Source organism: Carica papaya, chromosome 4, assembly GCF_054855325.1.
Source record: "Carica papaya isolate Zhongbai chromosome 4, ASM5485532v1, whole genome shotgun sequence".
Taxonomy (NCBI): Eukaryota; Viridiplantae; Streptophyta; class Magnoliopsida; order Brassicales; family Caricaceae; genus Carica; species Carica papaya.
In genome coordinates this window covers 20709818-20781906 of record NC_142312.1, presented here as the reverse complement: position 1 = coordinate 20781906, position 72089 = coordinate 20709818, and the positions used below count along the sequence as shown (strand labels likewise).

Sequence of the window (72089 nt, the reverse complement as noted above, 5' to 3'; positions counted from 1 at the left end):
ATACATACACACACATTCATACTTAAACATGTATATATAATCAAGCACAGCACACCATACATAATTATTCATGTATTTGTTCTTATCAATTCTGCTCTTATCAATTTATATTTCATTCATCGTATATTTTTATATATATACACACACACATGCATAACAACGTGTATATATATATATACTATATAAACATACATAAATACAAATTAGACATACTAATTATATTTATTTTACATTATATATACATTTAAACATTCACACATAATATACTCTATATATATATTTACATAAATATACAATTAATATTTCCATAAGGAATACACAATTCTTACCTACGGTGTGATTGGAAAACCTTTAAGAATCCTTTCTAATTCGGTCTACAATTCTCTCGAAAATTCGAATATTGTTTGGATAATTTTTCTCGTTTATAACATAAAATATAAATTAATTTATGAATAATTTCAGAAACTATACAAGCAAAAGAAGGAATATATTTTACCTTCAAAGAGTGGTTCCGTTCGCTAGTGTCACCATAGGCCATCACATGTGTGTCACCAAAAATGCCACATGCTGATGATGGAATCAGCGCGCGTTGACACGTGTGGCGCACCAGCATCAGATTTGGTCGCCATACTTCCATTTTTTCTTCTTTTTTTTCTTTTCTTTATTTTTTTATTTTTTTTATTTTTTTTTATTTTTTTATTTTTTTCTTTTCTTTCTCTTCTCTTTTTTCTTTTCTTTTTCGTTTATCCTTTTTTTTTCTTCTTCCTACTTTCCTGCAGCTTCTTTTTTTTTTCTTTCTTCTTTCTTTGTCCTTTCTTCTTTTTCTTCTTCTTTTTCTTCTTTTCTCTCTCTTTCTCTCTCTACCTGACCATGACTCTTCTCTTTCTTCTTCTCCTTCTACTTCTAGTCACGCGTCACCATGTTGCACAACCCATGCGACCCTCCTCTTCTTTCTTTCTCTTTCGATTGTGGCATCGTGCAACACCACGCGATCCTTCTCTCACGGTCGTCGACGACGCTCGACCATCTCTCTTCTCTCACAATCATCTCTCTCTGTCCTTGCTCTGTCCTCTCTTTCTTTTTCTTTCATCTTTTTTTCTTTTATTCTTAATTATATATATACTTATATATATACATGCATATATATATTTGCCACCTGGTTTCCTTATGCTCCTAGAGGCGTGCATGCCTCTAGGCCTTTTTCCTGTTTTATTTTCTTTTTTTATTTATAATTAGTTATATATATATTATTATTTTCTTTTCTTTTCTTTTCTTTTGTAACCAGCTGGTAAATCAGTTGGGTATTACATAGGTATCAAGAATCATATTTAAGATACAAGTATTTAAGTAATAAAATATAAAACTTTCTAACTTGTCAATTTGTGAGGTTTCTCCAACTTTCTTATGGAGTGGAGAATTGGTGTCTACTTATCAAGGTGTGGTGTTTTCATCAATCTATTTCTTGAATTAATTTTAGTTTATCAAAATTTTTTTAATGACGTTATAATCAATTTATTTATCCTTATTACTTTAGTCCCAATCACAAGTTGGTTGTGGGTTAAGTAGAGGTTTATCAAGAGATCAAATTTTTGGTGTTAGTTTTGAATGTGTAAGTTTTTGACCAAATTATTGATCTTGGATTTTGTATCAAAGAGTTAAAAAACTCAAGCAAGCTTTTCAATTAATTTTCTGAGAGTGGATTAATGAAGTAAAACAGTTTGGGCCAAAGAAAGAAAGAACATCCAACCTATTCAGCTAAGGAACGTCTCAACCATGCACCCTCCTACAATTTAGGGACAAATAGTTGAGAGATTTACATAGAGAAGTGTTTCATCTGTGAGGGAAATTCTCTCCCAAGAGAGATTTTCTCCCTTTTCCTCTTCTCATCCAAATTGGCTTTATAAGTCCTAAACCAAGTAAGATTTATGGCTAAATCTTTCAAGGAATCCGATCTCATCTTTTCAAGAGTCTTAATCAATTTTTCCTCTTCCTAAAATCATATAAAATATGTGTTGTAATCATAATTAACATGTGAATTCTTGTTTTAATTCTCAAGGTTTATAGGTTATAAAAAAAGTCTTATTTCTTTGGTCATAATCATTCAGTTTTTCATTAATAAAAATTTATGCCTTTTAAGCTTATAGCTTCAAATTTTTTAACGCTCTCTAAAAGGTTTCTTCAACTATCTTATTAAGTGGAGAAATAGTTCAACTTATCAAGGTAAATATTATGACATTTTATCAATTCTATTTCTTTCCCAATTACCTTAGTTTGCAATCACATATTGATTGTGTATTAAGTAGAGATAGTTTATTTAGAGATCAAGTTTTGCATACTAAATTGTATATGTGAGTCTTTCTTATAACGAGGTAGTCTCGACCATTTTGTTTTAATCCCTTTATTTGATAACATATAAAACATGTATAACAGATGACATAATATATCTAATTATTAGGTTAATGTTAAGATTGTAAACAATAAGCATACTATCAATAACTTTTTAGATTTTCATTTTTTTCTTGTATAAATTTGCTTAATTATTTGCTTTATTAATGCCCATTCCACCAATTATACATAACATATGAGATTAAATGAAAACAATTTCTAGACTTGTTATTGAGGTTTTGCTCACATAATTTTGAATGATTCCTTTTAAAACCTCGAACCTAAGCTCCATTTGTTCAACAAATATTTGGATCCAAATCACTAACTTTCAAACTATTATTAATGTGTCATCAGAGCCTTTTGATAAAATGTACAAGCTTCGAGTAACAAAGTGTAAATGAAGAGATTAAAAGTAATATTTTTATTACAATATGCCTATATTTATAGGCATGAGTGCATAAAAAGTAAATCAAAAAAATAAATATAAATAATTAAATATAATGAATTTGAAATGTAGACAATAATTATACAATCACAAAATTAATACATTATTAGTTCATTGACCCCACCTCCCTACAAGTGGATGACAACATCAAAAAAGCCATAACTTTTCTTGAAATTTGAGAATCAATGGTTTTTAAAGGGGCTTTGTAAAAATGTTATCAATTTGGTCATTGGAAGATATAACACGAACCAAAAGTTGTTCGTGTACTATTTGTTTTCGCACTCAATATTATTTAATTTTAATGTATTTCGTGCATGCATGAAACACAAGATTAGATGTGAGATAAATAGAAAAAACATTGTCGTACGAAAGTATTGAAAGTAACACAATGGAGATTCCAAGTTCATTGAATAGTTATTTTAACCATAGAAATGCAACTATGGCCTTGATAATTACCTTGTACTTACCTTTAGTTGAAGAACAAGAAATTTTCAATTGATTCTTTACTTGTAAATAGACAAATTATATCCTAAATATATGGCAAGGTCATTGGTGGATAGGATTATCAAGGCAACCACCCCCAATTAACATCATATAAGCACTATGAAGAATTTGGTGAGGGAACAATCAAAGACCAGGATTTGGAGTCTTGTTTACATATAAAACAAGCTTTTTTATCACTGTTCACTAATCAGTAAATGAACTATCCATAAAATGCCACATCTTATAAATAATGAAGACAAGATCAAGTCTAGTTAGGGTTTTATATTTTAGAGTACCAATAATCTATTGAGATTGTTTAGATTTATGGAAGTTAGAGCCACTAATTTTGACAAGGGTCAAAATAACTCATTTGTGTTTTAACCATGGTGTTATAAAGAAACTTGCACTGAGAGGGAATTAGATCACCTTCTTCATAAAGAACTTCTATACTATTATAGTGATGAAGCTTTCTAAACATTTGACATTAAATTCTACTTGTAGAGTTGTGATAGATTGTTAATTGATAGTTGTACAATTGCTATGATCATATTATCAACATAAATAAAAAAAAAAATCATGTACTAGATTCCTAGTTGGGGATAAACAGAGAACAATCAGCTTTGCTAGAACAAAAGGCAATGTTTTATCAAAAAGTGCATAGGCGACTAAAGCATGACTATGAGGATTTCTTGGGATCATATAAGGATCTATGCAACTTGAAAGCATGATAAGAAATTCTCAATCCATAAACTTAAGGATTGTCCCATGTATACTTCCTAGGAATATTGCCATGGAGAAAGCCATCAAATCATATAATATTCTAATTTTTGTCTTAGTTACTTATTATTATTTTTTTGTTTGATTATTATTATTATTACTATTATTATCATGAGAGAAAAATCAAACATAGAAAAAGTGAAAAAAAAGGAAAAAAAAAATCAAAATAAACTTTTATTATAATAGATTTTACATACATATTTGTGTTAAGTACAAAAGAAATTATTTCCATTGATCTCTTTACTCAAAGATTATCGTACGTGATAATTTACAAAAGTTTCAACCCAACATTATCCACCCAAAGAAAATTGTTTACCCTAAAAACCATTTATACACGTCTAATCCATTCATAATTAATTCTACCTTTAAATCTTCAAATGTATTTGATGTCTCTTTATAGAATAAAAATCATTAAGTATTGAATTAAATCAAAATTTTATGCGATCTTTCTTTTTTCAAATGATGAGAAAGTTTGTAAAAAATTTATCCTCGATCCTTTTACAAAGTTCACTCTTAATAAAACTAAGAGTTAAAAGTAGATGCTCAATGTAGCTTTGGGAGACTAAAAGAGTTGATATAAGGCGAATCAATATATCAACCAAAGGATAAACTGTTGACTTTTTAAAGCTTACTAATGATTATAGAATTTTGAAACCATTGACATTTGTTTTAATTTTTGATGTTGCAAAATGTCAAACGAAATTCTCCAATTAGTATTTTCAAGTATAAGCTTTCTTATTTTCTAAGCACTTATTTGTAATTGCAACTAACATAACTTTAAAAATGCTGAAGGCAACCATTTGCTCTAAAAATGAGTTTATAATAACTAACTTGTACATTTCCTTTGTGAATATGAAATTTAGTTATTGCAATTAAATATATATATATATATATATAATAGTAAATCAACTTAATAATATGTTTAATTGTGATACTCTCTTATTGATCTTTTATAATGCAATGGCATGTGATATCAGGTTTGTAAACTTCAATTCTTTGATAGAATAGTTTTAAATAAAAGGTTCTATCTATTTCCTCTCATCTTTTGAAGTAATGCTTTTTTATTTAATACCAAATACATAATACTTAAGAATATTGATTTTGATGGATTTGACAAGACATATTCATTTGCCTTGTGATGTATATTAATCAATATTTATTAAATGTCTTTGAATTAAATAGAGAATCAAGACATGAAGAATGAAAAATTTCAAAGTATCAAGTACGATCAAGATGAAATGTAATGAGTAGAAGAGACTCAATAAAGTCAGTACGTTTTGTATGAATTTTCGAGACAAGGCAAAGGAATAGTTTGCACATCATTTAAGAGCACATTAATTTTATTTATTATGCTCATTAATTAACTATCATCTTTTATAGAATCTCCATATCAACTAAGGAATTGTTATCTTTGAAAATTAATAACTAAGTTTTTTATTACATTAATATTGAATATATTAACGAAATAGTTTAATGCATGTATATATGAAATAAAATTTGTTAGGATTAAACAAATAGAAACTCAGTTAACTTTACTCCCCTCTTGAGTTGCCAAGTCTTCGAGCAAACACGTAATATTTACTGTATATGGATATTTGCATTGTAAAGCTTGAAAAAGATCATTTGCAATATTCATTAAAATTTTTATTTTTTTTTTATAAGATGTAAAACTAACATAAATCTAAGTATTTTTTTTTTTTATGTTATTCATGACTTGTTTTATAAATGTCATCACAGAACTAAAACATGAATCTAAATCTTCCTCTTGGGCATAAGTTGCAGCTTTAGCAATTAAAACATATTAATCAAACTTTGGATTGAGTTCAAGTTACCGGATGTAATATGAGCTGCATGTGACTTGATTTAATACTCTTCATATTTCAATTTTAGCGTAGGAAATTAATCTTTTTTGAACTACTTGTGACTAATCATAAGAGGTGACGGTATTAAGATTAATAAGCATTTGTTAATATGCTTTGTTTTTTATTTGTCAACAAATCTTAAAATAATAGTCATATGGAAAACTTTGGATCACCTATCTAATGAAGAATCACATCTTGTGTCTTCTGGAAGCAGATTTGTAAAATATTATTTTGAATTTGAGGTGACTTTTTTACTCTCTGTTAATTTCAATGAACTGCATCTAGTTTTTTAATGTCAACTTTCATCATCGCCTCGAAAAGAACAAGCTTGGACTTTTTAAGTATTTAAAATAAACCGTGGAAACCTCATGTACAATTTACCTTCATGTCTGTACGCATGTTCTTTATCAAAGTCAAACAACATAACGAATGGCATGATGCCATGCAACATGAATTTATATGTTGGCATGATCCCATGCAATATGAATTTAAAGCTTTGATGACAGCAGTACGTAGACATTATTTCCTAGGGCCAAGATATGGTAATGTTATTACGAATAAATGGCACCCTTGTTAGATTTAAATGTCAACTCATCATTAAGGGATTTAATAAAAAAGAGTGCTTCAGATTTAATGAAAATTTTAGTCTTACTATCAAATTTATGGCTAAGTATAGCGATTTTTACTACTATTTCTTAAGATTGAAAAATTTCACAACAATATCTAAATCTTCTATACATGTTAGTTTGATTTAAGACATCTTCATGAGACAACGACGAGGTATTGTTGACAAAAACTTTCCAAATCATGTGTTCAAAACAAAGGGCTTATTTATTGCCCAAAACAAGTACTAGAGTGCACTAAGTGACTTGCGCAATATAATTCCTTATCGAGTGAGAATTATAATGAGTATTCTTGTTTTTGTATTTGTTAATGATATTTTTATTGCTGCCTCAAGTATCAAGGTAATCTAAGAGTTGAATCAATTGAGTTTTTCAAAATTCAAATAAGTTAATAAAAAAAAAATAGAGTAAGTATACATGAGCAAATTATTAAAATAAGCAAAAATTTATTAAATACGACATATAAATTTAAGATACTAGAGAAGAAATATTGCAAACTTGATTTGTAAAGATTTTACCACAAATCCTATGTCTACATTTTCAAGTTATTCATTTAAAATTTCTACTGTCAATCAACAAATTTTTATGAGTTGCGTACTTAACCGTAGAATGCATTTTTCTCTCTTAAAGATGCACCTAAGAGCTTTATGCCACCTCTTTTATAAGACCTAATATATAAAAGCCCAAGCTCCTATTAAGGATTTCGATCATTTAGCCCTATTGTGATAATATAATAATATTGAAATTATCATAGCGCAGGTGAAATAAAAATTTAAAAGTCATATTCCTTGTACGTTTACTAAAAATGCCTAAATAGGGCTAAAAAAATATTAGAACTTAAAATGAGAAAGCTGATACAAAGTAATTATTAACCTCAATTTGAATTTAGCAAAGCGGGAAGAAATAGCGTCCTAGTTAGTCTTTCACTGTTCGGAATCCGGATCTTGGTTGTCTTAATCTGAAATGATTAATAAGAAATGGGTGAGCTACACTACCTCAGTAAGAATATCAATACTTTACCACTGATATGAAAATTATAGGATTGTAAAAAGCATAAAACGACCTATGGAGAATGTTTTTAATGAAATCCGAATGCTAATGCATTTCTTTCCATTTCGCTGAAAACATTAATATTTTTTTCCCTAACTAGTAGTCTTTCAAACACATACACTAAGATAAAAATAGAATGATGATTTAATCAAAATAAGCATAGATTCCAATAGACATGTAACGTTGGATTTTTTACTATTTTGTCCGAAATCAGGTTACTTACCATACCCATTCCTATCCTACCATTTTTATTTTCCCTACCAGTATTGTTAGGGGCACATAAGGATCTCCGCTACACATGGATACATAACACTTCCCTTGTAGATCATTGGCAGTCCTTATACCCCCTCTGATAATGGTTGCCACAAACTAAGGACCGTTTCAATATCTCATCCGGCATGAGCGAAATTAATTAACTCTCAATCTCGTCTGAGATGGGACTTCCTAGCCCCGTATAGCTGAGGATAATATCCACAGTAGAGTTCACCCTATGTACCAAGTTCGTATGCTCTTTCTCATGATACTTAATAAGTCCTTTTATTCAAAAATATTGGTTTATGCATGCTTTTTCTTTTTATTTATTATCTAGCCACCAATAACACGTAAGACTTGTACCTCAAACAATACTAAAACACGAATTCATGTTTCAAAATCTGTAAAGAGATGAAATCGTAAATAAAAGTGGGATAAAATATCATAATAGAATATGACTTCAAACGGTACAATATGATGAATCATATATGAGACGAATAAATCAAGGTAAAATTAAGTAAAGTAGAATGTGATAATAAAGCAGAATGGAATAAAATACAACGATTCAATATGCGTGATTAATACATTGATGCTAGTAAAATTAGAAAACACACATCAAAACAGCATGGAATTATGTAAAGAGGGGTGAAAAAGAGTAGAAGAACTCACCAGGGTCGGGTTGAGGTTATGGCACGGCAGCGCCATCGAGCTCTATTGTTTGGTTCCCTTTCTCCAACATTCCTCTCTTTCGATCAAATCAAATATGGCTGGTTTATGATGGGAATCAGCTTAAATCATGGAGAAGAGAGTGTTTTATGAATAAAATAAAGGAAATTTCGACCTTACCAACATTGGTTTAGCTTCTGGTACGGCGGCACAGCCGAGCTCCATCGCCTGCTCTCTCTCGAGTTATGGCTTTCATTGGCTTATTCTGTATTAGGGTTAGTCTTAGTGACCTAAGACGAAAAAATAGGAAGAATGAAAAAAAAAATTGTGCTTACCGGCTTGTTTTTGGTCTTCGGAACTGTGGCTCAGTCATCCCTCTGGCTATTGAGCTCCCTTCAGTGGCCCCTTCTTCTTCTTTTTTGGTTAACTGTGTTGGCTAGGGTTTGGGTGCCGACTGAAGAGAGATTTAAATACCTCTCTTCATCTGATCTTGGTCGTCCAATCGGGTTGACGTGGAGGAAGGAAGACCATCCGATCGAGCCTATTTAGGGTATAAATCTAGTATGTTCGCCCACTTGGGAGTGTCCTTGAGCCGTTCGATCTTCCTGACACACGAATTGTTAGCATGGGCCTCCCGTATGGAGCCTGTGTTGACACAACCGCCACACGACGTGTAGCGATTCACCGTGTAGCTGACTGGGCATCCATGTGGCCCCTTTTCTTTAAATTAGATAGTGACACCTGGTCAGTCAAATTTAATTCAAATAGACCCCTTTGTTTTTTACAAAATAGCCTTACCAAAAATCTTATTTTTTCAAGAAAGTCCCTAGAAGGTTTTTTATTAATTATTTAGCTTTTTTTTTATTTCAATCTATTTTTCTTATTAGTTACCATTATTATTATTATCATTCTTATTATTCTTGACATATATAATAAGAAAAATTAATACTCATTATTTCGCAATTAATTATTCCCAAACCGAGGATGTTATAACTCTCCTCCCCTCAAAAGAAAATTTGGCCCCTCAAATTGTTGTCCCTAGCCAAACAAATGAGGATGTTTAGCCTTGAAATCTGATTCCAACTCCCAAGTAGTCTCGTCATGCGAGTGATTCTGCCATAAAACCTTGATAAAAGGGATCTCTTTGTTATGGAGCACCCTACTCTTTTGATCCAAAATGTTGATGGGTATCTCTTTATATGATAGGTCTTCCTGAAGTGGAAGTGGCTTGTAGAATAAAACATGTAAAGGGTTAGGATTAAACTTACGTAGCATTGACACATGAAAGACATTATGAACTCTAGATAGTTATGGTGGCAGTGCTAGTTCATACGTGGACATTCCAATTCGGTCTAGAATTTCAAATAGTCCGATGAACCAAGGGTTCAATTTCTCCCTTTTTTCAAACCTAATGATGCCTTTAAGGGGAGTGACCTTAAGGAAGACTCAATCATCTTTCTCAAATTCTAAATCTCTTCTTCAGGTGTCTGTATAGCTCTTTTGTCTGTTTTGAACTGTTTGGATGTTCTTCCTGATCTTGGCAATTTTTACTGTGTTCTCATCTATAAGGTCAACTTTCTGTCACCTACTTTTTTGCAACAAATTGGTGACCTACAAGGTTGACCATACAATGGTTCATATGGAGCCATAGGGAGAATTGTCTGGTAACTCTTATTGTAAACAAACTCTATCAAGGGTAAATGATCATCCTAGTGTCCTTCAAAATCCATGATACAAGCCCTGGGCATGTCTTCTAATATTCGAATAGTCCACTCTGATTGTCCATATGTTTGAAGGTGGAATGTTGTACTGCATGATAATTTAATCCTCATCACCTGCTGAAAACTAGTCTAAAACCTCGAGGTAAACCTAGGGTCCCTGTTTGATACTATTGTCATAAGAACCCCATGCAACCTGACTATCTCTCGAATGTAAATCCTAGCTATCTTATCTAAGGAGTCTGTTACTCTAATGGCTAGGAAATGGGAGGACTTAGTGAGTTGATTGACTATCACCCAAATTGCATCATGACCTGAACGAGCTTTGGGTAATCCTGTTACAAAATCCATGGTAATATGTTTCCATTTCCATTTTAGAATCAATAATAGTTGGAGTAGACCGTCTAGGCATTGATGTTCAACCTTAACCTGTTGCCATGTGAGACACCTTGAGACAAAATCAGCAATATCCCTTTTAATCTCATTCCACAAAAATCGGGACTGCATACTTTAGTACATCTTGGTACTTCTAAGGTGCATGATGAACTTCAAACTGTGAGCCTCTGCCATGATACCTCTTTTCAAATCACCATCGTTTATAACATATAGCTTGTTTTGAAACCTGAGCAACCCATCAGCAGAAACTCAAAATCCTAAATTCAAACCTCCTTCTGTATCCTTTCTAAGAGCTGCTAAAGTAGGATCGGCCAGCAGGATCTCTTTAATCATCTAGATTACCTCATATTGGACTTATAAGTGGGCTAGACATGTGACCTGTTCTAAATCTTGGAGTTGTATTCGCTGTGTGGCCTTTATCATTCTACACTCAAAGACCATAATACGAGCTAACATACCTACATTTTTTCTACTGAGAACATTGGCTATCACGTTACCCTTGCTTGGGTGGTACAAGATCTTACAATCATAATTCTTAAGAAGTTCTATCCAATGTTTTTTAGCATGTTGAGATCCTTCTGTGTGAATATGTGTTTCAGACTCTTATGATTTGTATAGATTTCAAATGTCTTCCCATACAAGTAATAGCGTAAGGCCTTTAAGGTATGGGAAATTCTTTTCGTGGGTTTTCAGTTGTTTGGACCCATAAACTATGACCCTCCCATGCTGCATCAAAACACAACCCAAACCTTGGTAGAATGCGTCACTGTATACCGTATATCTGTCTGTTCCATTTGATAAAGGCAACACCGGTGCAGTAGTCAGTCGCTTTTTGAGTTCTATAAAATTTCTTTCACATTCCTCATTCTACTCAAACTTGACATCTTTCTTCGTAAGTCATAACAGGGGAGCTACTATGCTTGAGAATTCTTCCACAAACCTACGGTAATAACCTGTCATACCCAAGAAACTTCTAACTTCCTTGACCATAGTCAATTACTTACAGCCCGTCATTGCCTCAATCTTATCGGGATTCACTAACACCCCTTCTTTCAATATTATATATCCTAGGAAAGAAGTTTGCTCAAGCTAAAATCCACATTTACTTAACTTTGCGTATAGTTTCTTTTCTCTGAGAATCTGTAAGATTTAGGTCAGATGCTAAGCGTGTTTTTTCTTGTTCTTAGAGTAAACCAGGATATCATCAATGAAAGCTTGGCAAACTGATCCAAGAATGGTCTGAAGATCCTATTCATCAAATCTATAAAAATTGCGGGTGCGTTAGTTAATCCAAATGGCATGGAAAAAAACTCAAAATTTTCGTACTGAGTTCTGAAGGTTGTTTTAGGGATGTCATCTATATTGATCTTCTTCACCTGATAATATCAGGAACGCAGGTCAATTTTAGAGAAAATCTGGGCAACCTATAACTGATAAAAAAAGTCATTAATTCTGGGAACGAGATACTTGTTCTTAATTGTGACCTTATTTAATTCTCTGTAGTCTATGCACAACCTCAAAGTCCCATCACTCTCTCTTGCGAACATACTTCTGGCACGTTAAGGAGATACACTATGTCGGATGAAACCATTGTCCTACAGCTATTTGATGTGTTTTCTCAGTTCTTCTATTGTGACACGGCTCATTCAATATGGGGAAACCAAGATGGGTTGGGTGCTAGGTTAAAGATCAATGGTGAATTCTACTTCTTGATCTAATAGTAGTCCTGGTAGTTCATTAAGGAATATATCAAAAAAGTTTCAGACGACAAGAATATCTTGAATACAATCTTTCTTGGATTTGCTTATCGGTGAAAAATGAATAATTAAATCAATGGTATACAATTAAACTCAATACATTACCACCATACGCCAATAATATCTAAGATTTTATTAATTAGTAAAAGATTTTTCATTAGGGATGTTGAATACAAGTCTCTTGTGGTAATAGTCAATGGTAGCACGATAAGTCGCTAACCAGTTTATCCCTAGGATTATATCAAAATCTTTCGTATCTAGTGCTATTAGACTTACGCTCAATTCCCTACCTACCATTTCTATGATACAAGATTTGTACGTAACATTTTTCAGTAATATTTCATTTCCAGCTATAGACACCAATAATATAAAATCAAGGCACTCAGGCCGTACATTTAGGTATTAAGTAAAAGCATGTGAAATAAGAAAATGCAAAGCACCAATGTCAATTGAAACATGTGCAAGATATTTACATATAGTATACGTAGCCTGAATTACATCTGGATTGACTTTGGCATCCTGCTCAGTGAACGTGTTGACTCTACCTAGGATCGCGGGCCTGTACTGATTATGATTCCTCGAGCACTTTCTTGCGTAGTGTTAGGCACTCTTGCATATGCGACAGGTGTTGTTGAGACAATAACAAATTCATTCCTTACGATCTTTGCCACAGTACTGACAAATTTTACCATATCCTTCTATCAAGGCCTGAGGAGGAGCCTGAAGTGCAGGCCTTGGCCTCTTGTTCTGCTGGTTCGGTGTAGTGTGCGCTGGTCTATGATGCAGAATTAGGGGACTTGAGTTGCCCATTGTTGAGGAAAAAATATGAATGTTCTTCGATCAACGATGCCTTGGCCAAGACTGTCGAATATGTATCAAGCTCAAACACATACAACTATTACATGATCTCAGGATAAAGACCCCGTCCAAACCTCTTTGTCTTCTTGCCTTCATCTGTCATACTATCATGGGAGTATCAACCTAACTCAAGGAATTTTCGAGCATACTCTATTACTGACAAATCTCCTTAGACTAGTTATGCAAATTCCATTTATTTCAGATGTCGGAGATGTTCTGAAAGGTACTCAGCATTGAAGGTGAGCAAAAACTGTTCTTAGGTGACCGGAGTGGGCAGAGTAGCTTACTTGAGTTGCCACCAATGTCCTGCCTCACCTATGAGCATATACGTGGCAATGACAACCTTCTGTTCAAGAATAAGTGTCATGAAGGCCTTCTCTGTCTCTATCAACCAATACTCAACTTCTTCAAAAGTGGATGCTCATAAAAAAGTAGTTGGGTTAAGTTTCTTATACCTCTCAATGTAGTTCGGGTCTATCGTATGTAGAGCTGCCTCTTGCTGGAGGTGAACTGGATTATCCTAGTGAGGAAATGAGTGGCCTTGTGGCAACACTAGATTGTACGGTGGACGTACTAGATTGTACTATGAAGGTGTCGGATGGTATTATGGAGGAACTATGTTTTACCGTGGGGGTACTGGATCCTCTTGATGTGAAGGTGGCTCATACTGTGGTAAGGGTAGAGGGGGATCAGACAACTCCATTCTCTCCTCCCTAGCCATCTGGGCAGAAATCAATCTATCAAGCATTTCGAATAGTCAATCAACGTCCCCCCATGGTGATCTCTCTCGGGCTACTTTGTTTTAGCAAGGGCTTTCCTCTCCTCATGTTTCCTTACCTACATTACATGACAAATAGTTTGAAATTCGAATTGCATTAAATTTATTCCAACCCTATGTGCAAGGAATAGTTTCGAGGAACACAGCTCTGATACCAACTGTAAAAGCCCTAACCTCTATTAAGGATTTCGAGCATTTAGCCCTATTATGATAATATAGTAGTACTAGAATTAAAATAGTGCACGTGAAAAAAAAAATTAAAAGTTACATTCTTTACACATTTACTTAGAATGTCCAAATAGGGGCTAAAGGAAAGTTAGAACTTAAAACGAGAAAGCAGCTACAAAGTAATTATTAAGTTCATTCTGAATTTAGCAAAGCAGGAAGAAATAACATCCTCGTTAGTCTTTGACTACTCAGGATCTGGGTCTTGATCGTCTTCATCTAAAATGATTAATAAGAAAGGGGTGAGCTACACTAGTTTAGTAAAAATATCAATACTTTACTAAAATGAAAATTAAAGGATTGTAAAAAAATATAAAACGATCGATTGAGCATGCTTTTAATGAAATCCAAATGCTAATGCATTCTTTGTCTATTTTACTGAAAACATTAATATTTTCTTCCCTAATTAGTAGTCTTTCAAACATCATACACTAAGATAAAATTAGAATGATGATTTAATCACAATAAGCATATATTCCAATAGACATGTTGATGTGAGCACGGATCATCTTGGGCCACATGGAAAAGACATCATTATACCAAGTGGGCCCATAACAAGGAGCCAGACCTAAGGATTACAACAAGCTTTCCAACTCTTCATCCAAGTTTGGATTAATGAGGTAAATGGGTTTGCATCCACTAAAGAATCCCAAGGAAATAAGTTACCCAACCAATTAATTCAAGGGCATAATAGTCTTATCAATTGTCTTTAAGCACATGATGGAAATGGGTAAGAAAAGGAAGCAATTGGCCAAGAAAAGGGGGAAGACCATATCTATCATAATTAAAATTTTAAACTTTAACTTTAATTAATTTTCTATGTAATTGCACCTAGTTAGGAATTTAGACTTTATTTTTAATTAATTTTCTATGTAATTGTAATTTTAATTAGGAGATTTTTATTACTATTTTATTCACATGGCATACCCTATAAATAAGCCATCAAGTCTTCATTGTAAGCATCTAAGATTAAAAACTAATAATATTGTGAGTCTTATCCAATAGATGTGTCTTCATCCTTCTTGTTGAGTGAGGAGTGGATCTACTTATCAAGGTAATTCTTTGTGGCGTTTTTTCATTCTTATTTTAGTTCTCCATTTCTCAGTGATCTTAGTTCCTATCATTCTTGATAGAGGACTAAGTATGGACGATTTTCGTAGGATCAAATTCCTTTGGTGCCTTGAATGAAATTGTGTGAGTTCCTGATCACGTTGGTTGATCTTGGGTTCCATATCATTTGGTAACAGAGCTTTGGCTCCATGTTGTAATTCCACCATGTTGGCGATGTCTCTGTTAAGACCTCTGAGGAATCTTGCCACGGTTGGTTTGAGATATTCTTCTATAATAACTCTGATCATAGCCATCTCCATCTCTTTAAGGTAGTCCCCAATGGACATAGACCCCTGTGTTAAACACTGTGGAATTACAACATGGAGATTGGTATGAGAGCTTTGGCTTCATGTTATAATTCCACCAAACGAAATTATAACATGGAGCCAAAGCTCTCATACCAATCTCCAAGTGGAATTTCAACATGGAGGTGGAGGACATGGTCCACATGGCCATGAAGATTGAGAGACAACTAAAGAGAAAAGGTAAGGGAACATGCCACTCCTACCTTTAACTCAGATGGCCAAAAAAAGAGGAAATGAAGGGAGTTGAGGCAAAGAAGGAGAAGGCAACCACACCCGACTATAAAGGTAAAACACCTATCTCATCTAAAAAATATAGTACTATCAAATGCTTAAGGTGTTTAGGATCCGGGTACATTGTTTCCCAATGCCCGAATTAGAGGGTTATGTTGTTAAGAGACAATGACGAGATTGATAACAACTCCGAAAGCAATAGCATGTCATCACTAGAGGATGAGGATAAAGAGAATGAGTATGCGGCTCAAGGAGAGTCCCTGGTTATAAGGAAAGCCCTCAACATCCAAATAAAAGAGGAGTATGATCAGATAGAGAACATATTCTATACACAGTGTCCTGTGGGTGAAAAAGTATGCAACTTGATCATCGATGGAGTTAGTTGCACCAACTTAGCCAGCACAACACTCTTTGAAAAGTTGGGATTAGCTTGTACCAAGCACCCTAACCCATACCTGTTACAGTGGCTGAATGAGTATGGAGATATCCAAGCAAACAAGAAGATAATGATAACTTTCACCATAGGAAGGTATCATGATCAAGTTCTTTGTGATGTCGTACCTATGCATGTTAGTCGCATCTTATTAGGGCGACCATGACAATATGACTGACAAGTTACTGATTACGGTTTTAAGAACCGCTATGCCTTTAGCTTCAACAGACGAAATCACACTCTCATCCCGTTGACACCAAAGAAGGTATATGAAGACCAGTTTAAAACTAAAAAAATCAATGAAAGAAATAACAATGCAAAAAGAAAAAGAAACAAAAGAGGCCCAAAAAAAAGAGAAGGCCCAATGAGTGAACAAAAAGAGGCCTAAAAAAAATAGAAGGCCCACTAAGTGATAAAGAGACAAAAAAAAGCCCACTAAGAGAGCAAAAGACCTAAAAGAAAAGAGAAGGCTTAGTGATGGAAGAGAAACAAGATAAAAAAGAGTGTATACTTCTGAGGGAGAGAGAGTTGAGGAGAGCGTATTGTAAGAAACAAAGTCTAGTTGTACTTCAGAATAAGGAGGCTTATTTGAGTTTAATTAACCTTAACCCCTCCTTGCCTATTGTTCTATTATCTGTTTTGCAGGAATTTGAGGATGTATTTCCAGAAGAGATACCAGATGGATTGCCACCGATACGAGGGATCAAAGGAGCTTTAGAGACATATAGAGGAGTTGTTGGAAAAGGGACATATTCGTGAAAGTTTGAGTCCTTGTGCAGTGTTAATCCTGTTGTACCCAAAAAGGATGGGTCTTGGAGGATGTGTGTGGATTGTCGGGCCGTGAATAAAATCACAGTTAAGTATAGACACCCCATTCCCCGACTCGATGATATACTCGACAAGTTAAGCAGTGCAAACATCTTCACCAAGATTGACTTGAAGAGTGGCTACCATCAGATCCATATAAATCTGAAAGATGAATGCAAAACTACCTTCAAAACGAAATACGGTTTGTATGAGTGGTTCGTTATGCCTTTTGGGTTGACTAATGCTCTTAGTACCTTCATGCATTTAATGAATCATATTTTACAGCCATATCTTGGTAAATTTGTAGTTGTTTACTTTGATGACATTTTAATATATAATAAATCATTAGAAGATCATGCTGAGCATATTAAAAGTGTCCTAGAGATATTGCAAACATAAAATATGTATATTAACCTCAAAAAGTGAACCTCTTGTAGTGAAAACCTAATCTTTTTGGGCTTTGTTGTTAGCACACAGGGTATCGAAGTAGATGACAAGAAAGTAAAAGCCATTAGAGATTGGCCTACGCCTACAATTGAAAGCAAAGTGAGGAGTTTCCATGGCCTAGCTAGTTTTTACCAACGATTTGTAAGGGATTTCAGTTCTATAGCTGCACCTTTAAATGAACTTGTTAAGAAGAACACAAAATTTATATGGACTGACAAACAGGAAAATGCTTTTACTTTACTTAAAGAAAAATTGTGTACTGCGCTTATTCTAGCATTACCAAATTTTGACAAAACATTTGAGCTTAAATGTGATGTTTCAAGTATAGATGCAGGAGCAGTACTACTACAGGAAGGGCGCCCCATTGCCTATTTTAGTGAAAAGCTCAACGACACACCTCTTAATTACTCCACCGAAAACAAAAAACTATATGCACTAGTAAGAGCACTGGAGGTATGACAGCATTATCTCCTACCCAGAGAGTTCGTGATCCACACAGATAATGAATCATTAAAACATCTAAAGGAACATGGTAAACTCAACCGCCGACATGGTAATTGGCTAAAATTTATTGAAACATTTCCTTATATCATCAAGTACAAAAAAGGTAAGGACAATCTGGTAGCGAATGTATTGTCATGTAGGTATGTATTACTTGCAACTCTTAGTTCTAAATTGCTTGGCTTCGAGTATATTAAGGAATTATATCCCAATGATAATGACTTTGTTAATGTTTATGCAGCATGTGAAAAATGTACTTTCTAGAAGTTCTATAGGCATGATGAGTTTTTGTTTAAAGATGAAAAATTGTGTGTAACTATATACTCTCAACAGGAACTGTTAGTACGTGAGTCACATAGTGGGGGACTCATGGAATATTTTGGGGTAGTTAAGACTCTAAGTATCTTGTAGGAACACTTCTACTAGCCTAACATGTGTAGGGATGTAGAGCGAGTGTGTGAGAAGTGTATTGCATGTAGGCAGGCTAAGTCTAGGTCCTTACCGCACGGACTGTACACTCCGTTACCCATTTCATCAGTACCATGGATGGATGTGTCTATGGATTTTGTGTTAGGATTACCAAGGACTAAGCAAAGAAATGATAGTATATTCATTGTAGTGGACAAGTTCATTAAAATGGCACACTTTATAGCGTGTCATAGAACAGATGATACAACGAATATAGCCAATCTATTTTTCAGTGATGTCATGCAGCTACATGGTGTCCCTAAGACCATAATTAGTGATAGGGATGTCAAGCTACTAAGTCACTTTTGGAGAGTCTTGTGGCACAATTGGGGACTAAACTATTATTTTTTACTGCCTATCATCCAAAACTGATGGACAGACATAAATAGTTAATAAGACTCTAGCAGACCTATTAAGGGCGGTAGTTGGAAAAAATTTTAAAACATGATAAGAGTGTTTACCTTTAGTGGAGTTTGCTTATAACAGGACTATTCACTCTTTTATCGGTTTATCTCCTTTTGAGATTGTATATGGGTTTAACCCACTAACCCCACTTGATTTAACTCTTTTACCTTTGCAGAAACTTGTTAATCTGGATGGACAACAAAAAGCAGAGTTAGTCAAAACTATACACAAAAAGTCACGATAACACTTGGAGAAAAAGAACAAATCATATGCCGCAGAGTCAATAAAAGGAGAAAATAAGTCACATTTCAACCTGAAGATTGGGTATGGGTCCATATGAGGAAGGAAAGATTTCCTACAAAAAGGAAGTCAAAACTGGACCCTAGAGGAGTTGCCCCGTTCCAAATCTTGAAGCATCAATGATAATGCCTACAAGATAGACCTTCAAGGTATGTATGGCGTTTCCACCACCTTTAATGTTGCTAACCTTTCCTTTTTCGATGCAGGTCCAGATTTGAGGATGAATGATCTTGAAGATGAGGGAGATGATGTGAGCATGGATCATCTTGGGCCACATGGAAGAGACATCATCATGCCAAGTGGGCCCATAACAGGGGGCCAGACCCAAGGATTACAACAAGCTTTCTAATTCTTCATCCAAGCTTGAATTAATGAGGAAAATGGGTTTGGATCCACTAAAGAAGCCCAAGGAAATAAGTTACCCAACCAATTAATCCAAGGGCATAATGGTCTTATCAATTGTCTTCAAACACATGATGGAAATGGGTAAGAAAATAAAGTAATTGGCCACGAAAAAGGGAAAGACCATATCTATAATAATTAGGAATTTAGACTTTAATTTTAATTAATTTCCTATGTAATTGCACCTAATTAGGAATTTAGACTTTATTTTATGTAATTGCAATTTTAATTAGGAGATTTTTATTATTATTTTATTCACATGACTTACCCTATAAATAGGTCATTAAGTCTTCAGTGTAAGCAACTAAGATTAAAACTAATAATATTATGAGTCTTATTCAAGTGAGGTGTCTTCATCCTTTTTATTGAGCAATGAGTGGATTTACTGATCAATGTAATTCCTTGAGGCATTTTTCTATTCTTCTTTTAATTCTCCATTTCTCAGTGATCTTAGTTCATATCATTCTTGATAGAGGGTTAAATAGGGAGAGTTTTCATATGATCAAATTCCTTTGGTACCTTGAATGAAATTATGTGAATTCCTAATCACGTTGGTTGATCTTGGATTCTGCATCACATGTAATGTTAGGTTCTTTACTATTTTGTCCCAAATTGAGTTACTTACCATACCCATTCCTATCCTACCATTTTTATTTTCCCTACCGGTATTGTTGGGGGCCCATAGGGGTCCCCGCTACGCGTGGATACATAACACTTTCCTTATAGATCATTGGTCGTCCGCATACCTCGTCCACTAATGGGCACCACAAACTAAAGACTATCTCAATATCTCGTCCGATATGAGCGAAATTAACTAACTCCCAACCCTGTCCAGTATGGGACTTCCTAGCCTCGTACAGCTGAGGATAATATCCACGGTAAGGTTCACCCTATGTATCAAGTCTATACACTCTTTTCCATGATACCTAGTAAGTCCTTTTATTCAACAACATCAGTTTACCAATGCCTTTTCTTTTTATTTATTATTTAGTCACCAATAACACGTAAGACTCGTACCTCAAACAACACTAGAACACGAATTCATGTTTCGAAATCAGTAAATGGATAAAATCGTAAATAAAAGTGTGATAAAATAGTATAATAGAATATGAACTTCAAAAGTTGCAATGTGATGAATCATAGATGAAAGGAATAAATCAAGGTGAAATTAAGTAAAGTAGAATATGATAATGAAGCAGAATGGAATAAAATACAATGATTCATGATGCGTAATTAATACATTGATTTTAGATAGGTATATTAAAAGAAGAATGAAAACGGATTAGATCAACTGAAAGGAAATAAACTAAGATAAAACAAAATAAAGTGAATTAAAATAGAATGAAATAAAAATAAATAAATAAAATAAAATAATAATGGAAATAAAAATAACAAATAGATAACACAAATAAACTAGTGGCGAACATAAACAAATGGGTTACTGGCTCCATCGACAACTGTATTTTATCATCAAGAAAGTACAAAACTTTTTAGAATCGTCGTTTATTATCATTTAAACTTTGATTTAACTGTAACAGGAAAAAGGCTAAGGGATTCTTACACTGGGTCGGAGACCAGAACACCACCTCTTCCAACTACGATTCGCAGTGACTCTCAGCTCTCGAATTTCTTGGGTTTTCTAGTAAAATTAGGAAACACACATCAAAACGGCATGGAATTACGTAAAGAACGGTGAAAAATAGTAGAAGAACTCACTGAAGTCGAGTTGGGGTTCTAGCATGGCAATGCCACCGAGCTCCATAGTCTGGTTCTCCTTATCTGACACTCCTCTCTCTCAGCCAAGCCGAATCTAGCAGGTTCATGATGGGCATCAACTTAAATCATGGAGAAGAGAGTGTTTTACAGATAAAGGAAAGAAATTTTAGCCTTACCGGCGTCATTTCAGCTTTTGGTGCTGCAGCACAGCCGAGTTCTACCGTCTGCTCTTTCTCAGGTTATGGCTTTCCTTGGCTTATTCTTCATTAGGTCTAGTCTAAGTGACCTAGGATGAAAAAATAAGAAGAACGGGAAAAAAAAATTGCACTTACCAGCTTGTTTTCAGTTTCTGGCACAGTGGTGCTGTCGTCCCTTCGGCAGCTTAACTCCCTCTGGCGGCCCCTTCTTCTTATTCTCTGATCAGCTTGTGTCAGCTAGGGTTTAGATGCTGACTGAAGAGAGGTTTAAATACCTCTCTTCATCTGATCTCGCTCGTCCGATCAGGTTGATGTGGAGGAAGGAGAACCATTCAATCGAGCCTATTTAGGGTATAAATCTGGATCATTCACTCAAGCGGAAGTGGCCCTAAGCCATCCGATCTTCCTGGCACACCAATTTTCAGCTTGCGCTTCCCGCGTGGATCCCGTTTTCTTGAAATTAAAGAGTAACCCTGGTCACTCAAATTTAATTCAAATAGGCCCCTTTTCTTTTTACATAATGATCCTACCAGAAATCTTGTTTTTTCAAAAAGGTCCCTAGAAGGTCTTTTATTAATTCTTTAGCTTTATTTTATTTCAATCTACTTTTCTTTTTAGTTACCATTATTATATTTATTATCATTCTTATTATTCTTGACATATGTAATAAGAAAAATTAATTATTCTCAAGCGTGGAATGTTACACAATAATTTTCAAAAAATGAATCAAAAGAAATTTATGTCTTAGGGTATATGTTGCAAGTATAACACTGCCATAATTAGAACAAAGTTTTCCTCTATATTTTTATACTTATCCAATTAGCTTTAAAATTTATTTTTGTCATTGTTTTTAGCATAAGATGTGAACAATAAATATGTTACATCTAAGAACTAACATTAAACAAATTAATTAGCAAACATGAATATCTTACCACTTTTATCACATACAAGGATAGTTAGGGTAGGTTTTATTGATCTTTACACTCACTCTAATTTACCATTTCATAGGTAGAGCAAGTAAAAATTTGTATATTCCCTCTCCACAGGTGAGTGTTACTACTCATCACCCGTCCAATTCGAAAAATTTCTTCATAACATTAACTTAATTAAAACTTTTTATTAACTTTTAATTAAATTTATAAAAAATATATTTTTTTCAAAAAATAAAATTAGATCGAGTAGCTAATTAATAAAAATAAAATTAATTTTTTATTTGAATAAATATAATTAACTAAATATTAGAAGTATTTTTAATATAATAAAAATTAAAGAAAATTAACAAATTATTCTATTATAAAATTTAATCATTCATTTTTTATTACAATTTTGTATTTAATATTTTTTATTTGGTTTAGACACCTAGTTACTTTTCTTTTTAAAGAAAAGAGTTAAAATAATTAACTCGTATTTAGATGCTTTAAAATAAATTAAAATAATAATTTTAATTAATTAATTAAATTAATAGTAATATTAAACATATTTTTATCGTTGTTAATTTATTATTCAAATTAATTTTTAAGTTATTTTTTTGTTATCTAAATATGACATAATCATTTTAAAATTACATGTTTGAACCAAATAGAAATTGTTAAGAATCAAATTATAACCCAAAAAAAATTAAAAATTTGTAACGTCCCGCCTTCGCTTCCAAGGAGAGAACACTGCCATACACATAAGACCTAATTGTTTGTATAATATTATGCTAAAATTTATAAGTCAACGTCACATCTTTTGTACGGAGTTACCATTTATGAGGCTAAAAAAATTTTAAATTACATCACTATAATACATCTAAATCCACTTTATAACAAAACTTATAGAATCGCTAAAAGTTCCTTCAGACTCTCTTTTTGATCCTGAACTTGCTTTTGATCTGAACCAATCTGTGCTGGAAGGGGAGTATGAATTGGGATGAGTTTCACAAACTCAGTAAGAATAGGGCAGTATCCAGACAGAGATATACAAACAAGCAGTCATATATATTTTTATAAAACAAATGCAGATTTTATATTTATATGAATCTAATTTTAAAAACAATCATACTCATCATCCTTATCGCAAAGTATAACAAAAAAAACAATCAAGAACTTCATCCTTTTCATTACCCATTCCAACACATTTATATATAGATAATATACATATCATTCTTATTCATAAATATCATCATATCATATTGGATTCATATTCAAATAATTTCGTTTCATTCATAAATACCATCAATCACACCAGATACATATCCAGATCATTTCCAATTCCATTACTGGTATAACTGGAGGCCTATAGGGATCCCCACTACACACGGATATACAAAATATTTTTTTTACTATTCATCAGTCGTTCTCATGCCCTGTTTGGTAATAGACGTCATAATTATAGACTGTCTTAATACTCTGTCCGGTATGAACGTAATTAAACGAAGAAAAAAAAACATGTTCGGTATGAGACTTTCTAGCCCTGTATGACTAATGACACATCCACGGTAGAATTTACCATATGTACCAAGTCCGTACACTCTCTCCTATGATACCTAGTAAGTTTTTTTTTTTTCCTTTTCAAGGGTTATCTCTATTTTATACACTAACTTTAAAAACTCAACCATTCTTGAGATTTTATTTTTTAAAAAGAAACTTCACATCAAACTTCGCATATACACACACATAGTATATTAAGCAGACAACCTCATGCATACATATATGTTCAATGTACACAGTTCATATCATATTAAGCATACACTTAACATATGATGTAAACAATAAGCAACCACAACTTATACCTACACATATTATATACATATATTTATATTAACACAACTATATCCAACAATAAACTTATACTAATTATGCATATACACACTTTCTTGCAATATATATTTATTACTTATACATAAACTACTGTAGTTGTAATTAATGATAATTCCATAGCACATAGTCACAAATAAAACTACAAACATATGATTTCTTGGAATACCTATGTACATTAAACACACACAGCTTATATCCATACAAAGTACGTAGATATATATTTATATTTTAAATCTACATAAATGCAGCTTGTACACTTGTTTAGATATATAATTCAACATATATATCTGTTTACATTTTCACACGACTTCATACACATTTAGATATATATACAAACACATAAAATTTATTTAATATATATCAGTAGCTTATTTATATGTTTATATATGTTTTTAATTTTACCTAATAAAATAATATAACACACAAACCCCCAAATATCTATATATACATAGCACAGGAACAGACACAATCCTTCTTGTATCTATATACCAGTAAATTTATATATATATATACACACACATGTACATAAAGGGCATTAATATATATTTAACGTATTCACAAAACGCCAAGTTGCTTACATATATATGTATATAAATATACCACACAAATGCACACAACAACAGATTATATACATATAATTTTTCACACTTGTATTAGCCTGCACATATTCATAGAATCACACTCATTCCATTCAACATGCATATGCTGGTTTATGAAATTATTTATTAAAATAACACCTGAAAATCAATTTTTAGATTTCAACAAACTATTTTAGGAAGAATTATGGGATCTCCAAATGAAAACTAACTCGACTCTTACCAAAAATTTGATTTAAAAAGATACTGGAATCCCCATGCACCGTCGCACGCAGCACCTTCTGGTTTCCTTCTCCGTCATCGCATCACGTGCTAATACTGAATTCATATTCCTGGGTGCATGTATGTCTTCCCGTCGTAGCGTCGCACAACAGGAGCAAATCTCCCTTTGCCGTTGACACGTGATTCCTTCTTCCCAACTGTTGCGGGATGATCGCACGTGAGTCTCCTCCTTCGGCCGCCGCTTCTCCGCGTCACGCGGATCAACTGCTTGCCGTGCCTTTTCTCTTTCCTCTTCTTCTTCTTCTTCTTCTTCTTCTTCTTCCTCTTCTTTTCTTTTTTGCCCCTCTCTTCTCCCACTTAGGGTTTCTTTTTTTATTTTATTTTATTTTAATTCATTTCATTTTATTTTAGTTCCTTTTATTTTATTTCTTTTTTTTCATTCATTTTTTTCCTGGTTGTTACAATCTTCTTCCTTAAATTAAATTTGGTCCCCAAATTTGCTAGACCTTCTCAAACAGTTTAGGATGCTTAACCCTTATCGTTTCCCCAAGCTCCCATGTTGCCTCCTCTTGAGAGTGATGTTGTCATAGGATTTTAACCAGTGGTAGTCATCCCTACTAAATCTAGACCAATTACATTCCTTTCTCCAACTTCTTCCCAAAAGTAAAGGTATATTCACTAATAACTTCTCTTTCAATCTCAGATATTTATAAAAAAAAACCTAAAGGGGTTTGATGGTACTTCACTGTAGACCTCTTAAAACTTATCATATTTTCAAGAGAGACTACTAGTTTGTATTATGTTGAATCTCAAAATTCATTAGAGTCGAATATATCCAAGCAATAACTAATACAACTGTTATCACTATCCAACCATGTCTGAGAGCATTATATCTCTATTTAATTATCATCTTGAAGAATCTTTAGCAATATACATCACATTCTTAATTCACACAAGATTAAACTCTTAATTACCTAAGTAATCTCAATACTATGTTATGTTCACATCATTCCCAATGTTCACATGCCCAAATAAGAACTATTTGTTTTCTAACTTTTAGAAATTGATATGTGAATATTTTGAAAATATTCTTCATATTCTCTAATTGATATACTGTTTAATTATCTCCAAAACCATATACACATTATTCCAATGGCTTATAATTATAAACAATAATTTTTTTTTTGTTCCCATACCCCTATATAAAAATTCACCAATTGCAAAGTTTCCTAACTCCCGAATATTTCTTCAGAAATTTAAAAGCAATGTTTTAGTACTTGAACCTCTCCTCTTTTACTCAAGTGACTTGGCATCTACCTAATTTACACTTAGCTGAGTCATTGCTATTCTAAATCCATCAAAACTTGGATGATTCCTAAGTTATTCTAGTGTTTGATCAGATTTTTCTTAAAGTCCTCTACACTATATATAGTGAATTATGAGATCCATAATTGTTACTAAAAGTTATTGGGAGTTCTTTGGTAAAAAGTTCCTTATTTAGTTTTGTCATGAGTGGTTATGTTTGGTTCTAGTTCTTGGAGATACATTTTGAGTTCCTAAAATTTTCGAGTGCCCCCTCTTTAGTATGATTTTAAGGTACGAGTCACGTGTTCATCATATCCTTAATCTCTCTTTATTGGTTCAAAGAAAAAAATCTTCAAAGTGTGGTGGTTATAGTTTATCACGCTTCCGTTGCACTACTCTGATAATATATGCTTGAAAAGTTTGTCTTATTAAAATGGTTTGTTATGAGAATGAGTCCTAAAATTATTTTCTTTCATCTATGGGAATTTAATTAGGAGCAACGATGATTTAAAAAAAAATGATTCTATAGATTTTGATGTTATTCATGTCATTTCTTTTTACTATTTTTCGTATGCCTAGACTTTTGTGCACACTTGTATACTAAACACACATACTTAAGCATCATTCATACATATGCATACTCATAGTGATGCACAAATTGTGCATTTATATTAAACATATACAGTTTATTTAAACTTATATCGCACATACATATACATACCGACATGCAAGCATATACACATGGACACACAACATGCATATATATATATATATTATTCATTCATTTGATTACACATACGCAAATGCAATCACACATAGCTCATACCCAACCATTCACACATAATCATATATGCACATATATAACCACATCCATACAGATTTAATTCTACAAACATATACATGCAATTATATATACACAAATCCTTAACTATATACATGTGTACATACAAACATACATACTTTCCTACGGTATATAGCTCCACTAATCATCCATATGAATTTTATATATTTTAAGTGAACAAAAAAAAAAACAACTAAGTGCAAAAAACACATGTAAGGAAATATGAGGATATTATTTTTTTTTAACTATAAAAAAATCAAACTTCGAGAAGATAGGTTCAGTCTCTGTATGAACACTATTCAAATTCTTATTATTGTCTCTATTTTCTTTCATTTAAAAATGATTCCTTTAATTATTCACTATTTTTACAAGATGCTTTAATTTCACTTAGTTAAACTTTTTTTATCAATCTATTTCATTTTTCAGTTTTATTCATTATTTCACCCATGTTCTTCATCTTTCCTAACTTGTTTTACTTATTCCTGTGATTGTTTCTTTAATTATATAACAACCAGAACTCTTTAATTCATTACTATTCATAAGTCTCTAATTATTATTCAACAAGAAAATTTTATTTAGTTTCACATACGTATTCCCTTGCCCAAATTTCCCTTGACTTTTATTTTGATTATAATTCTACAAATTAATTAATCTACTTCCCTTTTTCAATAACTTTAAGGCCCCATTTCCACTCAATAGATTTTATATACATATATATATATATATACATTTACACAAATACACAACACATAGTTATACATACACACATTTATCCACACGCACACACATTTATTTACATACAGATTTGCATCTACCTATATACATATATTCATATGCATACGTATTTGTACACCGATTCATATATATTTATGTATGCATCCAGACAAATTGTATAACATACATATAGTTTTATATATACATAACACAGGTTTACATATATCAACAGCTATTTACAATATCAATAGTTATTTATAAGATCACATAACATACAGATTCACATATATATATATATACTAGTCAATTATTAACCTCTCATATGTTTTTTTTGCCTCATCTCTCCCTTTCATCCATCACTGCATACATATATAAAAATATGTACACATACATTCACAAAATAATTTAAGCATAATGCACACGAAAAATTAGAGCAGAAAGGAAAAATAAAGGGGAACTTAATCATTCCCGTCAAATTTTTGCCTGTATAAAAGTCTCTTAATGTTAAAACTTAGGTTATAGCTCATTAATGGATTTAAGAGAGATGAATCATACAATAAACAATACTCTACTTTCATATTTTGCTCTCCTGCTTTTATTAGATCAATTTCTCGGTGGAAGTTGTTTCGTTCACTCTCTCCAATTAGCTTCGGAGTGAAGCTAAAAATTTTTTATTCCTAGGTTTAATAAAGCATCTCTTAAGGTTCATATTACCTTTTTTTTGTCTTAATCCTCACAAGAATCCTAACCCTCATGATATCACGGATAGCTCCGAGGAACGCGACTCTATTACCAACTGTAACATCACACATTCTCTTTTAAGGGAAGAACGCTACCATACACATAGAACCTAATAGTTTATGTAATATTATGTTAAATTTTATAAGTCAATGTTACATCTCTTGTACGGAATTACCATTCACGAGACTCATAAAAATCTTTAAATCACATCAATATAATACATCTAGATCCACTTTACAACAAAACTTATAGAATCGTTAAAAGTTCCTTCAAAGTCTTCTTTTGATCATGAACTTACTCCTGATCTAAACTAATCTGTGTTGGAATGGGGGTGTGAATTGTGGTGAGCTTCACAAACTCAGTAAAAATAGGGCGGTATCCAGACAGAGATATGCAAACAAACAGTCATACATATTTTTATAAAATAAATGTAGATTTTGTATTTATAGAAATCCAATTTGAAAAACAATCATACTCATCATCCTTATCGCAAAGTATAAAAAAAAAATAATAATTAAGAACCTCATCTTTTTCATTACCTATTCGAACATATTTATATCTAGATACCGTACATATCATCCTCATTCATAAATATCATCATATCGTATTAGAATCATATTCAGATAATTTCGTTTTATTTACAAATACCATCAAATACACCAGATACGTATCCAGATCATTTTCATTTCTATTACTGGTATCACTGGGGGTCCATAGAGATTTTCGTTACACACGGATATACAAAACATTTCTTTTACCATTTTTCGATCGTCCCCATACCTCGTCCAGTAATGGATGCCATAGTTATAAACCGTCTCAATACCCTATATGGTATTAACATAATTAAACCAACTCCTAACCTCGTTCGATATAGGACTTTCCAGCCACGTACGATTGAAGATACATCCATGGTAGGGTTCACCCTATGTACCAAGTCTATATCCTCTCTCCCATGATACCTGATAAGTTCTTTTTTCCTCTTTAAGAGTTATCTCTATTTCATATACCAACTTAAAAAACTCAACCATTCTTAAAATTTTATTTTTTAAAAAGAAACTTCATATCCAACTTCGCATATAGACACACACAGTATATTAAGTAGACAACCTCAGGCATTATATATATGTCCAACATACACAGTTCATATCATATTAAGCATACGCCCAACATATGATGTAAACAATAAGCAACCACAACCCATACCTACACATATTACATACATATATTTATATTAGCACAATTATATCCAATAATAAACTTATACTAATCATGAATATGCATACTTTTTTGTAATATATATTTATTACTTATACATAAACTAATGTAGTTGTAATTTATCATAATTCTATAGTACCTGTAATTATATCAAACGCAAACCTAAAGCACATAGTCACATGTATAACTACAAGCATACTATTTCTTGGAATATCTATGTACATTAAACACACAACAGCTTATATTCAAAGTACGTAGATATATATTCATATTTTAAATCTGCATAAATGCAACTTGTACACTTGCATAAATACATATCTTAATTTATGGTGCACACACACAGAGTATAAGCATATTTACCCTCATATAATTCGACATATATATCTATTTACATTTTCGCACAACTTCGAAATCCCTCGTAATCAGCCGAAAAGAAAGCATTTATTTTAATTGGCGTATTTTCCATGTGATCAACCTATATATATATATATGTACATATACACCACCACCACGTGCACGTCAATCTATTTATCCCTAAATACACCTTTCTTTCTTCAAAATCAGTTATCTTATTTAATTATATATAACCAAACTTGGAAAGTAATTATGATTACAGAATTATTAAATGTAACTAGATATATACGTTGTAATTATTATATTAAAACGTTGGCGCGTGCATATATCTATATGGTAAATAACTCGGTTTCAATTACATATGTATAATTGTTCATATACATGCTTATGTGAATATGTGTACCCATTACCTACCTAATCCAGTCCATAAATGTAACGACCCCGAAAATATTTAAAGAAAATAAATGATAATTAAAGTGCGAAAGTGAAATAAATATTCAAAGTTTATATTCCTTACACAATAACTAAAGTATCAATTAGTGTTCCGGAATTCACCCTTTTGGAAGAAATGCAAAGAAATAAGGAAATGAACAAAAAATAAAGAAAATTAGCATTCTACTCGCAACCCTCTTGCGGATCGGACTCTGGATCCTACTCCTCTTGATCTGAAATGATTAAATAAAGGATGAGATACGCTAACCCAGTAAGAATATCACACTACATCACCCATACAGAAATGAAGATTAGTAGAAAAAAAATCAAAACAACTACTGAAGCACTAAATTAAACAAATTTATTTATCAATAATAAAACCATTTACCGTTTACTTACCGTAGTGAGATTTATAGAAAACAGCCTTTAGAAAATAATAACATTATATATATCGTGATTCTGTATATAATTGGCAATATAGCACATATTATACTTTCACATTCAAATCATCAAACAACAATCTTTCCTTTTTATCGGACTACTGGTATTCATGAGGGTTCATAGGGATGTCCCTGCTATGCGTGAATATTTTCTTTTAACATTCTCAATTACGGGTCGTCCCCATACTCCGTCGGGTATGAGCACCAAGTTACCAAACCTCAATATCCCGTCCGATATGAGGGTGAAGTGGGTCGTCCTCACACCCCGTTCAGTATGAGCGCCAAGTTACCAAGTTTTCATATCCCGTCCGGTATGAGACACGTTCACGGTACGGTTCTTTATGTACCCGGTCCGTCCATCATCTCCCAAGATGTCCAATAAAGCTGTCGTTTCATCCAGTCACTTAATCACACAAGTTTTTGGTTTACCTTTAACCTCCATTTTTTTAATTCAACCATAAATACGTAAAACAACAATACATGCATTCAAATCTATAAAATAAATCAATAAGGCACTATCATGCATTTAAAATGTAAAAACAATCAACAGAAATTAACAGAAAATAGTTTTCGATTCTGGCTCCATTAGCAATCCATAATTAATCATGAATATTTTCTAAATTGTACAAAATACCATATTTATCGTTAATTAGACTTCAATTTTATAACATAAAAAAAGATGAGGGATTCTTACTCAATTTGGTGCTCGAAAAGTTAAGTTGTTCACTGAGGCTACAAGCAATTCCTGGGTTCCTTGAATTTTTTTTCGAGAATCAAAACGCGCTATAAATACCTACAAATGTCTCAAATAAACCCAAAATCAATCTCAAGGGCCATTTTACCAATTTTGGAATTCCGACACGGCGGCTCTGTCGTGCTCCGAGCGATGGCAGTCCGCTTCAGATCGGCTGTTTTCGTCTACTTTCGGCTGAATTCGGCCGATTCTGCATCAATCCTTATGAAAAAACACGTTATAGGGCTCACAGGCAGTAGGGCTCTCCGGTGCGGCGGCTCCTCCAGCTCACGTTGCAGTTGGGTGTTTTGCTCTGATCAACCTGTAAAGAAAGAAACGGTGATCACAACAATAGAAAAATTACGCAGAACGAGAATCAGGAAGGGTGTCATCGGAGACGTTTTGTGGAATTCCCCGCAGCGACGCCGTTAGACTTTGCCCACATTTTTCTGCCAATTTGCTGGTTCTTTTGCTCCAATTTGGCCATAAGTGTGTTTAAAATTGAATTTCAAGCAAAATGAAAAAATTTAACCTTTTTTGGCAGTCAGAAAGGGCTCCGGTGCAGCGGTGGGTGGCGGCGGTCTCCTTCCCAGTGCTCAGGTCTTCTTCTCCGGCGATGGGGTCGGCAGCTAGGGTTAGGGTTTGGTGTGGATGGAGGTTATTTACATCTGTCCGCTTTTATCTAAGTCGTCCATCGCATTTGATCTAGACCGCCCGATCGCGATTAAGTAGAGAATGAATCTAGGTCGTTCATCGCAGTCCAATCTGGGTCATCCATCGCGATCTAATCTGGACCGTCCGATCGCATTCAAATTTAACTGTCCGATCGTGTTTGGGGAGGGAACGCATCTGGACCATCCATGCGCGCGGGAACAAATCTAGGTCGTTCAATTGCGGCACACAGATCGCCCGCGTAGCCTCCCATATGGCACCGTGTCAGCGTCTGCTGTCACGCAGCGTGTCCTGATTCATCGGGTCTGCTAACCAGGTATTTGACGTGGCAAAACTTCTCTAAATTGTATTTTAACTTCCAGTTTCCGATTTTTCTTTCAAAAATACTCTCAAGACCCAAATTTTCACCATTTTTCCCTGAAATTGTTTTCAATTTCATCCTTTATCAAAATTATTTCATTTTTACTCCAAAATAAAATTTAAAAAAAATTAAAAAATTGCATTTAAATAAATTTAATTTACATTAAAAATTAAATTTAAACTTGGGCATTACAATAAATCTATTTTTCCTTTATCATATATATATATATATATGCTCTTTTTTTTAATGTCATTTGCATGTTTCTAGTAAATCAATAAAAATGGATTTAGATAACTTGAAAAAAATATTATGATGTCTAGTGGGCCTATTACAAAAGAAATGGCTGAAAGACTCATTTCAACTCTTTATTCAAGAATGGATAAGTGAGAAAGAAAGGTTTGAATCAAGCATGGAAGCCCACAAGAGCAGGAAAGGACATACATATACCTCACAGGTTGAGGAAGGATTCATAGGGATTTGACCTCCACCTTGTGCATTAAAAAGCATTAAAGTCCAAATATTTTATGGCCAATGAATACAACAACTACTAAAACTGCTACGAGCATGCAATTGGTGAGTGAATACCTACAATCTTAGCATTCCCAGAAATTTGCATGTTTTATTTTATTTTACTCTTTCTTATTATTTTTATTTGCTTCTAATCCCAACTCTCTTATAACTTGTAAACATTTTAAATGGTTAATTTGTACCCACCAAATAAATGTTAGCCTTGCACACTAGACAATGATATGTGAAAATGCATATAAATATATCTACTAGTTAATCTATAGCATAAGGTAAGTATCTTACATTTTCAATATCTTGTACTATTTTTTCTTTAAAATTCTAACACAGATAACTAGATATTTTACCTTATTATCCTTTTAATATAATTGGTGAAAACTCTTTAAACTATAAAAGAAACTCTAAACATTTATTTTTGTGAAGCTTATCATTTTGCATCACTCACATTTAATAGATAGAAGATGCTTCAATGAGGAAGAAGACGAAGGCTTGCAACTGAGATATACTAAGAGGAAACTCAAACAGAGGTTGAAGGAAGAAGATTCTAGAGAAGCGATGTGATATAACAAAGGGAGAGATAGAAAGGGTTTGGTACGAGATTCTCATAAGGAAGACAAAGAGGGAATATGTGTGGCAAACAAGGGAAAAGGAAAAAGGGAAAAAGGAAAAGGGAAAAGGGAAAGGGAAAAGGCGAGAAAGAAACTATAATTTCTAGTATCAAGATGGAAGGATTTTATGAGAAAAATGAAGTTCTTTCAAAGAAAAATTGAGAGAAATAAGAGAATTTTGTGGGTAAAAAAAAAACAAAAAAAGATAAAACCATTTTAGATTATCTTGAATTTTAAAATTGTAAAAAGATTTAAAATAAAAAGATGTGATTTTTAAATTAGGTGCAAGGAAAAGTAAGAAAAGTGAAGAAAAAGAGGAGAGCAATTTAAAGAGCATTAGAATCCAATTCTTAGGTAAACTGAATTCCTTTAGTTTAAGAGTTATTATGTGTTTGAAGTAGAATATATGCGATTAATATCAATAAAGATTCTGCTATTTTCGTTTAAGACAAAATGCAATCTATACTTACAATCGGTAGACAGAAATAGGATAACACAATTAAAGATAAGATAAAATGAAGTAGTTTATTCTTTTTATAAAAGAGAAAATTATCATAGCTAATTCAAACAAAAGGTTTTGACTGTTACAGGCATGAATTATTATTCTATGCTTCTCTGTTGGGTTTAGCATGCATGATGGAGAGATGTTTTGGTGGTGGTGATGTTTATAGTTTACTTCATCCGTGCAAGTAGAAATTGTAATGCTAATTGCTCCATGCACACACATAAATGGACCAAAGTTTCAAAACATTGAGAGGAACATCTCTTGTTATTTGGTTGGCCAAGTATAATTCTAAACATTTGAATGTAGTCAACGATTGGGAATTGGACTTGCATAGGGCTTCATAAACCTTTAAGTTGAGGCGAAAGAGTTGTGTTTTGATCGTACACAGACTGAAAGGGTGTCATCTGCTTGAAAGTTTTTTAAAAATATATTATATTTTTTATTTCTTAAAAAATATGAACATATTGATGATATTGAGATTGACATGTCGAGAGTTTGTAAAAAAATTACTTAAAATCTAAGAAACTAAAACTAAATACAACATTAAATAAAAAGACTAAAAAAGAAAGTCTATGCATTTTTTTTTTTAATTCAAATAGTTTAGTACAAGATTTTTACTAGTGATACATTGTGCTACTCAACATAAAATACTTGTATTAAATCTATAAAATCATCAACCACACACACAATGCCAAACTGTACTTTACCCCATATATATATATATATAATACTAAACTAATTAATACACTTCCAAGTAAATAAGAAACAAAATCATATTTAATTTAAAAAATATGTCATTTCTAAATTAAATATTCACACTAAATAAATATTCATATTTTAAATTACAAGCTTATTATATTTTATCCTTTCACTATACTAATTGATTTACTTTTCCTTCCACTGAACCAAATTTAAGAGGAATTAAACGGAACGAACATAAGTTTCTTCATCCCCAAGAGATCAACCTCTCCCCAGCCTTTAAAAAGAGGAGAAGATGTATGACTAAAATTAATAAGACTACTTGGGGAAGTAATTTACAGAATCTCCAAATAAATATTTACAAAGAAATATTTCCTAAAGCTGACACATCAACATTTCTATCACAACTTCTCTTTAAATAAAAAGTGTGTATATATATTAATATTGGGATCAAAAGGGTGCCCTCCTAGAAATTCAATCTTTGTGAAAAACATTACATACAAATTCAAAAACTCATATCACATTATCAAGATTGTAATATGAAGCCAAACCGTACCTGAATCAGACATGATAGAAGAGAAACAACACGTCCTGCGATTAATCTTCCAAATTAGCAAGTAGTCTTCCTTAAAGTTTTCTCTCACTCTTTTTATTTCCGACGATGTGATATCAAAATAGAATAAACGTTTGTATAATTTACAAACCATAACCGCACATATAAGCTAACCGTTTATTAACTTTAAGTATTTTTAATTTGACCTAACATAAAATTAAAAATAATGATTTGATTTCTACACATAAAGGTCCATACTTAATTTGATGTATTAAAACCTAAAATACACTTAACTTTATCATATCTTTTTAATTGGGCTCAATAAATTTCTTAGTCTTTTATGCATAATAATTTTCACATAAGCTCACATGGTTAATTAAAATTTATTAATTTTTCACTTGGATTATATATCACCTCATAATTGTGCATTAAACAACTTCATGAGTACTCAGAATTTTGTTATTATTACTGAATGCATTCCTAAAAAATCCAGTTCATCAATTATATCAACATAGGATCAAAGTAGTTTAGCTACATTTCTCGTAACTAAACTCATCAATGGTCAAGTATATCAATATAACTGAATGATATGGATCAAATATGAATTCGTAGCATCAAAATTACATGCAATATAATTCAAGCATATCTAGTTCCAACTGGTCCTACTTTAAACCTTAGTGATATTAACTTTAAACAAGTTCATAGACAGAATAAACCAAATTTTTTTGTAACTAAAAAATAACTAAATATACATAAGCCATATCCGAAATTTATCGTAACACGTATTTAAATCTGAAAAGCAATTAAAGTACAATCTCCCATTGAAACTACATATTCTCAAGAGATACAACACCCAGATTAACAGTGTGCTCATAAAAGATCTTAGGTGGTAATCCTTTAGTAAGTGGATCCGCAAACATAAAGTTTGCTCCGATGTGCTCTACAGATTTCTATCCACTCTGAACTCTTTTTCTAACAACTCAGAACTTGATGTTTATAGGTTTTGATTTCGTCAAGCTCCTATTGTTATTAGAATACAGAACTGTAGACTTATTATCACAAAATAACTTAAGTGGTCTTTCTATACCATCCACAATGCATAGTCCAATGATATAATTTTTTATGTGAGCACAGATGACTTGAACCATTCAAGCAATTAACCAAGTCGAGAAATAAAGCACCCCTAAAAAAGTTAAAAGCACATGGGAAATCTGTCTCAACTAATGAGAGATTTTTTCCCACTAAAGAGATATTTTTCTCTCAAGAAAGAAAATTTCATTTTCTTCTCCATATCTTTCTCAAATGTCAAAAAAAAAAAACAAAATAAAGGAATTGTGGAAATCCATCAAGAGAGAATCAAAATCATATATTTGAAAATTTTTAAAGCAAGATCATATCTTCCGAAAAGGGAACATTCACATATGGAAAAAAATCAAAGGAGATCTGGAAGGAGTCTAAATATTTATCATATAATCATGGATGGATTTACTTTTCTAAGGAATCCAAATATCTTCATTAAATCAAGAAATCTTCTAACAATTTTCTTTAAATTACAAAATCTTCTTAAATCAATCAATTTTTCAAAAAATAAGGAAACTAAATCTCTAACCTCTAAAGAAATGTATCTCAATAATTAATTAAAATATTCTCCATTTTAAAAAAGTTTCTTCATAGAGAGATCACAATCATCATATTTTAGTTGTAATTCTCTTAATTTTGTTTGTTTTCTAATTCAAGTTTAGATTAAATTTTGTATGTAATTTCTACCACTAATTAGAAGATTATTTTTTTTCTTTATTATTCATATAACTTACACTATAAATAGATTTTTAATTCAAAGTTATAATTCATTTAAAATTTTCAGCTTATTATTAATAATGTAACACCCACCAAAGTTTGTTTTTTATTATTATTAATGAATATAATTAATTATTTATTTAATTTATTTTATTATATTTTATTTTATTTTATTTTATTTTATTTTAATAAAAAAATAGAGTAAAATTTATTAAGGATTAAATTGAAAATAATTTTAGAAAAATTGGGTTCGGACGGTATTTTTGAAAGAAAAATCAGAAACCGGAGTCAAAACGTAATTTAAAAAAAATTTGTCACGTCAGACGCCCGGTCAGCAACCTCGACCAACCAGGACGCGCCAAGTGGCAGAGGTGCTGATGCAGGAGGCCACACGGGGGGAGCCACGGGGGCGATCTGCGTGCTCACGATCGAACGGCTGAGGTTCGTTCCCGCACGCACGGACAGCCCAGAGTGAATCGCGATGGACGGTCCAGATTGGATCGCGATGAACGGTACAGATTCACTTCCTATTTAATCGCGATTGAACGGTTCAGGTCAAACACGATGGACGGTCCAGATCAAAAGCATATAGGTATAAATAACCTCATCCGCACCCAAATCCTAACCCTAGCTGCCAGAACCCTTCGCCGGAGAAGACAACCCAACCGCCAGGGAGTCGACCGCCGCCGCCCGATGTCGTACCGGAACCCTTTCCGACCGCTAAAAAAAGTAGAAAATTTTTTTTTGCATGAAATTCAATTTTAAGCCCACCTATGGCCAAATCGGAGTGAATCGCCGGTGAGTTTCGATTTTTCGTATTTTTTGAGCCCACCGAGGCCCTTTAGCGTGTGTGCTCACAGGAATCGATGTAAAATCGGCCGAATTCGGTCGAAAACAGCCGACGCGAGGCGGACTGACGCCGCGGGCGGCGGTGCCGTCATTGGAGCACGGCGGAGCCACCGTACCGAATTTTTAAAATTGACCAAGTGGGCTCTATGACTGATTTTGAGTTTATTTGGAACATTTGTAGGTACTATAAGCGCGTTTCAGTTTCCGGAGAAAAAATTAGGAAACCTAGGGACCGTCCATAGGCACATTAAACCGTTTACATTTTCAGCGTCAAATCGAGTAAGGACCCATCACCCTATTTTCTATCATAGAATTGAAGTTTAAATAAATAATAATACGGTATTTTGTACAAATTAAATATATGTACATAATTAATTACGGATTGCTAATGGAGCCCGAACTAGACATTGTTCTCTGTGATTTATTTTACAGTCTAAAAGTATGATAGTATCTTATTTATCTATTTTATGGTTTAAATGCATGTATTACTGTCTTACCTGACTACTATTTAATTTAGGATTTGAGGCATGATTGCATTACCAAATACATTTTTATTTGTTTATATAATTATGTTTGATTTGGTAATGGAGACTAAAGAAAAATAGAAAAGGGGTGTGATCAAATAAACAGATAGAATTACAGCTTTACTAGATATCTTGGGAGATGATTGACGGATCGGGTACATAGGGAACTCTACTGTGAACGTTGTCTCATACTGGACGGGGTATGGAGACGACCTGTTTCACCCTCATATCGGACGAGATATTGAGGTTTGATGTCTTTGTGCTCATACCGGACGGGGTATGGGAACGTCCCTATAATTGAGATTGTTAAGGAAAATGGTTCACGTGTAGATGAGACATCCCTATAAACTTCCATGGATACTAGTAGGCTGGTGAAATAAGAAACGGTTATGATTTAGTTTATTGTTAATGGATATAAATTTATAATATGGTCTATGTTGCTGGATGTTCATGAAGTTATGATCTGTATGGTATTATTGTCTCTATAAGTTGTTTTCATAAATTTCACTACGGTAAGTGAACGGTAAATAGTTTTATAATTGATAAACGAATTTGATAAATTTAGTGCTCCATTAGTTGTTTTAATTTTACACCAACCTTTACTTCTGTGTCGGCGATATAGTGTGATATCCTTACTGAGCTAGTGTACCTCATCTTTTATTTAACCATTTCAGATCAAGAGGACCTAGTTTCAGAGTCCGATCCGTAAGAAGATTGCGAGTAGATGCTAGATACTTTCTATTTTTCATTATTTTTCTTATTTCTCGTGTTTATTTCAGAGAATTCATTCCGTAATATTGTTCAGTACTTTCAAATTATTGTGTAAGGGATGTAAACCTTAACATTTTGTTTCACTGCTGCACTTAAATTATTATGTATTTCCTTTTAGATTTTCAGGATCGTTACAAATAAAATTTAGATATTCTTATTTTAAGCTTTCAAGCTTGCAAGAGTGAGTGAATATATTTTCGACTGACTTGTTGTGCTAGGAATTAGGATCACTTATCGAGGTAAGTCTTATGGTGTTTTTTCAATTTTAGTTCTTCATTTCTTTCTCAGTTCTTAGTTTTCACTCTCTTGTTGAATGCGGTCAAATAGGGAGGGTTTACTTAGGGTTTTAAGTTTCTGATTGTTGATATATATATGTGGGATTTTATATTCTGTTGTTGATTCTAAGTTCTGCATCAATTTTGCAGTCATATTCATGATAAGATGTCTCATAACACGCTATAAACTCCACTGTCATTGTGGAATAAGTTTTGAGTGTCTGCTTAGCACTTTTTCAGTAAATAACTCCCCTAGCAAGCAGATTGATATGGCCTGATGTGTATCTTCTATTATCTTGGCGCTAATGAAATTAGTATCAGAATAACCAGTATTCTACAACTAATTCGATCTCCTGTATGTAAGCATGTAACCTTTTGTTTTCTGTAAATACTGCACGACTCATTTGGTTGTTTTCCAATAATCCATTCATGGGTTACTTAAACATCTTACTAGCATTCCAACAATGTACGCAATATCTAAACGCGTATAAATCTAAGCATACATAAGATTCCTTACAGCTAAAGCATAAAAAATCTTTTGTATCTATTTAATTTTGAATCATTCTCAGGGTATTATCTTAACCTGAACTTATCTCCCTTACACACAGAAGTGTCACCTACTTTACAATCTTGCATGTCAAATCTCTTAAGAAACTTTTCAATATAACTATTTTGTGATAATCCAAAAATATCCTGAGAGCAACCCTGGTATATCTAAATCTCTAAAACAAAATAGACGTCCTCAAGATCTTTCATTTCAAATTTCTTTGTCAGAAACCTCTTAGTTCTGTGCAATAAGTTTATATTATTACTGGCAAACAATATTTCATCAACATATAAAACCAGAAAAATGTGTTTACTCCACTGAACTTATAGTATACACAATCATCTACCACATTCATCTTAAAACCAAACGATATGATAACTTGATGGAATTTATGATACCATTGACAAGAAACCTGCTTGAGTCCATAGAAAGATTTTTTTAATTTGCAAATCATTTATTTTGGATCGTCTGATATAAAGTTTTCTAGTTGCACCATAAAAATCGTCTCATCAATGTCACCACTGAGAAACGTAATCTTAGCATCCATCTGATGCAACTTAAGATCAAAATGAACCACTAAACTCATTATTAAAAGAGTCTTTCGATGAAATCGGAGAAAAAAATCTCTTTATAACTTTCTTTCTATGTGAAACCTTTACCAACAAACGTGTCTTATACCTCTTCACATCGCTTTTTGAATCCCTCTTGATTTTAAATATCCATTTGCAACTAATGGATCTCACACCTTCAAGCAATGGGACAAATCTCATAAATCATTGTCCTTTATGGACTTGATTTCTTCATTCATGGTATCAATCTATTTTTTAGAGTTAAAACTTTTCACGACTTGACAGAAGTTAATTTGATCATCTTCCACCATTCCAATGTCAAGCTCATATTTTTGAAAAAATACGATGTAATCATCCAGAACTGCAATTCTCTTCTCTCTAGTAGATCTTCTACATGGCATTAGTTCTTAAGGTTGTGGAGTTTGTTCTCCTGGAATAATTTCTTGCGCATAAACGGGAGGTGCCATGACATTGTGTATATCTGGACTTGCTTATTGAGCAATGTTAGTTATAATAATTTGATCCTAATCATTGTCAATAATAATCAAGAAAATATCAATAGAGTCCTCTTCAAAGACAATGTTCCAAACTCTTTCTCTCCCTACAAACTCAACATCCTCCAAAAACCAAGCATTTCTTGTATCGAAAATTGATTTAGTCGTGAAATCATAAAATTTGTAACCCCTGAATCTTTCAAAATATTTAATAAAATAGCAACTAACAGTTTTTTAATCTAGTTTCTTTTCATTCGACCTATAAAGCTTTGCCTCAGCTATATATTCCTAAATATATAAATGTTTAAACTAGACTTCTTACCCTTCCAAAGCTCATAAGGAGTCTTAGTAATTCTTTTTGTTGTAACTCTGTTAAGTATATAAGTTGTGGTTTTTAATGCTTCTCCCCATGAAGATTCTGATAAAATATAATGACTAATCATATTTTCCATAATATTCTTAAGCGTTCTATTTCACTTTTCAGCAACATCATTCATTATAAGCGAACTCAGCATTATGTATTATAAAATGACATTGCATTCTTCTAAAAATTTAGCAAATAATTCTGGACGTCGTTCACTTGATCTATCATAGTATTCACCATCACAGTCAGATCTGACACCTTTAATACTTTTATTGAGTTGGTTCTCAACTTCAGCTTTGTAATTTTTGAACACGTCCAATAATTGTGATTTCTCATGTAGTTATTTTAAAAGAAGTCATCTATAAACGTTATAAAATATCGTTAATCATTCAAAGAAGCTGTAGGAAATGGTTCACAAACATTTGTGTGTATAAATTGTAAGATGTCCACAGGCTTGGTAGCACTCAATCTCTTAATGTTTGTTTGTTTCTCTTTTATGCAATTGACACACGTATCAAAATCTGTAAAATCAATGGGATCAAGAATTTCATCCGACATAAGTCTCTTAATTTTTCTTTTGGAGAGATGACATAATCTCTTATGTCATAATAAGGCAGAATTCTCATTGGTCAATTTACACTTTACACCTGGTACACTCACATGCAAAAATTCATTAAAAGAGAACTATATCAAGTCAATATATATTATCGTAACCTGATAAAGAACCAGTACCAACCAATTTTAAATCATGAAAAAGATTACATGTTCAATTTTTAAAAGAACAATAATATCCAAATTTGTCCAAATTAAAAACATAAATCAAATTTCATTTAAATGATGGTACAACGAAAGTTTCATTCAAATCCAAATAAAAACCAGTTCTTACCAATAATCTAAAATTTTCAATTGCCTCAACTTCTACTAACTTGTCATTATCAACATAGATATATCTTGCATCATCACTTGATTTTCAATAATTCAAACAATCTTGCATAAGTACACTAAAGTAAGTTATTGCACCAAAATATATCCACCACGTGTTAAATTAAGTTCATAACAAATAAAGTTAAAAAGCATACATTTCTTTCCATGCTATGCGTGATAGTTGGTACAGTGCTTCTTCTTATGACTGCAGCTCCACAGAAGTAACAGTCATCCTCATTCTGTTCTTTCTGTTGTTTCTTTTGTGGTCCTTAAATTGCAACATCTTTATCTTTCTTTCTCTTTTTACTTTTTTTGTCCTTAGAGGCAATGACTAAGTAAGCACTTTCTGTCTTTTCATGCTTCAACATTTCTTTTTCTTGAACATAGTGTAAGATGAGCTTATTAAGAGATCAAGAGTTCTTTTGACAGTTATAACTCACCTTTAATTGATTGAACTGTCGGAAGAGATATCAAAACCAAATGCACTAATAAGTCTTTAGATAATCCCAACTTGAGTGCCTTCAGTTTTGAAGCGATGGAAAATATTTTCATAATGTACTCCCTAATGTTGCCTTTCCCTTTATATCTCATCGAGATAAGGTTTGCCAAGAATATACTTGTTTCAGCCTTTTCATTCTTGGCAAATTTTTTCTCTAGGTCCTCAAAGAAACTTATAACCGTAGTAATCTTATTGGACATAGTGTCTCAAGAAGCTTCTAGAATAACACGTTTCATAATCATTAGACTTACACGGTTGGTTCAATCGTTCCCACCTTTCCATCTCCATCTTAGCATCAAAGGCACTCCCAGTAGTGAGTTCAACATGTTTATCGACTTTTACCATGCCTTGAAATTTGTGTCATTAAGCATAGGAGTTGAATTCATACTAACAGAGATATTTGTAGCAAAACTAGAAACTGAACAGAGAACAAAACAATAAACAAAACAAATATAACTCACATAAATCTTTAAATCATAAACAATAATAATAAATTCAAATAAAAGTAAATCTCATCTCAGGATATCGAAAACTCCATTAATACTTTATCTTCGAACAAAATATTAACTTGTAAATGTTATCTTCGCGTAGTAATCAAATACTAACAACTAATATGCCAAATAATAAATCTTTATTTAGGTCAATTTATTATTCACATATAAAGTCGAATAATTGTCATGTATTTATTACTATAGGTATGAATGCAATACTATTAAATATTAATTTATTTTAGGTCGATTAATATTCATATAAAATACATCCATACAACTATTTATATTTTAAAATAAATTAATTTTTCACAAGAGATGTCACTTTTGTGACCTGTTGTGTAAATTGATTTATTTTAAAATATGTATACACATATACAACATACCAATATTAAAATTCAAAATTATACTAAATTTATTCTTTAAAATATCTAAATAATCCTTAAAATTGGAAAAAAAAAGCCTCCTAAAAATATTTTGGTAAAAAATACACTTAACCTTATCAGATCACTTTAAAAGAACTCAATTAATTTGATAAACTTTTATGCACAATAATTTTCACAAAAACTCACATAGTTAATTAAAACCCATCATGCCCGCCCATATACACAAAATTTACAAAACAATCAAAGTATCAAGAAGGTCTTGTAACTCCTCTAAAGAATGATGAGAACGACCAAACAATAAAAATAAAAGGATATGATATCATCTATTTAGCAAATCAAACCCATCAACATCATCAACCCCATTAAACGCCATCTGTTCCTTTACTTCCACACCCAAATAGATTTTCATCACAACTTACAACTACTTAAAAAAGCAACTTCTTTGCTCAACCTCCAACTGTGAGAAAATTTCATAAGAAATCATTTATGTACCACCAATTAAACAACCCATTTTTCAATAACCAAAACCAACAAGAAAAGTTCAAATTCCTTGTGGCTAGACCAAATCATCTCCAACTCCAGAACAGCTAGATAGTTGCTACCATCATTGCATAATTACTATAGCTATAGAGACATGGAAATATTATTACTAAATATAAGTCTCAGTTCTATATGCTGAATCAATTCTGCAAATAAAGTTCATTTGTACCAGAAAAAGTACTTAAAATGCCAAAAAGTATCTTCAGAGGCCTACAATGAAGTTTCCAATACAAATTATGGATCGTATCTGAGCTACAAATTACTAATCATCAATTCTCACTATAATAAGATCATATCAATCTATTTTCTTTCTTCTATTGGGAGATAAGGATTCAATAAGCATTAAACAAAAAACACAGAGTTATTTATATGTTGTTGATAGAAATAAGGAATGTGACAATCTCAGATAATTTTGACATCATCTATTTTTTTCACCGGGGCTAAAGTCCACAATTAATTCTAAGAAATCTTGAATAACAACCAAAAACACAATAAAAGCATTAAACCAAATATTTTTCCATTGGGAGAAAAGGATTCAAACAAGCATTAAACCAAAAGCATATAATTATTAATATGCTATTGAATAGAAATAAGGAATGTAACAATCTCTCATAATTAATTCTAAGAAATCTTAAATAACAACCAAGACCATAATCAAAGCATAAAACCAAATATTCTTCGATTAGAAGGTAAGTATTCAACAAGCATTAAACCAAAGCTACATAATTATTGATATCGTTGAAGAGAAATAAGGAGTGTAACAATCTCTGCTCATTTTGCCATCATCTATTTTTTTTTTCCAATAGGACTATGAAGTCCATAATTAATTCTAAGAAATCTTGAATAACAACCCAAGGTGCCTACCGAATTTGTGCATGGGAAACCTAATAACAACTCTGAGGCAAACGCACACTATTAAGCAATTAAGACTTCCAGAATCCATGGTCATTTCCATATCTTCAAAATCAGTGCCAGTTTCCATAATTTATTCGCAACTCATAAACCACTGATATCAGTAGACAATCCCCATTCTTCAGATTACTTGCTTTTGAAAATGAGAACCAATACATTCACAATCATCAGTATGAAGTTCAGGATTGATTTCATCATATATCAGAAATAGGAATGGTAAAATGGAAACCATACAACACAACAAAAACTTTGACAACTTGCTTCAGTAAAAACATAGCAAGATCTACCACTACAATACATACAATATCTAGCATAGCAACAATCATAAGCATTATCTAATTAGAAACAGAAGTCTTATAGCTACCACATTAAGAGTTTTAGGGTTTCATACAAAACCTTCAAGCAAGTTTGGCTTCTTCCTCTCTCCCTCCTCCTCTGTCTCATCATTGACCTTTCCTTCAGTCCCCAAACCCTCTAATCCATCACCAACGCAACACTTCTCTCCTTCTAGCTCTTTCCCAATGGACTCACCACCCACAACCACCGCGTCACCACCATCCCTAACCCCTGGACCATCACCCTTCCCGCCTAGACAAGGTCCCTCCGTGTCAGCGCCGGGAAAACCTCCCACCACCGTGTCCGACGCACCAGGATTTGGAACTGTGCCGCCAACCAGCGTGCCATTATCCTTAGCGGCAGGCGACGGATCGGTAACACAAACTCCATTCTGTTGAATTTCGTCATCGTCTGAGTCGAAGAACGAAGCTGCGCGCGATTTGACAGCGTTAGCTGCTTTGAGGAAGGCTTCATGAATGGAACCAGGGGGCAGAGCACAATCTTCGAGGCCTGCGTCTTCGAGACGCGGCGGAAGGATCTTGTTTAGCAGTCCCGTGGACCCTTGCTCCCTTGCAGCTTCCATGGTTTCAAAACCGTTCGGAGTAATTGACCAATCAGAGTTGTTTTTCTCGGTGTATTGTTATACAGTTGATTCAAAGAGAAACTAGGAAAGAGGAATTCGAATTTAAAGGAGGTGAGGGTGCAAAAACTAAAATCATCAACCGCAAACGAATGTCTTTAATTTCTTTAAACTCCTGGAAACTTCTTTTATCTATATTAATATGAATAATAACAATAAGTTTTATTCTTAATATTTTTTATTTAATTTTAATCTCTAAAAATAATTTTTTTTTTTAAAATGTAATTTACTGACTAATTAAATTAATAATAAAAAAACATAATATTTAAATTTAACAAAACTAAAAATATATTTAAAAATAAAATAAAATTAGATCAATATAAATCATTAAAGTAATAAATTGATATAAAAACTAAGAGCAGATATAGTCAACGCAATCAATAGATGTTCTAGCATATCAAATGAAGACATAGTAGTGATGGGTTCACTTTCTGTTGAACTTGCTATGGTAGATTCTTTTGCAGTCTCCTCTATTGCTGTTAGGTTTTACTTTCTGTTTCTTCTATTTAGTGACGTAGAGATTGTGCCTTTACCAGTTCTTTATAGTGTCTTTTGTTCTGAGTTCGGCAATCCTTCACGTGCCTTCTCCTATTGACCATAAAAATGTCACTCCTTTCTTTCAGCATTGACAATAGAAATAAGAAAATATATTAACTTCTACATTATCTCTAACCAGATCCTTCAACCCTAACAAATTATGGGGCATAATTTTTCTTTTGAAAACCAAATCTTGCTAAAACTCATGACTTTACCAAAGTGATAGGATCCCTAGAAAGTCAGTCCAAACTCCTATCCCTAATCCAAGATATGCAGATTACGAAAATCATGGAAAATCGTTGACTGCAGCAAAAACGATCTCCCTGACCGTACAATAGAAATGTGAGCATCAAAGAAGCAGTTATGATTATCCGTCTGCGATCTGCTCCACCTATCCCACCAACAGCACTGTGATCTACTCCATCTCCTCCACTAACAATATTTAAATTTTCTTGTAATCTTTTCCTTATCCGTTCCATAGAAATAGGAATTTTCAGTTAAAGCCTTGTGTATTTAAGAATCCATTCATGAATGAAAGATGGCAGATCATTTTTACTCTAAGTTTTCTGGGTTTAAGTTCTCACTACAAAGTAGAACAAGAAGTAAAAATCAAACTCTGATTGGGACCTATCAATTGGTATTAGAGTAAGGTTAGAATCACTGAAACAAACCCTCATAGCGTCGAACAAAGAACGATTGAGAATCTTGAAGCTGGGTTGAACAGGTCAGTATGCAACATTGCCAATCTGTTATAAGATCTGAAAAAGCCCAATAAATTAGGGACTTAGTTTCCCACGTCTTCTAAATCTCATAATTCCCTTAACTAGAGAAACTTTGAGTAACACATGATCTCCTACTACGAACTCTAAATTTTTCCTCCTTTGTCAGCATAACTCTTTTGTTTATTTTGGGCTGAAAGAAGATTTCGTTGGATGATCGAAATCTTATCAATAGTTCCTAGACTAGGTCGGGTCCTGACATTTGTCTTTTTCCAACTTCGTTCCAACAAGAAGGAGAACCATAAAATCCATAATGCATGCCCTCAACATGTCATCTAGTGTCTGTATAGTTCTTTTAGATTGTCCATCAATTTGAGGGTGGAAAGTAATACTGAAAGAAAGACGAGAACCGAGAGCATCCTGAAAACTAGACCAGAATCTAAAAGCAAATTGAGTGTCTTGATCAGACAAAATAGATATTAGAATACCATGAAGACGGACAATCTCTCGAATATACAACTCGGCTAATTAATTAGGCGAATCAATTGTCTTTATAGCCAAGAAGTGTGCCGACTTAGTCAACCTGTCGACAATTACGCAGATGGCATTATGAACAAAACTAGTCCAGACTAAACCAACAATGAAATCCACGGTTGCATGTTCTTATTTCCACTTAAAAATAGGAAGAGACTAAAGTAACCTACCAGGACGCTGGTGCTTAACCTTGATAAGCTAATAGGTAATACATTTGGAGATAAAGTCTATGATATCCCTCTTCATCTGCGCCACCAAAAATGAGATCTCAAGTCATGATACATCTTGGTGCTACCAGGATGAATAGATAATCAAGAGAAATGTGCCTTTTTCAAGATATCTTGTCTCAATTCTAAATTTTCTACTAACCATAAAGGGTTTTCAAATCGTACCATATCATCGTCAGTAATTCTAAAGTTAGTCTTCACTCAAAGAGCGATCTTTTTTCTTTATTTCAGGACCTAGGGATCTCTAGATTGAGACTCCCTAATCCTCTCTATGAAGTAAGGCTGACACTATAACTAAGCGAGATAGATACCATAATCAATGATGTCCAAGGATAATGCTTGGACAACTACAAGATAGTGTGAGCCGGCTGGAATTGGGGATGGCCGACAAGTTGTGAATGATTGAAGAAAACTTGCAGCATCTCACCAACACCATTATGTCAAGCTGTGAAGCTTCTGCCACTCATTCTTTGGGTCGGCTTGGGCCAATTCGACCAAACAAGGAAGAAGAAAGTGAATGGTCAGATGCAGGACGACAAGGTTTTTATTCCAAACTTGCCAAGCAAGACTTCCCAACATATACCGGCGACGACCCCACCGAGTGGTTCAACAGATTCTAGCACTTCTTTGAGTTTCAAGGCACCGCCGATCACCACAAAGTCTCCTTGGCAGCACTCCACCTTGAAGGGGAGGTCAACCAATGGTGGCAATGGTTGAGGAGAGCTTACAGAGAAGAGGGTCATGTGGTGACTTGGACCGAATTCACCGAGGAGCTATGGGCTCGCTTTGGGTCGAGGGAGTGTGAATATTTCGATGAGGCTTTATCCAAAATTCGCCAACTGGGCTCGCTGAAGGACTATCAAAAAGAATTTGAAAAATTGGGGAACCAAGTCCAAGGCTAGACCAAAAAAGTTTTTGTTGGGACTTTCATTGGCGGCTCAAGCCCGAAATTGTAGATGAGATAAGGATGTTCAAGCCCAGAATGTTGAAGGATGCAATAAGCCTAGCTCGCATGCACGAGGAGCAACTAGGCCGTCAAGAGAGACTGAGATGGGAGGGGCAAACTCAACCCGATCAGCAAGCATCTCCCTTACCTGATCAACCCATGCGAGCCCTAGCAATGACAGTCACCCTGCCCAAGTGGTTATCCTGGGAAGAAGCACAGCACCAGCGAACGCAAGTGTTGTGCTTCTACTGTGACAAAAAATTTACATTCAGCCACCAATGCCGTCAGCCCCAACTATTGCTTCTAGAAGGCGATGAAGAGGAGGAAGATGTCAAACCTATGAAGCCTGGCTGAGTGGAGAGACAAGAGCACTTGAACCTTGAGAAGGTTCCTCTCAATAGGGGGAGTGGTGATAGGATCCCTAGAAAGTCGGCCCAGACTCTTATCCCCAATCCAAGATATGCAGATTGCGAAAATCACGGGAAATCGTGGACTGCAGAAAAAGCAGTCTCTCTGGCCGCACAACAGTGAGCACCGAAGAAGTAGTTGTAGTTATCTATTTGCGATCTATTCCACCTTTCCCACCAACAGCACTGTGATCTGCTCCACCTCCTCCACTGACAATATTTGAATTTTTTTATAATCTTTTCCTTAATTGTTCCATAAAAGTATGAATTTTCAGTTAAACCCTTATGTATTTAAGAATCCATTCATAAATGAAAAAGGGCAGATCATTTTTATTCTAAGTTTTTTGGGTTTAAGTTCTCACCACAAAGTAAAATAAGAAGTAAAAACCAAACTCTGATCGAGATCTATCACAGAGGGCTTTCTTCTTTGGCAAACAGAGTCAGCCTCTATACAACCACTCTAGCTCATCCTTCTATGGTTGCACCCTTTTTCCAATTTCCTTCCTACATAGTCCATCTAATGGTGATTCCTAACCACCTTCATTGTCTCCTCCTTCCACCCCCTACCTCATCTTCTTTCAGCTTGTTTCTACAACAAGTCCCTATAAATCTAGAAACAGATAAAGAAACAAATCGCATCTTACACACAAGGCCATAGATGATGCCTTAGTATGCAATTACTAAACCACTCTTATTCCGACCATTTGATGATGACTTTCATAAGTTTTGCCCCTCATTTTCTCTTTTATCCTTATGCCTCCCTTAACTCCATTCTATCCAGTAACTATGGAAGTTTTTTACTTTGATAAAAAGATTCCCAAGTTCCATTGTTAAAGGTCTTAGTAATTTGAAGAAAGAAGAAATGATTCATAAACAATAATAAAGGCTTATTATAAATATTCTCTTCATCATGATTAAAGCTAGCCTAAAAGCTTATGGAGATTTCCACATTTCCTCACTTGCACAAGGCCTTTATTGTTGCTTTTCTTCTTTCTTTTGTGGATTACAACTATGCTGCAATAACAACATAATATTTTTGTTTCTTATTCTTTATGTTCTTTGAACCTAACATATCGAGATGTGCAATATATCATGCTTAAAATCTCAAAACTCTTGTGGTTGGTTTTAGGGCATGAAACATTTAAGACGAGATAATGAAATGAAGTTGATCTTTGTTCTTCATTAGTAAAATACTGGTTGCATGTATACATTTTTAAATAATTGATTTGAAGTACTCATCCCATCACATCTACCTCAAAAGTCACCTAGTAAACTTTGAGAGCACAAACTCACACAAACTTTACACCAAAAATACACTTTCTATATGCTTTCTGATTAGCACATAACAATCTAACCAAGAATGTTGATTACAATTGAAACCAATGAACTGGATTAACGTCATCTGCTGCATTTGATGATAGGAATCAAATTTTTCATCCTATAAAAATGGTACAATAACAACAGCGACAATCATGATTAGCTCATACAGCTTCTCAACTTAATCCAATCTAACTCTGGTAATAATAGTGATGTTGATATACAGCATATGAACTTACAATATAATAACTTGATATATAGAATAATGATATTGACATGAGGAATCCAGGGAATGATTCATTACAAATATATCACAGTAAACGTCTATCTAAAATAACTACCTCGATGCTGAGAAATGATGCATCACATAAGAATTGAAGGGATGCATATACCAAAGAATTGAACATTTTATCTTCTTCGCTTCACCTCTCTCTGTATATTTGATGATGTAAACAAACCGCATCAACAAAAGCCATGTCGTCTGGACAATATCAAGTTAATGCACCTGTGATGCCTCAAAGAGTTGTGCCTTAAAAGGTGAGCTGAACTACATTTCCCAGTTTTGATGCTAAATTTGAAGGATCGAGTAAAACAGAATGCCCATCCAAAGGGGGAAAGTTGTGAGGACCGTAATGTACATTAAGAGCTTTTCTTGACATCTTCAGTTTCTTTCTCCACGTTCTGCAACATCTCTTGAGTAGTTTGTTGCCCTTCAGAGCTAGAGCCAGATGGGTTTTGGCCATACTCATTGGTCAGCCCACTATATTCACTACTAACTTGGACTTGGCTTTCTAGAGCCATCTTTCTGAATTTCTGCAAGTCTTCCCTGTATTGTGCAGAACTATAGTCTGAGCACACAAAGGAACTGAGAACTTTGCTCTGCCCAGATTCAGTTCCCTCATTCAAGTCAGCAAGAGATATGTCTCCCTCCAAAGCTCGAACTATCTGGTTAGTTTACGTAAACATGAACTTTTAAAATCTTCCTTTTCTGGGATAAGTGATGATTTGGAGATAAGATAGATATTTAACTTGCCAAGAACTCGTGAAGATGTAAATTTGATTTAGATTTCTCTATTCTTTAAAAGGAAAGAGATAAGAAGATAAAAGACCTTCTGATAAATCACTTAAAGCAAAAATCAAAGTTTGAAACCATCAGCTAAATCCGAATTCTGGATCCAAATATAACTTAATAGTACCTGGCTCATTCGAGGACGCCGCTTTGCTGAATGGTGCACAGAAGCAGCAGCACAAGCAACCATTCGAGTAATTTCATTAGGTTCATAGTCATTCTGCAACCTTGGATCAACAAAAGCCTCGAAGTTTCCATCTTCCAGAGCTTGTGCCAGCAAAGGCTTTGCCTAAATGCCATAATGTTACATGTTATATTTCTCATGGCAGTCAAGCTTCAAATACAACAACCTCTATCACAAAAAGTTAAAAATGGTCCATGGTTCAATGCGCAACATCCTGTACACTGATCTAATGTAACATCTTGCCACACCTGTGGTACCACAGACATTCACCATCATTTGGTTTGAACAAATAAAAAAAATAAAAACAATATGCCTATCCAACCGTTGGATACAAAAGTCTGAGCTACACGAAAACTTCCACATTTGGCCAACAGACTTTTCAGCTGGACATACTACATTTTCAGAATCGTGTACTTTTTCTAATATAAACGAAGTATTTTTACACCAAACCGCTGAAGAAAACATTTTTTAAGTAAGTATTAACTCACAACTCAATAGGTTGACTAAATCATAACCTATTTTAGAGTAAAACAACATACAAGCATAGATGAATATATGCAAGCACAAAATTCCAAACAGCTGCGGCACTCTTGGTTTTCCCTTTTGCTTTTCATTTTTAAAGTTTTTATTCTTTATTTTGACTATAAGCACAACAGCGGTTCCCGCATGTTAATTAACCATTAATTTTCAAGAATAAAATGATTCAAAAAGAAATTGTTTAAATAAAATACAAGGTAGTGACTTCAAAAAAAAGTACTCACGCAAAGTAGGACTAAAAAACCTGAAGTGAAGAAAATAGAGTTAAAAATCAAATATAATGTAAACATTTACAAATGGTAAGAACTAAATGTATTTTAATAATATAAGTTTCAGCCTAGCCAGTCAGCTCACTGGCAGTAGACTTTTCCTGAGCCTTGAAGACTGGGGTTGGATCCGTTTTCTGAGCCCTCCAATGGTATTACGGCTAGGCATCACGAGTTATTTTAATTTCTAAAAGGTGGGTACATGTTTTTGAATGTAATAGCCTGACCCTTTTTTTCTGAAAAGCACAAAGATTAATTTGGTGTAGTCCTCTGTTTCTAACTAATTCCTGTACTTAATTCTCACGTTAGTATAGATATGTGAATTACAAAATGATTTTTTTATGTTCAAGCCATTTCACTCCCATGTGAAGGTGATTGGAAAGTGCAAACCATATGGTAGCTCTCGATACTAGGAGTAATCTAGAATCAATACACGAATTAACTAAAAATGAAATGAGAATTCTAAAAATCTAACTCTTGAGTGCAGGGAGGAGTGCCACACATGTCAAAAGAAAAGAATGTTCATGATCTTTACTTTCCGGGGAAAAAAAAATTGAAGAACTTGTATTTAGGTCCAAATCAGAAGATTTATAAGGTTCCCACCTCAGAAAAATTGGAGTGAAGGTTAATGTTAGATCATAAACTAAGAAAGTTTAGGAAAATATCTCTAATTCCATGAAAAGGAGATTAAAACCATCATAAGCTTTGCTAATCCTCTCTCTCCAAACAACCCAAAAGATAGCTAATGGCATGAATTGAATAACCCTTTTGCTTGTCCGCGTGGATATTACAACAATGAACTGAGATGTTATTAAAGGCAAAACATAAGAGACACTGTAATTTTACTCTAATGATATTTTAAGCCAAGACCACAATAAGAAATATTGAGGCAGCATATTAGAAACATAAAAAGAATGTGATACCCAAATCTCATGAAGTTTTGAGAATGAAAAAATTCTCTTCTACTTGTTTTATTTCCTTCACCATGAACTGCTTATTTATAGGAAATGAATACAACCAATTCTTAACAGCTTTATGGGGGAAAGGAATAACAATATATGGTTACCGGAGACACCTTAACCATTTGATGATTCCTTCCACTAGGCAAACAGAAATTAAACCAAATTCCCTTTTATGATTTTCTACACTCCCCCTCAATTTAGTTTACATATATGTTAACTAAACCTATATTGGATACAATATCATCAAAGGCCTCTTTTGGTAGAATTTTTGTTAGGATGTCTGCAATTTGTTGACTAGTTGGAATGTGCATAAGAGTTATACTTCCATCTTCCATTTTTTCCTTGATGAAGTATCGATCAATTTTTACATGTTTAGTTCGGTCATGATATACTAGATTTTTGACCATGCTAATGGTTGATTGGTTGTCACACTATACTTTCATAGGAGTGTTAACAGAAGCTTTCAGTTCTAATAGTATCCTCCTCAACCACACTCCCTCACATATTTTATGAGCGAGTGTCTGAAATTCAGATTCTGCGCTGCTACGTAATACCACTAACTGTTTCTTATTGTGCCAAGTGACCAAGTTTCCCCAAATATAGGTACAATATCCTAATGCATTCTGTCTGTTATTGATCCTGCCCAATCGGCATCAGTGAAGATTTCAACACCCCTATTCATTGCCTTTTTGAAAAACAATCCTTGATCTGGAGTCATCTTTAGGTATCTCAGAATCCGATATATAGCTTTGATGTGTTTCTCAGTTGATTGATTCATGAATTGACTTACTGTACTAACTGCAAAACTGATGTCGGGTCTTATATGTGTCAAATAGATGAGTTTGCCTACAAGTTTTTGATACCTCTTTTTATCAATTGTCTTATCATTGACCTTGAACCCTAGTTTCACGGTTAGATCCGTAGGTGTATCTGCAAGTTTACTTCCGAGCATCCCTGTCTCCTTCAGAAGGTTTATAACATATTTCCGTTATGATACCGAAATTCTCTTTTTGGACCGAGCTACCTCTATGTCAAGAAAGTAATTGAGCATTTCAAGATCCTTAATTTTAAATTCTTTGGCCAAAAACTATTTAAGCTTCTAAATTTCCTCAATATGGTCCCCTGTTAGAATGATGTCATCCCCATACACAATCAAAATAGCTTTTTTACCTGAGATACAATGCTTAACAAACAGTGTGTGATCTGACTGACATTGCTCATACCCTACTCGTTTCACTGCCTTTATGAATCTATCAAACCATGCCCTTGGGGATTGATTAAGACCATAAAGTGACTTTTTGAGCTTGTACACTTTATGAGGATTGTTTGTTAGTTCAAATCCTAATGGGACGTCCATGTATACTTCTTCTTCTAGATCACCGTTAAGAAAAACATTCTTTACATCTAACTGACAAAATGGTCAATCAAGATTTGAGACAAGTGAAAGTAGTACCCGAATTGTATTGTGTTTGGTTATTGGAGCAAATGTCTCTTAATAGTCTATCTTATAGTACTGAGTAAAGCCTTTGACTACCAGACGAGCTTTATACTGATTCACACTTCCATCCGGATTGTATTTAGTTGTAAAGACCCACTTACATCCCACCTGATGCTTCCCTGGAAGCAGATCTGTTAACTCCCATATTCTATTCTTCTCAAGTGCTCTAATTTACTCATGGATGGTTGTTCTTTATTCTGGTACTTGGAGGGCTTCATGGATCGTTTTTAGCTCTGGGGAACTACTATCTAACTTGCTCACAAATGCATGATGTTTCGAAGACAACTTGCCAAATGAGATATAGTCCTGTATAGGATGTTTGGTGCATGTCTGAATCCCTTTTCTTAAAACAATAGGCAGTTCAGTGTCAATATTAATAGCAAGGACAGAGATCTCATTACTTGTTAATTTTTGGACATCTGGAGCAGGAATTGATTCATGGCAAGGCTTGATCGATTCAGGCACTTTCCCTTCTTGAACTTTATTCCTTTTAGTGTAGACACGTAACTCATTAATTATTTTCAGTTACTGTCACTGGCTCAGGCTCTTTGTGTGTGGTTTCAGGTAAAGTATTAGGTTTAAACTCTAGAGAATGTGCATTTGGTGAAATCTGTGGATAAAGAGAGGGTATACTCACATCCCACAATTGATATTTTTAAGTAAAGTTCTCCCCCTGAATATCAATTGTGGGGTAAAAAGGTTGGTTTTCAAAAAATGTGACATCCATTATATTATAGAATCGATGGATATCCGAAAAGAGGCATTTGTATCTTTTTTTATTAGAAGAGTACCCAATAAAGATGTATTTGAGAGCTTTTGGGTCAAGTTTTCTCCTGAGGTGTGCAGCAATATGAACATATGCTGAGCAACCAAAACTTTAAGTAGGAGAATGTTTAAGATATGAAATTCAAGAAAAATTTATAGGAGGAGGTTATAGGGTGACTGAAAATGAAGGATACGGGAGGGCATTTAGTTTATTAAGTATGTTGCAGTTAGTATTGTCTCTCCCCAAAAGTATTTTGGGACATGAGTGGTAAACATGATCGATCGAGCTATCTCAAGAATATGTCTGTTTTTTCTTTCAGCTATACCATTTTGTTGTGGAGTATGTACACGAGTTTTGATGGATAATGTCATATTCAGTAAAATATTTTCCGATTGTGGTTTCGAAGTACTCACATGCGTTATCAGACTTCAACACTTGTATGGTGATATAAAATTGAGTTTGAATCATAGTATTGAATTTCTGAAATATGAACCCAACTTCAGATTTTTCTCTCATGAGAAATACCCAAATAATTCTCGTATGATCATCAATAAAGGATACAAACCACCTAATTCCGGTGATGTTAGTGACCCTGAAAAGTCCCCATACATCGCTATGAATTAATGCAAATGGTTTTGAGGGTTTGTATGATAGACTAGAAAATGAGCTTCGAATATATTTTGAGAATCGACATACTTTACACTGAAATAAAAAAGGATTTTTATTCTTGAACAACAAAGGAAACAATTTTTTTAGGTATAAGAAATTTGGATGTCCTAATCGATAATGCCACAACATGATATCATGGTCATTATTTGAATGACTTACAGAAACAGAGTTTACACATATTGCATTGTGAGTTTGTCTCCTAGAGGTGTCGGTTTGAAGAAGGTACAGCCCTGAATTCATCCTAATATTGCCAATCGTCATCCCTGAGTTTAAATCCTAAAATTCATGTATATTAGAAACAAATTTGGCAACACAATTTAGATCTCCAGAAAGTTTGCTCACAAATAACAAATTACAGTTCAAATTTGAGACATATAGAACGGAATAAAGAGTCAAATATGCTGACAAAACAACATAATCCATTCCTGCCACTTCAGAGATGAACCCATCTCAATTCTAATTGTGAACCCTTCCTTACACGAGCTATACTGCTAGAGCAGTGAAGCATCACGCGTCATGTGATCGGATGCCCCACTGTCCATAATCCAAACTTGCCTTTTTCAAGAGTAAGCTGATAAACCAAGGGGAATTTTACCTTTATGTGCTACCGAAGTACTGATGAGATGATTCTTCTGAGAACGCATTCTCTGGACCATCTGTTCTTGACTAAATAAGCAACTTTCCGCAGCGGTCAATAGAGTATCTTCAGAGGTTACATGATTCCCTTGGTGGTCGTTGGGGTTTTTAGACTTGGATGGCTTTCTATCAGCAGGTCTTCCATGAAGTTTCCAGCATTTTTTGCGTATGTGACTGGGTTTCCTACAGTGGTCACACCACAGTCGTCCCCTCTTCCCACAAGAATCTAGTGTTTTAGTTGTAAGCACAGAAGCACTTTCAATTAGGTGAATGGATTGCGTGTCTCCCATCATCACTTTCTTTCGGCTTTCTTCTCGCTGAATCTCGGAGAACACTTCACGGATGCTTGGCAACGGTTTGATTCCCAATATCCATCCTTGCACTTCATCCAAGTTTTTTTCTAATCCCATTAGGAACTTGAAAATTCGCTTCTGCTCAATAATCGATTTGAAGAGTTTGACATCTTCGGAACAGCTCCAACGATGTTCTTCAAACGCATCAAGTTGCTGCCAACTGCGAGTTAGAGTATTGTAATACTAGGTTACGTTTAACTCACCTTGTCGCAGGTCGTGAAAGCTGGACTCAATTTCAAAGATAGCAGAGGTATTTTCCTTACTAGAGTAAAATTTCCGAGACTCTTCCCAGATTTCATGCGCAGTCTCGTAGAAGAGAAAATTCTCTCCAATTTCGGGCGTCATCGAGTTTACTAACCATGACATAACCATACTGTTTTCGATTTTCCATGTTCGGGCATTCGGATCGTTGGCAAGTGGAGGTACGATTTCGCCGGTGAGGTATTCATCTCGACCCTCACCCCGAATGAACAACAGCACCAATGATGACCACTGAAGATAGTTGTTGTCGTTTAGTTTATGCCTGGTAATGAATGACGAAGACTGTTCAACTAAACCATAGTTGATGGATGTGGGAAGATAAGAACCCGAAGAAACTTCGGGTGGAGAAGACGATAGCTCACCCGTGGCCATCTATGACTTCGGCTCAGTCGGGATGAAGCTCCTAGATCAGAATTGCTCTGATACCATGAAATTTTGAGAGTGGAAAAATTCTCTTCTACTTGTCTTATTTCCTTCACCATGAGGTGCTTATTTATAGGAAAGAAATACAATCAATTCCTAACAGCTTTATGAGGGAAAGGAATAACAATATATGGTTACCGGACACACCTTAACCATTTGATGATTCCTCCCACTAGGCAAACAGAAATTAAACCAAATTCCCTTCTATGATTTTCTACATTTCATATTAGAAATATATGTTATTATGAAACTCTATGTAAAGACTCAAGACACAGAGTATCAGTAATTTGAACTTAAACTTTCAGGAGCCAGTGATTAAGGTTCAAAAAGTTGTTAGACCTTGTGATTATGATTTATGATTATAATATGTGGCTTTTATGACAATATTAAAGATTTGAGTAATGGAGATTATCATGTCACAATCCATTTTGATACGATATGTTATTGTTTAACTCTATATACAGACTCATGTTACATATTATCAACAAATTAAGCTTGAGTTTTAAAGGACCAATGATTTGGATCCAAAAAGTTATCAACCAGCTTTTGTCCAAGGAAATATAGAAACAGTAAGGCTCGTTAGCTTTGGATACAAACAATGAAACAAGTTTTTTTATTCCAATAGTGAGTGTAGCTTGCTTCCCAAAAGCTTGCACTTGGCCACACAAGATCCTGCCCTAGACCTAAATAAACATACAAATAGTCAAGAAAAGGAAGAAGGAGAATCCCCAGACACCAACATTTTTCTATATTTAAATTAAAAAATAGTCATATCTCTCATTTTTAAGTTCAATTGACTCAAGTCACACACTACCAATAATTTAACCTTGAGATTTAAAAGACGAGTAATTTGGGTCCCTAAAGTTGTTAGCTAGCATTCTTATGAGGCATTACAAAACAGTAAGGCTGGTTGCTTTGCATAGAAACAACGAAACAGAATTTTATCCCAATAATGAGTGTAGCTTGCTTCCCAAAATCTCGCAGTTGGCCACACAAGATCCTGTCCTAGACCTTAATAAAAACACAAATAGTGAAGAGACAAAAAAAAAGGATAATCCCGGGACACCAACACTTTTCTATATTTAGAATTAAAAAAGTAGTCATATCTCTCCTTTATAAGTTCAATTGACTAATAATGTAAGAACACGCTTCCAAAGGGATCCAACGAAATCAATTCTCTTGATCAAGAAAATAAGATACTACTAACAAGATCGAGTACGCACCCAGTCAACAATGCTATCCTCGGCAAAAGGTTGTGTCTTATCAACTGGCCGGCGTCCTGTTATCAACTCCAGAAGCACAACCCCAAAGGAGAAGACATCCGATTTATCAGTGAGCTTCCCAGAAGAGGCATATTCTGGTGCCAGGTATCTAGATTTGGCGAGCATGCACCAGAAGGGATGAAGAGAAAGATATGATTAGTTCATAGTTACAAATAGTGAATGGAAATTCTAAAAAATTAATAATACTATATAGCCTAAACCATTGACATCAGAGGCTTGTACTAGAACAAGTAAATTTCATACCCAAAAGTTCCCATTACTCTAGTAGAGACATGAGTATCAGTGTCTAAAGTAACTTTCGCAAGTCCAAAATCTGCAACCTGAAAGAAAGATCAGAGCACACTCATAAGCGATTTGAAACTAGCATTGGCGCATGATCTCATGGCTAGATCAAAATGAAGTTGCTCCCTTTGTTAAAAAAAAAATGGTCATCATGCTTTGCAACAATTAAGATCAGACATTCTTGTTCGATGTCCAGGATCTTTAACTCCTTTTCAAACCCATCAGATGATTTCCAGTTGAGAATAATTTGTTGGGGAAAAGAATTTCCTTCAAAAACTAGGACAAAAGCCTTACAGATGCATCAGTTCTTCAAAAAAATCTGACAGAAGTAGAGCATAAAATAACAGTTAGAGGAAAAGTCAAACCTAAGTGTTTAGGTAGGTCAGGGGAGTCTGGCCAAAGAAGAACAAGGGCAAGAGAGATTTGATTCTGAAAGAATCTTACCAAAACTTAAAAAAATATAAAATAACTCAAGCAGATTGAAGAAAGGTATTCTTGTTCACAGCATAAAGAGAAGCTTAATTTAGTTACACAGAGTTGCGTGCATGATGCATGAATTAGAGCTGTGCGAATAGTAAATTAGAAATTCTAGCTGACGCAAATGCTGATTCTATGAAATAGTACATTTAACTCAGAAATATCATCTAGAAAAATATTCGAAGCCAAATACTGACTATATGACAAGTAATACCTTTGCTTCAAACATATCATCTAGAAGAATGTTTGCAGCCTTGATATCACGGTGTATTATCTTCGGTTGGCCTGAGAATGCATTGGATCCAAAAAGAGTGAAATTCATGACAAATTCTTTGAACCTAAAAGGCTAGTAAAGTACTCAATGCATGGATAGCATGTGATGAATACTTACAGTCCTCGTGCAGATATGCCAATCCTTTTGCCGCACCCAGAGCAATTTTCATTCTGGTGGGCCAGTTCATAACTGGTCTCCCCTTTCCTGTAATGTTATTTTCTTCAGTGAAACCATGAATAATAGGAATGAGATCCAGTAAGTCTATACTCTCTCTACTGCTAAAATTCTCAATACTGGGCATAAATTCTTATCAAACTTTCTCTCCAAGTTCTACATCAGCAAAATAAAACATATATATATGTTCATCCTATCAAATCTGTTGCTGCCAATTTTTCCATGCAGAAATCTGACAATGTTCTACTGATATACACCACAACCCTCAAGGCACCATACTAACCTCCTTTTGCACTCTAATCCTTAATAGCCTCAAAAATGCTAAAACATTTTAGAAAACCAGGCTAAAAATGCATGCAAACTGGCTTAGAGGCACAATGAAGTTTCTTGAAGATGGCCGGAGCCTCCCACTAACCAAAGGGAACTAAATACTTTTCAACCTCAATACTAGATACCTAATATAGTAAAGTATACCATTTTTTTAGATGAAAAACTAAGTATTCATAAATTGAAAGGAGAAAGGTACAGAGATAGAGGATAAGAAATCTTCCAGAGCCTCAAAAATTTAGGAGTAAAAACAAAACAACAAAAGTCAATACAAGATTGCATCTCAGCCCCTTTTAATAAAAGTCAAAAGCAACATGTCTGAAAGAGCATTGACCCACACAAAAAACTAGAGATTCATTATGCCCCAAAGAATCAAAAGAAAGTAGTGATGCTTGAAGATTATTGTGTGCTCCAACAACAAAACCTATAACCCAGAAAAAGAGCATCTCTCCAAAAGGATCTTAGCTTCCTTTTTCACCTCAACTCTGATAAGCAGTGAAATAGGAAAAAGATTGAGGGAAGGGGGAAACTAGAAAATGCAAAAAAGTATGAAAAAGCCTATACCAAAATCTCCAAACAACATCACAATATACAAAAAAGGTGATTATGGATCTAACCCTCCTGAAGCACATAATATAGATATATGGAAGAGAGCATGATTAGGTTTGCGAGCTTGTGATTCTTAAACAACCCTTAAGAAGAAAACTTTTATGCTAGAAGGAATTTTAATCTTACAAAAAGCACAAGTGAAAGTCTCACACGGCAATTAGGAGTATGAAGTAATTGGAAAAGGACTTTCAGGTGTAAACAGTCGTGGAGTCCAATGTCCAAATTCTATCTTCTATTTCTTATATTTTCTCTCAATCCCTTGTTCGTATTAGCTTTCCAACTTTGATATTGGTGGTTAGCATAAAGTTTTTGTATTTTTTATTGAGAAGAAGAGCTTCAACATTTTATGAAAAGATGTGGATCCTCGGACTGGTGATTTTAGAGCTCTTGAAATTCAAGTTGTTTAATATTGTCTTAGAGAAGACTGCCTTCTTCCCTAATCCCCCCTAATCCTAGGCTTCTTAACCTCTTCCCTCTTCATCACCCAAAGAAATCAACACTAAATGCCTCTAATTTCTTTGCCATCTTCACATAAATTGTCAGGACAGACATATAGTAAATGGAAAGATTAGTTAGCGTGCTCTTTATGAGTGTTAATCTCCCCCCCCCCCCCCCCACCCTCCCCGAACAAGGAATTCCTCTTCTATCTTGCTAATCTTCTTTCAACTTAAATGTTAGTAAAGTTTAAAATTTGTTTTATTTCAAGTACAAAGGTTATGGACATATAGTTTTTGAATACCCTAACCAAAAGATTGTTTCTGTAACGCCCACTAATTTTATAATTTTTATTATTATTATTATTATTATTTTTATTTAGTTTATTTTATAATTTTATTATTTTAATTGATTTATTTAATTTAATTTAATTTTTTTTAACAAAAATAAAAATAATAATAATGATAAAATTGGGTAAAAATATTATTTGGATTTAATTGAAATTGATTTTGGAAAACAAGAGTGAAAATTAGGATTCTGAGGGTATTTTTTAAAAGAAAATCGGAAACTGATGGTCAAAACGCAATTTAGAAAAATTGTGCCCCGTCAGCAGCCACGTCAGCGGCCCAGTCAGCAGCCCTGGCCAACGAGGACCTGCCGCGTGGCAAGACCACGTCGACCCGGGAACGGGCCACGTGGGCGATCCGCGTGCGCGCGATCGGACGGCCTAGATGCGTCCCCGCGCGCACGGACGACCCAGACCAAGCGTGTGCACAGACGGCCCAGATGCACGCGTACGGACGGCCCAGATGCACGCGCACGGACGACCCAGATTCAATCAAGTACGAACGGTCCAGATTTAATCAAAATGGACGACTGTGATTAAAAGGCAAAAGGGTATAAATAAAACCCCCACACCTGACCACAAAAACCCTAGCCGCCTGCCCTCGCCGGAGAAGACGAACCAGACGCCGGAGGAGCCGGCCGCCGCCACCCGCCGCCGCACCGGGGAGTTTTCCGACCGCCGATCGAGGTAAATTTCATACCCCCGGCTCGTTTTTCAATGCTGAGTTCCCCTGTGGCCAAATCGGAGCCAAAATCCCGGCCAAACGGCCGAAAAACACGGCCGAAACCCAGCGGCGCCGCCGCGCCCCTCCTCGATTTTTGCCTCCGATGAGGCCCTTCCCGGCCTCCGTTTGATACAATTTTTATATCGCCGTGATCACCATTCTTTTCTTTACAGGTTGATAGGAGCCAAATCACCAAAACACGAACCTCGCCGGAGAGCCGCCGCACCCAAGAGCACCGCCGCCGGTAAGCTTCGATTTTTCGTAATTTTTTGGCCCCCCGAGGGCCCTAGGGTTGTTTTATCGCAGGGACCGATTCAAGTGTGGCCGAATTCGGCCGGAAACGGCCAAAAACAGCCAATCCGAGGCGAATCGTCGCCGGAGCACGGCGTAGCCGCCGTGCCAGAATTGCGATATTGGCCGAAAGGGGCCCTGGGTCTAATTTGGAATTTTTTGGGACACGTGCAGGTACCAGTAGTGCGTTTCAGTTCCCCGGGAAAAATTCAGGAAAAATTAGGGACAGCCTGTAGGCGCACTGTAGAGCCGTATTCGGACCCCGAAACAAGTAAGGACCCCTCACCCTATTTCCTATCACGGTATTAAAGTTCAATAAATGATAAAACGGTATTTCATGAATCAATAGATGTGTGAAATTGTTTAAGGTCGCTAATGGAGCCCGAGTCTGGTGTGTTTGTCGGTCAGCTGTTGTTTGGCCTATTTTACAGTTTTAAATGCAGTATGAGGTCTGATGTTTTCATTTCATAGTTTCGTGTGCATATATCACTGTTTTGTTGATTATGGGTTGAATGACTGAGAACCCGATGTTGTATGTTGTCTTATTTGGCATAAATTACTGGTTTACTTATTTGTGTGTGAATTGATGATGCTGACTGAGGAAAAGGGGAATGAAATGTTATGTAAATTGATAATTGTATAATGTGGTCAGCCTGACTAGATATCCTGGGAGATGGTGGACGGACCGGGTCCGTAGGGAACCCTACCGGGATTGTGGTCTCTCATACCGGACAGGGTATGGAGACCTTATGTGTTTTGGCGCCCATACCGGACGGGGTATGGAGACGGGCCCGTTTCACCCTCATACCGGACGGGGTATTAAGGTTTATAATTTTGGCGCCCATGCCGGACGGGGTATGGGAACGGCCCTGGAATCTGATTACAAGTGTTAAGGGTTCACGGGTAGCGGGACCCCTATGGATCCCCATGGATACTAGTAGGCTGGTAAATGAGAAAAAATATGTTGTGTAATGATTGAATTGCAAAAGGCGTGATAAGTATTATGTTATACAGTTCATATGATTTCATGATGATGATAATGTTATTGTTTTCGTATGTTGTTTTATGAATTTCACCGAGATAAGTGGATAGTAAAGGATTTTATTATTGATAAAAGAATTTGTTGTAAATTATGCTCCATTGGTCTTTTTGTGTTTTTCTACCCACCTTTACCTCCGTGACGGTTAGATAGTGTGATGTCTTTACTGGTCTGGTGTAACTCATTCCTTATTTAATCATTTCAGATCAGAAAGACATTGTTCCCAAGCCCGTTCCGCAGGAAGACGGCGAAGGGGACGCCTGAAGACTCCGTAATTATATTTATAACTTTTATTTTCGAGTTTTTCTTTTAGTTAGTTTGTTCTTTTATACTTTGAGCACGTTTTTGGTTTTAGTGTAAGGGATGTTAATCAAAATTTTTATTACGCTTCCGCATTTGACCTTTTTAATACACATATTTCATTTTAAAATTCCGGGGCCGTTACAGTTTCTTTGATTGAGGAAGCGATTGAGTACTATAAGGAGAGTGGAGAGCTTGCTGATGATGAATATGATCAAGTTATATATGCAGATGAGGGTGAATTCTTAGTTATTCAATGAAGTTTAAACAAAAATCAAGCACAAGATGTTGATTGACACAAAACAGGCTCTTTGGTACTAGACGGACTTCCTATGGCAAGTGAAGCTGTTAATAAATACATGACAATCAATGATAGGCGCGTACATTTGACCTTTCAGTCATACATACACCTAGGTAATATCAATAATCATTAATACATGTATGCATGCACCTCTACATTGACCATTAAGTGACCCATGCATCTAGAAATAACAATATGGATGATGCATTAGTTATTACTTAAATTTAATCATTTTCTGACATATTTCAGAAAAGAAAAATATATTCAAATTGGCATAACTCTTTCCAGGTATCAATAGGAAAACATGACCGATATAAATTAACATAAGTACATGAAGTACATAGACCATGCATGAGATAATAAATTCAGACACTATCCTAGGAGGAAATCTATAGTACGACCTTCAAGTGACCTGTGTATCTAAAAAATCATTAGCATATTGCTACTTATAATTTCTGAGAAGCTATAAAGTAAATTTCCGACCGACTTCCTTCTGAAAAATTATAATTAGCTGAACATTTTACCTCTCTTTTACTTTGTTTCATGAATCAGGGAAATAATGAAATTTAACCACAGGAAAGAACTCACCATGTAGATGGAATTCCATCGTATTGTTTGCAACAAACTCGTAAACAAGCATTCTTTGAGATCCAGCAATGCAATATCCAACCAGCGAAACAAGATGTCTGTGGTGCACACGACTAATTATGTCAACTTCTGCCTGAAATTCACGCTCACCCTGCCAACTACCAGCTTTTAGCTGTTTAATGGCAACCACTTTCCCATTTGACAGGACTCCTTTGTGGACATAACCAAAACCACCTTGGCCAACAAGGTTTCTCTGAGAGAAATCATCCGTTGCTGTTGCTAGTTCTTTGTATGTGAATGTACTCTGTGAAAATCCAAGTACCATTCCAGGGGATGGTGATCGGAATGGTGGTTTCTCAGAGCCCAAATGACTATCTGATGAAGGTCCCACAGAAGGATAAAAATCAATGGGAGACTGATGCAGATTTGATGCAATTCCTGGTGGAGGGGAAGGCTTTGGGAGCATGCTGAGATCAGCAACAACTGAATGTATTGGAAATAGATTAAATAAGTCCCAAGATAGAGCATGAGTAAGAAGTACTCTGGTAATTGCAGTTTTAAGAATAAAAGTCCAGCTAGCTCAATGATGTCATGACTTTATAAACTGGAGACCAAAAAATGGAAAAGAAAAGATGCCGTGATTATTATTGGCTTCATCCGAGTTAATTGTCCACCCAAACAATTCCTAGATGAGCAAGAATAAGTAATAAGACCAACAAAAATATTCTGATGATTGGCTTCAAATGTATTAATTTTCCAACCAAATGATTCCTATATGAGCAAGAAATAAGTAATAAGATCAACCAGATAAAGGATATACATCTTTCAAGAAATTAGTCCATTCCTTTCAGTTGCAGATTATTGCCAAGGAATTAAGATATCCTGTATTTCAGTTGAAGATTATTTCAGTCGATTGTTGTCAAATTAGGAATGGATAATATTTATTCACCAGCTTGAAAAGAAATGTTAAGGAGTGTATGTTAGGGTTAATATTTACACAGCCCGATCTTTGTGATCTTTGTAACTAACATTCTTTCATTGTATTGTTACTATCCACTATATTCAATGAAACATACACATCCACTCCTCCACACAAACTAAACGAATCTAACAAGTAGATTTTTAGGACGAAAACAAAGGAAAATGTAAAGTTGGTAGCACTGCAAAATTACTAACAAATAGATCATATAGTGAGTTTCTATAGAAGTAGAGGAATATTGCTTTAGAGATGAATTGTTGGATTTTCAATTTAAATACCATAATCTGAAGTTTAGGTTCTTATATAGTATCTAATAATTAAAAAAAAGTACATTTGATAGAGTTTGACTACTATACTTTTAAGTTTTAATATCTAATTTAGTCATTTTACAAATTGATGGAATTTTCAGAAGTACTATTACAAAACATTAATATTGGTCAAAATAGCTTCGAAAGCACTTCATAGAAAACAAATTATCAAATATAGTACTTCCTTTTAACAGCTACAAACTTCTAACCAGAGCTATTAAAATTACGTTTTTTCCAATAGAAACTTTTACACTCTCAACCAACCTATAGCTTACTTTGAAAGTTAATTTTCATAGAAGCAAGAGAATCAGGATTTAAACTCTAGCTCTAAAACAGATAGTTGGGTGACCGTTTATCCCAAAAGTTTTTGCCATAGGAAAAAACTAGACTTTATTGTTTATATATTTTAGTATTAATATCTCTATCCAATAATGGCCTCCACAAGGAATCCAAGAATAGAATTCGAAATTGATCCAAAAATAGAATTTCATTTTATGATTAAACTAAGAATGTTATTACTCAAAAAAATAAGAATATTATTTTATAAACCATATATGGACTAAGTATGTTAATCATTAGAACCGAAGGAAAAAAAAGAGAGAAAACCACAACATGCCCACACTATGTGTAACTAGCAAGTCAACGGTTAGCTCGTGTTTACAATCAATTAAAAAGTTGAAAACAGAACCACTGTGTTTACCCAATTCATCCATTTTCCTTCAGTTCCATACAACCCCTCTTGATACATTTGACAATGATGCAGATGGCCAATTGGTTACATGAGTGGTTGGTTAGTTACAAACTACTTGCTATGAGGAAAATATACTTAGTTGTGCAACAGCTATGTAGATGAATTAAATGTGGAGTTCTCTGTCTACTCTCTACTCCAACTCTTTCTTAATTCTTCTTTTTCTCTGTTTTTACATCTCTCTCTCAATCTTTTCCTCGCATCAATAGTATCAAGGCACTAATATTGGCACCAAATTCACCTGTTCGTTTTTATATCTCTGTCAATAGTATCGAGCTTAAGGGTCCAATGTATATCGGTGGCCTGGGTATCCGCTCTTTGGTTGAAACGAATGCAGCTCTGCAGGGTAAATGGTTTTGGAGGTTCAGAAGGAGGAAGAGGTATTATGGAGACTGGTTATTGCCGCGAAGTTTGGGACTGAATAGAGGGGCTGTATGCCTTTGAAAGCCCATGGGAAAAGTCTACGGAAAAAGATTGGGGCCGGTAGAGAGAGTTTTCCGCAATGTGTTAGATAGATGGAGGGTGGGTAGGGGGGACACAGTGAGATTTTGGGAAAATCAGTGGCTTGACGGTGGTACTCTCAGGGAACAATTTCCAAAGATATATATCATTGCTCAACAAAAAGGGGTAAACATATGTGATTATCACACACGGGAAATTGGAGAGGGGAGGGAATGGCATGTCTTAGTCTCAAGGAATCTGAATAATTGGGAAAATGGTGAATAGGAGAATTTGTTAAGTCTCCTTTCGTTCTGGGTCACTGAATGGTAACAATGATTGTCCTTTGTGGAGCCTTACTAAGAATGGGGCCTTTACGGTAAATTCTTTCTACAAGTGTTTGTTCAAGAGTGAGAACAGGGATGTTAGGATCCCGTACAGACAGATTTGGAATGCTGAAGTTCCTCCATGGGTGTCTTGTTTTGCTTCGGAGGCTAGTAGAGAGTGTATTTTAACTATAAATAAGTTAAGAAGAAGGGGTAGGGTTCTAGTGAATGTGTGCTACTTATGTAAGAGCGGTGAGGAAAGTTGTCATCATGTGTTGTTGCGGTGTCCTTTGGTGCATAAGATTTGGATGGTGGCTTTCGGGCTATTTGGAATCAATTTGGTGATGGCTGGTTTTGGTGAGGAAAGAGTTGTGTGCTCGGGAGAGTGTCAGAAGCAGGTGTAAGTTTGCTGATGTGATTCCCCTTACTATTATATGGATGGGTGTACAAGGAAAGAAATAGGAGAGCTTCTGATAGGATGGATGACGTGAACGGCTTTGATGTACTTAATAATAAATAGTTTCAAACCCTTTTGTTTTTTTGCTAATGGGTCATTCTCCACAGCCTAGGAAGGATTACAGGAACTTTTTAATAAGCTGACGGATTTGTAAATACTTTTATACATGGGTTGACACTCTCTTGGTGTTGTTCATAGCAATATAATTCTTTTACTTTTTTTTATTTCTAAAAAATAAAAAAAAAATTTCAAATTTCATTTATCTAGGCAATACAACTAGGTATTCTTCCACTTCTTACCCTTCTTATCGCTAGGAGTTTGTAACTAACCAACCAGTCATTAATCAACACATCACTTTTTCCACAAGAATTAGGTTAGCATTTTCTAAGACGTCCTGTGATTGTCTTGTGCTTTATAGTTTAAATGGTGAATAGCATGTGATCCCATTTCTAGTGATGGAGCTGAATACTATAATGCCTTAGGAAAGGTGATATATGTGAGAATGAAGTCGTCGATGGCCAGTTGATCCGACGACTGGTTGTTCTACTCGCTAGAAGAAGGGCAAGAATACTCAGTTTGTAGATAAGTAGTCTGGATGAAGGAAATCTGAAATTCTCTATCTTACGCTATACTCTTAACTCTCCTAATTTTTCTTTTTTCTTTTTTCTTTTTCTGTCTCTCTCACTGTCAAACCTATTTCGTTGCATCAAAAAGTTAAAACGGCCAAAGAAAAGAACAAAAACTATTGGGAGATCTTTGAGTAAACAAACTAGAATGCACTAGCAAATCATGATCACTGTCTGCCGTAGCTAAGAAGTTGTAAGACAATATTTTAACTGAATAAAAACCCAATTACCAAAACAAAAAAGTAAATATTATATACATATATATATATACATATAATTAAAAAAAAGAGACTAACAACACGGTCCAGAATCTTTGTTAGGAAAACCATAATATTTAAAATTCCAAACTCGCAGCTTTTATAGCATGTTGAATTATAAATTACATTTCCCCAAAGAAATGATAAATAACATATATATTCAGGTAACAAAAAGACAAAGTTGAACATGACATACTATCCCGACAGTTTATTCGAGAAAGATGAAAGACAATACACCAAAATTCAGAAAGCAAACACAGAGAAAAATGAAAACAGAAACAAAAAACAAAAATTAATTTAAACCAGCTTGATTAGCATAATCCCAGTAAACAAAAATAAAGAAACAAAACAAAGCGAAGACGCGCATCTTAAGCTAAATTCTTATCTACTGACCTTTAGGTGCCCCCCCTGGTAAGGCCTCACCATCCTTCCTCTTCTTCCTCCTGTATAAGAAGACGAAAATGCCTACACCAATCAGCACAAGTACTGTCCCCAACACAACCCCCAATATCAGCCCCACCAGAGCCCCCGTAGGCAAGCCACCATCCGTCGGAGACGGAGACGGCACTAGCGATCCATTTGAAGTCGGAGGAGGCGGAGGAGAAGAAGAAGTCGTCCGAATTTTGGGAAGCGACGGAGTTGTGGCGTCGGTCTCAGCTGGCGTGGAAGAGGTGGCGTTTGTATCCGGAGGAGGAGGAGGCGACGACGACGACATTGCCGGATTAATATGATTTGTTCTGAAACTTGTTTGGCATTTTCTGTTGCAGGGGGAGAGGGAAGCTGAGCTGAGCTGAGCAGAGCAAAAAGTATAGAATAGTATGGGAATCGGAAGGACGGTTTGGGTGTGAAGCCTGAAGAAGAAGAATTAAGCGTGGACCCCACAAGCTTTAAGACAGCTTGAAAACGGCGTCGTTGTCTTCAATTCTGAAGTAGAAGGGACCCCACAAGTTTTAAGACGGCTTGACCTGAAACGGTGTCGTTGTTGTCAATTCTGGTAAATTCCATTGTGGTCCCGAATGTTGAATTTTCCCGCGTGAAGAATATTTAAATAAATTTTCCTTCTTGCGTTGTAACTGGACCTTCCCAATATGGTAATTATCAGTCAAATACATGATTATTTTTTTTGAGAGAAAAATATATTATTAATTTATAATAATGATATATAGTGCTACGTAATATTTAATAAATACGATACAATTTTTCTGTAAAATATTAAATATTTTACAAGGTACAAACTTTAATAATTACAAATGATTTTTTTTTAAAATCAATATAAAATAACATATTATTTATACTAATTTTATGCACTAAATATACATAAACTAAGAATATTCTTTTTTTATGAATCATAACCTTAACT

The 72089-nt window shown here is 34.3% G+C and overlaps 2 protein-coding genes across 4 annotated transcripts; both read right to left on the bottom strand.

Annotated features, from left to right (window-relative positions):
- Window positions 1–45953: 45953 nt before the first annotated feature.
- On the bottom strand, window positions 45954–46938 carry LOC110810838 (uncharacterized). Its single transcript, XM_022037134.2, has one exon. The coding sequence runs from the start codon at window positions 46770–46772 to the stop codon at window positions 46239–46241; it is 534 nt and encodes a 177-aa protein (XP_021892826.1). The 5' UTR covers window positions 46773–46938; the 3' UTR covers window positions 45954–46238.
- A 4808-nt stretch (window positions 46939–51746) lies between these two features.
- Window positions 51747–71675, bottom strand: PERK15 (Protein kinase superfamily protein). 3 transcript variants are annotated; one of them, XM_088218105.1, is made up of 8 exons: window positions 71123–71675; window positions 66591–67073; window positions 61574–61675; window positions 61397–61467; window positions 60667–60743; window positions 60364–60511; window positions 52713–52874; window positions 51747–52461 (listed from the first exon to the last, which is right to left on the bottom strand). In XM_088218105.1, the coding sequence occupies exons 1-8, from the start codon at window positions 71442–71444 to the stop codon at window positions 52156–52158; spliced, it is 1671 nt and encodes a 556-aa protein (XP_088074231.1). In that variant the 5' UTR covers window positions 71445–71675; the 3' UTR covers window positions 51747–52155. The 3 variants fall into 3 exon arrangements, with proteins under 3 accessions (XP_088074231.1, XP_088074232.1, XP_088074233.1); XM_088218106.1 differs by having other exon boundaries at window positions 61574–61660; window positions 71123–71670; XM_088218107.1 differs by lacking the exon at window positions 71123–71675 and adding an exon at window positions 68867–69790.
- Window positions 71676–72089: the final 414 nt, after the last annotated feature.

What these genes read in the sequence shown, in the direction of transcription:
- LOC110810838 (XM_022037134.2), bottom strand. Translation starts at nt 46,772, where the DNA reads ATGGAAGCTGCAAGGGAGCAAGGGTCCACGGGACTGCTAAACAAGATC.
- PERK15 (XM_088218105.1), bottom strand. Translation starts at nt 71,444, where the DNA reads ATGTCGTCGTCGTCGCCTCCTCCTCCTCCGGATACAAACGCCACCTCT. An exon ending in GATGGAATTCCATCTACATG is followed by an intron (nt 61,676 to 66,590) that starts GTGAGTTCTTTC and finishes GTTTCACTGAAG; the next exon opens with AAAATAACATTACAGGAAAG. An exon ending in GGCGTCCTCGAATGAGCCAG is followed by an intron (nt 52,462 to 52,712) that starts GTACTATTAAGT and finishes TAAACTAACCAG; the next exon opens with ATAGTTCGAGCTTTGGAGGG.